Below are 72,089 nucleotides of genomic sequence, written 5' to 3' on the forward strand. Positions count from 1 at the left end.
ATGCTGTAACTGACAGCAGAAAAACAAAAAAGTTTGACAACATGTCATGGAAAAGAACACTTTCATTTGGGCAAAAATCAATTATCAGCTTTGGGTAAAGAGTCTACAGCCATGCTAGCATGTATTGAGGCAGGGTGTTGCTTTGAGATAAATAGTAATGCTACATAATATGTTGGCCATATTTACAATTTTATTTGTTTTTATGTTTGCTTTTTTTACTTGCTGGATATATAACAGTTACTTAACAATATAAACTACATAGTTCACCTCCCTAGGTTCTCTATCGTCCCAGAAACGGGTTTTCTATCGCATGGTGTTAAGAAGAGGGAGCGTACGAAACATAAAAGCATATCAATACACACATGTGCACAACAAATGAAAAAGTGTTTGGATTTTTATAGCCCATGAATGGATACAAGACACTTGACTAATACTGTTTAGGAATTTTCATAACGTTTCATAACCTTTTTTGCTGTTTTTCGTTCCATGTCCATTGAAGTCTGTTTGCTCTGATATGCTTTCATAGTTTAGGTGCTCCACTATCCTTAATATAATTCGATAGAAAACTTTATATGGGACCAAAGAGAGCCCAGGGAGGTGAGTACTACTAACAATTGTGTTTTTTGGGGGGTAAACTATTCCTTTATGAATATTGCATGACTGAAAGTTAGCACATCCGTCATAAACTGCTGAATAAACACTTCTTCCACAAGCTAGTTTGATATTTGAGGAAGTCTGTCTGGTTTCTAGTGCTGTATAAACACCATAATGACACGGTTTGGATGATTTCTGGAAAGCCTGTCCATAAGCTGGTAAGATTTTCTTGGAGTTTATTGCCCTATTTATACTTAATTTGTATACATTTTAGGAGTTTTTTTCCTCACATTTGGCATCGAAAACATAAAAAATTCTCATTTGCAGAAGCACATCTATAATTTGTATATTCTTTGTGAATTAAATGTTTGTTTTTTTAGTTAATATAATGAGCATCTTAAATTTGACTCACGCTACAGACATGATCTGGCTCTTGACTTGACAGCTTTATTACTAAGTGTATTCAAAAATGTTTTTTTGTTTTTATAAAAACAGAAAACATAGATTTCACTCCAAATGTTTGGCTTCCTTATTTTTTGGAGTATCATAAATATCACCATAGATATCATGACTCCAAGCTTTAATTTGGACAGTTTTGTAGTAAGCTAAAGTTAACTCTACTTTCTGTTAAACAAAATAGATACACAGAGTAGACTAGATCAACAATTTAAAGTTTAAAAATGATTATTTGTGCAATTTGTTTAATCAGTTTTGGCATCTTTTTCTAGTGCGTTCATTAAGAATACATTTTTATTTTTATGTACTTCTGTTTTCCCTGCTTTAGATTAACTGAATAATAATGTGTTGAAACCTGTTTTATTATCCATCTGCGGTTGAAACCACAGACCCCAGGAAGTGAGTCAGGTTTTGAAGCAAATTAATGACTCTACTATATTGTTTTTATTCTCCCGTCCACCTAATGATACACAGTGTTTGACGATGACTTCACCGAATACGTGGTATCCCCTCGCTGCCTCCCTCTTTCTGTCCATTGTTCCCACAGTGGCTGAAGTGGTAAAGTCGTTGTCAGACTGTGACCAGTTTCTCCTCGAGGGAACTCAGCCACAGGTCCCGGGCATCTTGGAGGGCGGGAGAATCCTGAACCAGAACCGATACAAACCCATTTGCCAGACTTTTGACAACGAGAGACGGTTCGTGACTCTCTACGACACCGAGAACAGGATCCCAGTGTTTTCTGCTTACAAGTACAGAGGGGGAGTAGGAAAGAGACCCGCAAACGACTGGAAGATAGAGCCCCAGGTGAGTATTTCAAACAGGAGAACATTTTATATTTGTTACTATTTCAGCTGAAGAGTATAGTACACGTTTGGTTATTTAGTGAATAGGCGTAGTTTACAGGGGGGATGGGGCGTTACAACCCCAATAATCAAAACTGACCAGTGCATTCCCCCCAAATAAACCTATTATGATTTCATTTAAATACTTAAAGACATTTGCACCATACATTGATGCAGAACAATTTACCAGAATGCAGAAAATGAAGTGTTTTCTTGCTCACAATTTCAATTCAGCTGAAGATCTCAACCTTCCCCCCAATGTTGAACCCAAAGTAACGCCCTTGAGTTAGTGAGTAATTACGACACGGAATATACTGTATGTGGGATTGGGTCAAAATAAACTAGTGTGTGTTCATAGTAATGAAATTTGGATTGTAACACAGACTAGGGCTGCGCAATTAATCAAATTGTGACCGCGATTTCAATCTCACTCAATGGTGTTTTAAGCCCCCAACGTCTCCTTCCAGGCAGCCCTGCAACCGTTGACTTCAAGGCACCTTAACCCTAACCATAACCATAACCATAACCATTGCCTAATCTGCCTGGAAGGAGACGTTGGGAGCTTAAAACACTGATAAACTTCAATCTCTGCTCCTTACGATCACAAAAACAATGTAATCGAGACAATTATTTAGCAAATTACGTTTCCAAGTAAACTCTTACTTTGTCTTGTGTTCAGGATTAATAACACAAATATATTTTGATGTATTTTATTTATTACCGGTACTTGTTTTCAATAGATTGTGAAAATGCACTGCAAGGGTTGATCCTATTTTGTGTTTTTTTATTTAATAATATTAAAACATTTGAATATATTTTTATGTTATTTATTACATTACAAGGGGTATTCAAAAAGTTCACTTAAGGTAAAGTTCACAGTTCAATAAATGCAACATCTTTCCAAAAACTCAATCAGTAATTGTGGTGATTAATCGCAATTTCAATATTGACCACAATAAATGATGATTTATGATTTTGTCTACAGTCCTAATTTAGACTTTAACTCTTACAGCTTGAGGATGAAGATGACAAGAACATGAAGCTCGGAGACAAAAACAAGACCTACAACCACCAGGCTGGGAACATGGACTACAGGCGCAATAGAGTGTTTGACAGGGGCCACATATTTCCGAGCTCTCATGCTTTCAACGGGTCCGACAAAATGGCCACCTTCACCCTGACCAACGTCGTCCCACAAGCAGCCAGATTCAACCAGGGAAGCTGGAACAGAATGGAGACGTGCGTCAAATGTGTCATGGACAAATACTGCAACGGCAACAATGGCGTTATCGAAGGCTTTGTGGTAACCGGAGCCCAGCCAAGCAGCAACAACATCCTCAGAAACAGGATAAATATTCCCTCCATGCTCTGGTCAGCGTTCTGCTGCTACAGCGCCAACATGAAGATGTGGCTAGCGAGCGCACACTGGGCCGACAATGTTCCCCCTGAAAACAAATATCTGCAGACTAAGACTTTGGAAGAACTCCATAAAGAGCTGAGGGGAGACGACGCTGAATTTAAAGTGTTTCCTGGAACGCAGTGTCCGCTCCACACAACTGTTACTGAGTTTTACCCAAAAATTCAAAACTGCAATTGCCCCCCATCCACTTTACCCACTTCTGGCCCTCAGACTTCAACATCTGCCCCTAGCACTTCAACATCTGCCCCTCTGAGTTCAACATCTGCCAGTCATACTTCAACTGCTGCCAGTCACACTTCAACTTCTGGCTTTCTTAATTCAACATCTGCCAGTCACACTTCAACATCTGCCCCAAGCACTTCAACATCTGCCAGTCACACTTCAACTTCTGACTTTCTTAATTCAACATCTGCCAGTCACACTTCAACATCTGCCCCTAGCACTTCAACTTCTGCCAGTCACACTTCAACTTCTGGCCCTTACACTTCAACTTCTGCCTCTCTTAATTCAACATCTGCCAGTCACACTTCCAAATCTGCCCCTAGCACTTCAACATCTGCCTCTCTTAATTCAACATCTGCCAGTCGCACTTCAACATCTGCCAGTCGCACTTCAACTTCTGCCAGTCACACTTAATTCAACATCTGCCAACATCTGCCAGTCACACTTCAACTTCTCAACAATATCTGCCAGTCTGCCAGTCGCACTTCAACATCTGCCAGTCGCACTTCAACTTCTGCCAGTCACACTTCAACTTCCGGCCCTTACACTTCAACTTCTGCCTCTCTTAATTCAACATCTGCCAGTCACACTTCAACTTCTCACACTTCAATATCTGCCAGTCTCACTTCAAAATCTGCCCCTCACACTTCAACTTCTGGCCCTCACACTTCAACTTCAACCTCTCTTAATTCACCATCTGCCAGTCACACTTCAACATCTGCCCCATGCACTTTAACTACTTCAACATCTGCCCCTCTTACTTCAACATCTGCCAGTCACACTTCAGCTTCTGCCCCTCACACTTAATTCACCATCTGCCAGTCACACTTCAACATCTGCCCCATGCACTTTAACTACTTCAACATCTGCCCCTCTTACTTCAACATCTGCCAGTCACACTTCAGCTTCTGCCCCTCACACATTAACTTCTGGCCCTTCCTAAGGCCGTTTTATGCTTCTGCGTCAAATTCATGGCGTACCCTCGCAGACCCCTCTGCGTCTACGCTGGACCCTACGCCGTAGTCTGACCTGCACCTCTCGAAAAATGTAACTACACGTCGCAGCGATGCACATACCCCGACTCATTTCCTGGTTCTCCTTCTCCATAAACAACGTGAAATCAAGTAGAGGGTTAACTTTTCCTGCTAAAGATGTCTCACCTTGGTCAGAAAGAACAGGGGAGACACTTTGTTTCTCTCACTATGACTCTAGAGTCACACCTCACTACGAAGCTAATCGCCGTCACTCTCTCCCTCCCTCTACAACACACTCCCCCCACTTACGTAGGCTACGGCGAAAGCTCTGCGTGGAGCCTCAGCAGAAGCGTAAAACGGCCTCTAGTCTACATCTGTCCCTCTCATCTCCACATCGGGCACTCTCCCTACAACATCTGACCATTCCATCACAACGTCAGGACTTGCAACATCTACATCCAGCACACCTGACCCTCTCACACCTACAACATAATGTCATTAATATCCATTATTTAATAGCATTTCATACACTGGGATCTGACAGAACCTTGTTATTCACTAAGTAGCATCAATGAGTCTTCTGAATCCAAACTCTGCCTGTGTCATCCTAACCCGTGATTTCTTTTGTGCCCTTGACGTGGCCAACTATATCTGAAATGTCTTCTTCTATTTTAAGTGTTAAAATTAAACAAATCCAGTCCTGTTTTGCAGTGGAAAGTGTTGTTCTATAGTTGGACCACCAGGAGGCGGCAGTGGCAAGGTGGTTGTACAAACGGTATTTGATTCAGTCTCCAGTGTGGTTGAAAAAGTGAAAGCAATGCTGTGCAGATTGAGGATTGATGGCAACTCACAGTATATAGCAAGCAGAACAGATTATCTTTCTATGTTAAAAATACTCCTTTTACAGTACAGAACCGGTCCTTTAGACCTAGTCTATTTGATAGTAAAAGTCTATAGTTCAACATTCAGTATCAAATACTGTAAATATAGATGCTTAAATAGCTGACTAGTAGTAGTTTCCTGCAAGAAATATATTTTAAGCAGATTCAAATACAATATTCAACTGAAATAGTTCTGAAATGTATTTACAATACTTTGGATAACTTTTTTTTTGCATTTATACTTGGAAATGCTAATTAAAATGTATTCATTGTGTACATATACTTTAAGCAAATCCCCTCCTGGGGATTAACAATGTTTTATTGATGAAGAGGTAACAGCTTGCAGGTCAATCTGCATTAGAATCAGCTAAAAAAGTTTGGTGTTTATTCAATATAATATAACAATATAATATAACAAAAACTAACTAAAACAATGCACTTCTATGCCATAAAAGTGCTGCCGCTAAAACTGGGATCTGACAGAACCTTTTTATTCATTAAGTATCATCAATGAGTCTTCTGAATCAAAACTCTGCCTGTCTCATCCTGACCCGTGATTTCTTTTGTGCCCTTGACGTGGACAACTATATCTGTAATGTCTTCTTCTATTTTGAGTGTTAAAATTAGACAAATAGTCCTGTTTTGTGGTGGAAAGTGTTGTTCTAAAGTTGGACCACCAGGAGGCGGCAGTGGGAAGGTGGTTGTATAAACTATAACTGCCACAAATCCAACTATTAAACCCCAAACTAAATTAACTAACCAGACATCAAGAACCTTCATTCCTGCAACTTCTGAACCCAAAACTAACACAACAGCTCAGCACCTTAACATCTCTACTTATAGCGCTGTTTTCTTCAGCTCCTTCTTCAACTTCTTATATTATGTACATTCATATTTTGTATATTGTTTTACTGATACATGATTAACAGCTAGACAGGTACAATCATACTGGACGATGCCAATGTCCAGAGCCAGTACAAGGACTAGCTGCATTTCTTAATGAACATGTAACCTTGACGACAATTTATCTTAACCAAGTAGTGCAATTTCCCTAAACTTGACCCTAATTCTGTGGTTGCAAAATGTTGAAATTGCATTAAAATGTATTTCAAAACATCTTGACTTTTTTCATGTTTGAAGAACTGTAATCCTGACTTGATTTTTTAAAACTTTTCTACAATTGCTTTGCAACTTATACATAATAAAATCAATTGAAATCATGTTTCTTTATACTAAATAGTTTTGTTTTTCAACAGACAGCACAGCACAACATGTTTATTAATTGTATATTCATTTACACAGTCCAAAATCACAAATATGTCTTGAAAGGCTTTAAAATCTGAAAAATAGACACTTATTGTTTGGTTGCTAGCTTTTAATTTGTGCAATTTAATTTGCAAACTTAATAGATTGTCTTTGACTTAAGGCAATAAAAACGGCTTTGTTTCACATTACTTCTCCAGATAACCTGCTGGATGCTCCAGCTGAATAGGAAAACTTAAATACATGTTCACAAGATCTACATGTTCAGATCCATGAGAAGCTCTCTGATGTCAATGTAGCCATATTTGTTGGCCAGGATCTTCTTGCGAAGCTTTGGCTTGATGAGGTGAGGAGGAACACCCATCTGCAGAGCCTCCATCACTACCGGGTTCTTCATCATCAGGGCCTCCTCCAGTTGGTTTGTTTCCATGGGAACTTCCTCATCTTCCCTGGTGAAGAACCATAATATGATTGATTATTGATTGCAGGTATTGTAAGGGTTGTATTGTTTTTTTTTTTTTTCCAACATGGACCCTATTTTCCAATGCATTGGTGTCTAAGTGACTCATTATTCTAAGTGTCTGACAAAATAATGGAAAGGATTCCTACAGAAATAGTATTTTGTGTTAAGGAGGAAGATCCTTTTTGTTTAACATGAAACAGCTCCAAAATCCCCATCACCAAACCCACCAGACTCCATGTAAATAACAGTACTTTTTAGCGTGTATAGAGCCAGCATATTTCACATGGAAATGGGTAAATTAAGGGTTTATTTCAATCAAACCAGAATGATTTATCAAATGTCTGTAGCGGAGCGCTTCCAGGACTCAAAAAGTTAGCTTGAGGTGCTCTTTGGATGGGATAAACATAATGTAGAAACCAATAAGGAAACTCCAAGGCACTCTCTTTTGAGAGAAAAAAAGAGTGCCTTGGAGTTTCCTTATTGGTTTCTACAAACCAGAATGATTATTGATTGTTTAGCTCCAAGTATATCATGATTAATTAACCAAGTGTTTCTTTAACATAAACCCCAACTTTTGTACTGATATTTTTATGTGCAATATTCCTCCATTAAATTAGTTGATTTAGGCGACGGATCTGGAAAAAAGTCCTTACACTTTTGATTTAACCCACAAGAAAAATACCTACGGTGGCCCTGAGAGGCCACAGCATGCAACAATAAGACAACACATGCAAACGGAAGTGTTTCCAGTGGACATTCTTAATTTCCTACGAAGCTGATTGCGGTTACATGTAAGTTTAACTTTTCATCTCCAATCCTATCTGTATTTGTGAGAAGTGGTGCTGTCCTGAGTTGAAAACCTTCTTTACAGCTTATTACCGCTGTCCATTTCCTAACGTTCTGAAATGCAAACAATTTTGACTACTTTTTTTTTTTCTCTAATACCCCTAACTTATTCAAAAGAGTGGAACGCAAACCCGACTATTAGTGTATTAGTTTAGTCAGAATTAAATTTTAAATTCTAAAAAGAAGTAGGCCTATGCACTGGCTTGTCCTAGGTGTCCCTATTAGTGTTATGTGGAATTATCATTTCTATATTACTGTAGTGCACTGTATATGCCTAGAAACAAATGGAAATTAGCAATTCAAATTATAAAAGGTATATAAATTAATAAATAATTATAAAGCTGTCTCCCCTTTAGTCTACATAACATGTCATAGCATTTTATGTACAACTGTTCATTTATCATACAGACTCAAAGTCAACTTCTAATAAATCAGAAAACAAACACACCAAAAGAGTATGAACTAAATACCAAATCTAATGTATAGCCTGTCATAATTTAAACAAGTCACTTTATGGAGCTACTCAATTCCAAAAACTTTGAAGCAAATTGTCAATTTGGCAACGATTTTTGCAAGACTGCCAATATTCGAAATCTAAAGAGTTAATTTCTCGCGTAAAACGTACTCAGAGGTGAATTTATGATGAATAAAATGGTGAAAATTGTTAAAATTGTCCTGTTGTTGGTCTTTCTATGTACTGGAAACGCCAATGGTTGAGGCACGGACTAAGCGGTATGCTCTCTCTTTTATACCTCAGACTATCAGACAGCACAACAAGCACTTCAAACGTACATTTTTATAAATTTTGTGTTATTTATGTATTGTATTACATTGTATTTATTGTATTGTATTAGGCGGGTGTGAGCACTGTAATTTCCATTTTTATGGATGAAATAAACTTGACTTTGACACATGTGCATCACTTAAAAGTGTCCCCTGGAAACACTTCCGTTGTGGTGTGGTTTATTTGCACGTGTTGTCTTATTGTTGTGTTCTGTGTCCTCTCAGGGCCACCGTAAATAACGTTTTAATTTGTAGTCACAAAGTTAAAGGAAACCACTTTCTTACCCCTCTGTGGTACCTGAAGGACCAACGTGTTGTGTTGAGGTCTGTTGGTGGGAACCCTACAGATGATGAAGCACAGAGAGGAAAAAACAAGTTCTCATAACTTCTACCAGCTAAAAGCAAATTTAAGGTTATTTAAGATGCAGTTCCTCTAAATGGCCACCAGATGCCGCCTCTCATTAATCTGTTTTCTAACTGTTTGACACTTTGGTTCCTTTGATTGACAGGTGAATCAACCTCACACTAACACATGGTTGTCAACTTTTCTATTTGATTCAATTTGGACTTTCTGGCATCAAATGTGAATTTCTCCTCCAGTTGTGACTGAATATGATCTGAATACCAGAGTCTTCTCACCAATGGAGTGTTGATCGGGCCTCCTGATTTCATGGTAATGTTTGAAGTCATCAAGCTGAACTGTGGAAAACCAATCAAAAACAAAAGTGTTAACCTTAAAGTTTAGTTCAAATGGTATCCCAGGCTGAGCAGGTAACAGGCCGCCCTAGTTCCCCTCCCTCATCACCCGACCACCTGACCACACACACACACACACACACACACACACACACACACACACACACACACACACACACACACAGGTCAGTACAACCCCTCTCCACAGACAATATGGACATCTGCAGGACTGTGCTATACATACAACATACTGTAGCTATATGCAGCATATGCATTATATCATACATGTGTATAAGTATATAATTATTTTAATTGTGTTTAACTCTAACTTTTTAATTTGTCTTTAAACTTTACTATTTCACTGCTGTATGATCACCAAGTCAAATTCCTGTGTATATTGTAAATTTGGCAAATAAAGCAATTCTCAATCGGAGGCAAGTAAACTGAGACCGTTTTCTTTCCTTACTGAGACCGCTGCATGTCTCTCTCTGACCACCGTGACAGATAAATATAAAGACAGATAAATATAAAGAATGATAAATCTGTATGTCTGTATCTGTATGGTTTAACAGCCAAAACACACAATAAGGTGACTAACAGATAGACAGGAAGTCAGATCCACGGATGTTACCACCGTCACCACAGCCACTGACAGTTGCTATTTTTAATATCTGTGAGTAAGTAAAGTAAACTTTAAAGTGACTTTCTTTTTTTCTTTGCACTATATTTAATCCTAATTTAATTTCTTTTTGAAATGGAAGATTATTTTAAGAACTGTAAACTGTACAGTTTTTTTTCTCTTTTCAAACCATATAGGTTAAAGTCTAGAAAATCCTCAGTAGATGTACAGTACAGTAAAAGTTACAAAGTACCTCAACTTAAGTACTGTACTTAGGAACAATTTGAGGTACTTTACTTGAGTATTTCTATTTCCTGCAACTTTATACTTCTTCACAACATCTCAGAGGGGAATATTGTACTTTTTGCTGCACTACATTACTCTGACAGCTTTAGTTTCTTAACAGAGTCAGATTTTACAAACAAAATATCAACTTTTAAAACATGAGACTGTGCTAAAGATTAAACTCTCCAACAGTAAATCTGCTCCACCTCCATCAGCTGTAGCATGAACATACTGCTTACATGTTCAATCATTAGTAATAATACTCCAATAACAAGATATAAATATAATAATACAACTCTGAAAAGGGACCATTCTGCCCAATAAATACTTCTACTTTAATATTTCAAGCACATTTAGACAAAGTTGCCCTTACCGGTGTTCAGAGATGTGATGAGGGACTGAGTGCACCAAGAGGAACTGTGTATGTGAAGAGGAGTGTGAAAGAGGAAATGAATACAGAAAGATTTTATGCGGTCAAATTCAATCAGTTTGATGATATATCATCATATCGTCTAGCCCTAATCCTAATTATAATAAGATAGGATCATTCTTTATTGATTCTAAGAGGGGACCATCAGTGTAACTACCAAGTTACACTAGTTAACAACTAGGGGTTAAGGGTCTTGCTCAGGGACACATTGGTTGATGTACTGTATGTATAGGGGTGGGGATGGCGCAGTGGATATGACATATACCCTTGGTGTGGGAGATCCGGTTTGATTCCCACTCTGTGTGTTAACAGAAGTTAACTTCACAGTCCTGTTTCTGTGGTTCTGTGAACTGAAGTTAACTTCTGTGGTTAATACACCGAGTTTGTGGTTCACACACACACACACACACACACACACACACACACACACACACACACACACACACACACACACAAGTTAACCAAAGTGTGGGCTGGCAATCAGCGTTTCAAACACTGCTGATTGCAACTTTAGCTGAAAGCCTAAGGAGGTGTCTTGTTTTAGACTAGTTAGTGAACATATACGGTATTTATACAGAGAAAGCTCAGAAAGACTTTTTGTTTTGTAAACAAACACCAAATAAGAATGGAACCATTCTACACTGTACCGTTTGAGAGAAACCGGTAAAAGAGTCCGAGGTTATGTACACAGCTATAAAAAAAGAAGTGAAAAACACTATATCTTTACAATAGTAAAACTGCGTTCTGTTTTTCAGAAAGTAGTGGAGGTGAAAGCAATGGAAACACCACATTCATTAGTATTTAGAGATGATTCAGACCTCCAGTGTGATGAAGAAAACTTGCTGCATGATGCTGGAGAGAGGCAGGATTAGTCACACTAGTCTTCTTTACTGTTATGTACCTTAATTACATAAATTACTACAGACAAAATACTATATTGAAGCAAACTGCTGCTTTTCATTCCTTCTTGTTTACCTTATGTAAAAAATGGTATATTATAAAATCTATATCTTTTCCTTAAATAAACTACTGAGGAGTCTCAAGTCACTCAAACTGTTCAAACTGTAAAGATGAGAAAGCTTGTAATTTGTGTAAGTGTGTTTGATGCTAGTGTTTTTACTCTGTGTGTTCTGAGTGACAGTGACAGTGTGTGTGTGTGTGTGTGTGTGTGTGTGTGTGTGTGTGTTATCTCAGTGAGGATTGTGCCCAGTGTTTGGCTGCACGGAGCCTGTTTTGAGACATGTGTTAAGAGTTGTGTTGCTGTGAATGAGTTTTGCAGGTGATGTGAACTGTTTAGTTCAGGTGACTGTTGGTAATGCAGACTGGAGTTTGAGTTTTGCACATGTGGCTCCAGTTGTGCCCAGTGTCGTAGTGTAGTTTTTGTGTGGCACTGGTTCTGTGTGTGTGTGCGTGAAGTAGTATCGAATGTAGAGTGGCGTTTGTGCGCGTGCAGCCGAGCATAAACTGCTCTACTAATGTGGAAGGGGAGGCGAGACGTCATGGATCAGGAGGGAACACACACACACACACACACACACACACACACACACACACACACACACACACACACACACACACACACACACACACACACACACACACACACACACACACACACACACACACACACACACACACACACACACACACACACCTTTCCTCCCTGTCTTCGTGTGCAGATGTGTGTTACTGAAAGTCTTAAGGTATGTGTCCCCTGTCAAGCGTCTTTCTCCCATACATTGTCTATGTGAGCAGCCGTGCAATGCATTCTGGTAGCGTTGTGGAAACGTTTGAGAAGCCGGGCGTCGAGTCAGAAGTCAGGAGTTATACTGTCAGTCAGCAGACTGAACGGTACCGGCTGTAGTGCTCTGGCAGGAACCGGTGTCAGAGTTGTGACAGAGCTAGATGACAGACAGGAGTTATGTGGGCGTCATAACAATAGTCCTTATAATAATAATTTAGAGTCCTCAGATGTCTGCATGACTCTTTCAGAGGTAAGACAAAGTCCTTTTATTTATATTAAGTTTTCTGGGGAATGTTTGTCTTTATTAAAGACACAACAGGAGAGAGATTAACATGAAGAGAAAGATGTTGAAGAACTTGCAACACATTAAGGTAAATCCGGGATTCTTATTTATTTTATTTTAATTAAGTGAAGGAAGAATTGAGAGAAGTTATTAGTGTTGTGTGAGCTCTGTGTTGTTGACATTAATTTATTTTTGTTTGAGGAAGCATGTCTCTTGTCAAGGCATGTTTTATTTTTTTTGTCAATTACTGTTCTCATTCATATGAGTCAAACCTTACACTCTACTCTGTTATGCTCGATTATTTTATAATTTCCTGTTGCATCATCATCTGTATGTTGACCTTTGTCGAGAAATTACTTGCAACACAATAAGGTGTCAGAAAGTGGTGACCACAATTTAGTGTCGTGTTTGAGGAAGCCATGTATCTCACATCTTACACTTGATTATGTTGTGGTTTTCCTGTAGCTACATCTTCTGTTTCTGTTTCCCAAACTTGTCCACGCTCTGCTAGCAGTGAAGCAGAACCATGCACTGTTTATTTAATGTACATAGCTTGGGAACAACTGCACTATACTTTAAACACTAAGTACAAACTTATTAATCAATTGATTTTTTTTTTACTTTCAAAACCTAATGTGCAAATATAATTGTTTTTCTCAATTACATTGTTTTTGCGATCGTTAGGAGCCAAAATCCAAATCAATCATCATCAATCATTGCACAGCCCTAGTGCAGTCAAGAACACTTTAGGGTTATTTAGTAGCAATTATGACATAGCATGAAGTACAATAATATTACTTAAGAAAAAAGAACACTATAAGTACATTATGAGCATGATTCAGTGTACTTTGTTTTAACAGTACTAAAGACAGTTAGTTGGTAATTGGCTGGTAAGAGGATAAATTAAAGTGAAAAAATATTTTGTCTCTTCCTTTTCTTCTGTCCTCTTTCTCCGCAGTAAGCTGATCTCTTCTAGCTGCAGTAAAGGTCAAAGGTCAGAAGGAATTTGTAACAACAGGAAAGTGTGTATGTAACTGATGAATCTTTAATAACACAAGCAAACTGTTCTGGACAAAGCATTTATCTCTCCCTCTGTGTGTGTGTGTGTGTGTGTGTGTGTGTGTGTGTGTGTGTGTGTGTGTGTGTGTGTGTGTGTGTGGATGATTAAGGAGTTCATTGAAGAAATTGATCCATTATTGATAAGATTATGAAAAGCCAATAATGACAGCCAATTGCATTATTGATTAGGCAGCTGCTGAAGTTCCACAACACTATTATAAGATTACCTAAGACACACACACACACACACACACACACACACAGACACAGACACACACAGACACACACACACACACACTGTAGTAACTGTTCAATACAAGAAAAAAGGAAATAAAAGCTAACAAATCTGTAAACTGATATAAAAACTAAGCAGTTGAGATGGACCTGCAAAATTTAGAAAAGGCAACAAGGCACCCTTTTTTCTAGACTTTTAGAAAAAATCCTGGATTCGGTGCATCATGACTGCACTATTTTGTTGATGTTAAACTGCTAATAAAGATAAACTTCTCATCCTCCAGATGTCGTGGCGTTCGTCTTTCCGCTGCTCGAAGTTTCGTCACGTTTTCGGGAAGCCGTCCACGAAGGAGCACAGCTACGACGGGGTGCCAATCACACGCAGCGTCCACGACAACCACTACTGCTCAGCCAATCCTTGCTTCATCGCCGTGGTGACAGAGTGCGCCGGGGGCGGGGCCTTTTTAGTCCTGCCCATCCATCACGTGCGTAGTCCATTGTCACCATTTCCTCCTGTTGAACACAATGAAAGTTAAACATTTCAGAAAAGGTAAAATCTATTGTTGATACTTGGATACTTAATGGGGGCAGCGGTGACGCATCGTTGCATTTCAAGTGCTGTATACGGTAACTGAGCCTACTTTGGATGTATCGTGAGATAAACCGGGTACTGTCACTGAGTCACGAGCCAAAGCATTAAATTAGGAGTTTGTTGGAGCAACCAACGTTATAATAACTTAGATTAATATGGCGCATTTCACGGATAACACGCCACTTTTACGCATTTTGAGCTATCGACGTGTACAGTACAGGCCAAAAGTTTGGACACACCTTCTCATTCCTTTTTATTTTCATGACTATTTACATTGTAGATTCTCACTGAAGGCATCAAAACTATGAATGAACACATGTGGAATTATGTACTTAACAAAAAAGTGTGAAATAACTGAAAACATGTCTTATATTTTAGATTCTTCAAAGTAGCCACCCTTTGCTTTTTTATTAATAAGGGAAAAAATTCCACTAATTAACCCTGACAAAGCACACCTGTGAAGTGAAACCCATTTCAGGTGACTACCTCATGAAGCTCATTGAGAGAACACCAAGGGTTTGCAGCGCTATCAAAAAAAGCAAAGGGTGGCTACTTTGAAGAATCTAAAATATAAGACATGTTTTCAGTTATTTCACACTTTGTTAAGTACATAATTCCATATGTGTTCATTCATAGTTTTGATGCCTTCAGGGAGAATCTACAATGGAAATAGTCATGAAAATAAAGAAACACATTGAATGAGAAGGTGTGTCCAAACTTTTGGCCTGTACTGTATGTCTACGGCGTATACAGCGGTGATGATGCGTCTTGATAACACGCCAAAATGGCATACGAATTGACGTATCATACATACCCCACTTGTTGAGGTCAGTCTGGCGTGTATATCTCCGTTTCGGGCTCGGAAATGCCGCAGTAGTGCGGACGCCAGGCGTAAACGTAGCAAAAGATATTCCTTTTTAAACCTAAAACGTAGCAGTGTAGACATACTGTAGCCTGAGAGTAAAGAAATGAATCTAAATCTCAGTTGGTGTGAATTCTTATTTCTGTTGTTGCTGCTGTGACCTGCGTGGTGTAATTTCCTTCGTCTTGCTCTCTCAGACGGGCAGGGTGGACCCTCAGCACCCGAGGGTGTGCGGTCACAGTGGGAGCGTCCTGGATGTCAAGTGGAACCCATTTGACGATCACTGCATCGCCTCGTGCTCAGAGGACTGCACGGTAAGCACTGTCCTTTTACGGCAAGGTTTACAAACCTCCTTGTAAATTAAATACATACGTTTTATCTACGAAGAATTACATTAATTATGGAATTCTTCAACATCAACATTTATTTTTGGCCCGTGGCCTTCCATCCAGATACATTTTGTCCCTTCATATGAAAGAATTTGGGCACCTCTGTTTTAGATGAAACTTCCTCAAGTATAGAGAGGCGAAATCCCTCCCCTTCCGGTAGACCACCATGGGACCTTACTGTGGAAAGAATATGTACGGTAGTAAATGGGGAGAGACAAATAATTATTTGATCCTGTTTGAATCGAGCCATGAATTACACATTTGCTGTAAATTTAAAATCTCAGTTTGTCATAAAACTGTTGAAGTATAAGACAGTTCGCAATTAGAAAGACTACACATACAAGTAAGTGACATCTCACAGAAGCTACGATACCTGTGTGCGTGCTTCGTACCGGTGTGTAACAACTAACAGGTCTTGCTTGTTCTTTCGCTTCCTGGCTGGTAAAAACGTTGGATAAAACACATCAGGTAAGATAACGTTACATGTGTTAAGCTAGGTAGCTAACAAGTTGACGTATTGTCGGAGACGAGATATGTAGTTTCACACAAAACTAAGTGGTTCTACGACAAACTCTTCACTTGCAAAATTATGTTTTAAACTGACAAACATCGTGTGTAATTCATGGCTCAATTCAAACGGTAACCAAAAATTATTCGTCATTTCCTGTTTACTACCGTACATACATACAACCCAGTTACTGTTTGTGTACGCAGGTGAAGGTCTGGGACATCCCGGTCTGTGGCGTCCAACAGAACCTCACCAAGGCCAGGAAGACTCTGATTGGTCACTGCAGGAGGGTGGCGCTTATTGAGTGGCATCCCACAGCTGAGAACCTGCTGCTTAGCGCTGCCTACGACTACAAGGTCAGGATCCTCGCCTGTCCAGAACGTATGTAGTGCACAATACCATATGTAGTGCACATTTTAGAGTGGCCTTTTAGTGTGGCCGGCCTAAGGCACACCTGTGCAATAATCATGCTGCCTAATCAGCATCTCGATATGCCACACCTGGGATGTGGATGGACTTTCTCTGCAAAGGAGAAGTGTTCACTAACACAGATTTGTGAACAATATCTGAGAGGAATAGGCCTTTTGTGTACATGGAAAAAGTCTTAGATCTTTGAGTTCAGCTCATGAAAAATGGGGGCAAAAACAAAAGTGTTGAGTTTATAATTTTGTTCAGTTGTATTTGGTCTGGTTTTGGGGATGAGAATCAGGTCTACTTAGTTAGCAGCACTCGTTGGGTCAGTGTCGACAGCCAGAGTTTGTCAATAATTGAGCTTCAATTAGAAATGGTGCACATCAGATTGAGCAATCTGTGTTTCAGTGAGTTTAAACTTACCCAGAAAAACCGCCCGTTTCTCTTTCGTCCCAAGGTCCTCCTCTGGGATGTGTCCCAGGTAGGTGCGGTGATTAGGTACCCGGTGCGGGTGGTTCTGATGCCCATCCACCACCGCTACCCGTCTGACTCGCTGTTGCTGTCCGTCAGCTTCAACAGCGATGGAAGCAGGCTGGCAGTCACGTCCAAAGACAGACGGGTTCGAGTCCTGGACCCTCGGACAGGAAGAATCCTACAAGTGTGTTTTAGAAGTGCTGATTTCATTTGATTGTGCGAAAAACAAAAAAAAAACTAAACATGTAATAATGTACCTGCAGGTGTCGAACAGTAAGTCCCACAGAGCCAATAAGGTTTTATACATCGGAGGGTTGAAGATGCTTGTGTCCACCGGCAGCTCACCCTGGAACCACAGACAGATCGTCCTCTGGGACCCTGTAAGAACCACAGACACTATCAAGTGGACATTAAATATGTAACCCTAGCTCTGCTTCTTCAACAAAATCTGGTAATGAAAAGAAAACGATGAAAGACACAAAACAGTGGAGGATTTTTTAAGATGCAATATGTCCTGGCTTAGGAGACCGTTTGGGGCTTTAGCAGAAAGGGGGGGGAGGGACTGAGAAGTTGTCGATGTTCAGATTTTTCGGCTAAGTCCTGGATCTTCACAATCCTACCTACAGCACCTTTAATTAAAGAGACTAGTACAATGACGATGCATTATTAAGCAGCTATTCAGGAAATCTAGAGTCATAAGTGTACAGATATGTGCAATGTCGTAGCAGTAACATTATATTCTTACTACTATTATGTTACTGCTACTACATTGCACATATCTGTACATGTTGTTCATACATTGTTCATATTACATAGCCATCTTTATTCTGCTCTTATAAGGTAAGTGCTAATACACTACACATATTTACATTTAATGTATATTACTCTTAACCACCTTCTGTAGCTAAACCAACTGTATACTACGGTCTACACTGCACTATATTTCTTGTCCTGTCTATGCACCACCTGTACTTTATATATCACATTGCACTTTTCTGCTTTTTTGGCACTTCTGGTTGGACGCAAAGTGCATTTCGTTGTCTTTGTACTCTGCACAATGACAATAAAGTTGAATCTAATCTAATCTAAATCTAATAAATAGTGCTTGTTTGGTTGCAGGACGACTTATCTGAGCCTCTGTATGAAGAAGAGTTGGACGGATCTGCAGGAGTCCTCTTCCCATTCTACGATCCAGACACACACATGCTCTACTTGGCTGGAAAGGTTATAAAACTAACCAACTCTACCCCTGCATCTTAGCACTAAACTCTTTGTTTTACAGTTTGGTTGTTAATGCACTCCAAATAATTTTTCTTCTCCAGAAAATTGAACCAATCTAGAGTTGCCTAAATATGCTGGTGCCAAATGACAGAATTGGTGTGCCCTCTAATACCTTGATTTAGGGTGATGGGAACATCCGTTACTACGAGCTGAGCACTGAGAAACCTTACATCAGCTTCCTGACGGAGTACAGGTCTCTGCTGCCACAGAAAGGACTCGGTGAGATCAAAAGACACAAGCAGATAGAGTGTTATTTAAAAGTTTAATGTCTTGATGCTTTCAAATTTACACTTTAACACAGAAACTTTAGCCCCCAGTCCCAATACTTTAGCGACTTGTAGCAGTTAGACCACCTTTCACCAGTTGTTGCAGCTAAATTAGCTACACCAACACTAAATGTTAAATATAAACCTTAGCAAGAGTATCTGTATAGGCATACTAGGTCACAAACAGACCTAATCTGGACAATGATCCAGATCTGGACTCAGATGTTCCCCTACTTATCATAAATTATTTAGCAAGGGTAGCAATACTGCTAGGTGCACAAACACTTGGAAAAAGACCAACTAACGTTAAGCCAGCGGTTGCTGTACTACTTATAGCAGCACAAACACTTGTTTTGGAAGCCCCGAAACTTAGATGTCTCTACCAGTACTTAATAGAAAAAGAATTAGTCCTAGACTTAGTTTGCTGTACAATTTAGGAAAAATAATAACTTTAGCAACCTGAACCAACTTCATTTTGTAAAAAGGCCAACTACAACAGTGTAGCTATCATAACTTAAGCCACCGTAGCTGTCACAACTTAAGCCACCGTAGCTTTCATAACTTAAGCCACCGTAGCCGTCATAACTTAAGCCACCGTAGATATCATAACTTAAGCCACCGTAGTTTCATAACTTAAGCCACCGTAGTTTCATAACTTAAGCCACTGTACCTTTCATAACTTAAGCCACCGTAGATATCATAAACTTAAGCCACCGTAGCTTTCATAACTTAAGCTACCGTAGCTATCGAAACTTTAGCTAGTCCTACTTTAAAAGGTGTAACAACTGCTTCCCAATGCTCCATGACCAAGGTTGATGCAAGGATGGATGGTCAACGGACCAATCAGGACAAAGACATGACCCTCCCTACTATGCTACTGATTATTTTACCCTGATAGTCTTAACCTTAAACTCTAACCCTAACCTTAAACAATATCACTCTCCTTGCCTAAACCTAACCAACTCAACCAACAAAGGCAACAATTACTAACCAATTAGGGGCGGGTCATGCTCTTACCCGTCTCTCCGGACCATCCATTCTAGCATCAACCCACGACCAACTCCGATGTCCTTTGACCTCTTTATCACTTTAGCGGTGATGCCAAAGCGCGGCCTGGACGTGAACGCCTGTGAGGTTTTCCGATTTTACCGTCTGATCGCCTTCAAAGACCTGGTGGAACCACTGTCAATGATCGTACCACGAAAAGAGGTTAGGATGATACGTTTAACTCATTTTTCTTATTATGCTGCATTTATTGATGATCAGGACAGAAACTAAAGCCTAAAGTGTTATTCTTCCTCCTCCCAGTCAGGTGTTTTCCAAGAGGATCTGTACCCAATGACAGCTGGAAACCAGGCGGCCATGACGGCTCAGGAGTGGCTGTTGGGGATCAACCGAAGTCAGTAATGCATTAATGCCTTGGAACCAAAATGGCTGACAGATGCATGATAGGTAGATGCCTTTAGTTTCTCTCAGTGATCCACCATATAAACATGTGTCTAACATATCTTCATCAGGCCCAGTGCTGATGTCCCTGAGGCCCGGGACTTTAATAGCCAACCCTTACCCAGAAACCCCTGCTGAGAAGGGGCTAGTGAAGCAGCTGAGCTCCCTGAGGTTCCAGATGGATCCGTCAGTCGGTGCCGTGACCAATGCCCGCCTGGAGTTTATGGAAGAGGTAGAACCACATCAAAATCAAGCACTGAAAACTCAAATAGTCGGCAGCTGAGTTACATTGAACCATTTGTTTATATTACCCTGAGTTTGGCCAATTTGACACCTGAAAGCAGGGCTGGACTGGCCATCTGGCACACAGGGCATTTTCCCGGTGGGCCGGCGCACTTTTGGGCCGAATCGCCGATATAAATAGGCCTTTTTTAATTTTTGGCCAAGCCGGCCCATAAAGAACTCACAGCGGCCCATTGGTTAATTTTCTTTATTGGCACTGGCCTGACCCAATCAAAACCAGCAACCCCCTTCCCCACTCCGGGCCGCAAATTTACGAATCCCACCATGGCCACGCCTCCCGGCCCTGACACACAAGCTGTAATAGTTACGCTGGAAGTTTAGCATCCACGTTAAATAATCTACAGGCGGATTCCGCAAAATGTGCCAAAATTTCGGACATATTTGGGGCTGTAGTAGCTGCTTCAACATCAGCATTACCTGAAGCCGAGGAGGAGGAGAGGTGGCTGGCTATACAGAGAAGCAGAAAGACAGGCATGAAGACAAGGAGGAGGAGAGTGACCATGACAGGGCCATGGGAGCGAGGGAGGAAAAGATGGAAGAGAGAGTAGATGACGATGTGGCAAATTAACAGGGCCTCTCAGGAAGGGATCGAGGCTGTGTGTGTGTGTGTGTGTGTGTGTGTGTGTGTGTGTGTGTGTGTGTGTCTCACGTCATAAGGATAACAGGCGGTTTGGCTGTAACATTAAAGATAGTCATTGAAAATGCTAGCGGTTAGCCTGTTGGGTAGCTGAAAAGTCTGTGATCTATAAAATCAGTGGTGATCCAATCATCAGGGTTCCTTGAATGGCTTAATTAGCTTCTCTTGTGTTGGCCTTTTCCAGGGCATATACTACTCTCAGCTTTATTGTAGCTTTTGGGAAGGGTTATAGTTATTGTTATAGTATTTAGCAGACACTTGTGTCAAAAGTGACAAAATATGAATCTCAATAGTTAAAATTATCAGTAAACTGTTTTTAAAGTTGCCACTATTAAGCAAAATAGTAATAATGTAAATACAATATCAAATATCAATAATAAAAAATAATAAAAATAGCATAAATATACAAATCATAACTCTAAGAATGAATGAATTATTTAAGTGTAAGATCAACAGATAAGTCTTGATACCCCTCTTGAAGGATCTAAAAACAATCACATGAACACAGGACACTAGGCAACTCATATCATAGAATGCACGCATATTTAAAAAGGACTATCTAAGGGAATGTGTCTGACTAATCGGTGAGTGTGGGCCGCCTGGGCCAAAAATGCCCGGGCCGATTTTGGCTGAAAGCACTTCGAAAAGAACATATAATGTCCGTTTAAAGGTCCCATGACATGAAAATTTCACTTTGAGGTTTTTTTTAACATTAATATGACATCCCCCAGCCTGCCTATGGTCCCCCAGTGGCTAGAAATGGCAATAGGTGTAAACCGAGCCTTGGTTATCCTGCTCTGCCTTTGAGAAAATGAAAGCTCAGATGGGCCGATCTGGAATCTTCTCCTTATGAGGTCATAAGGGGAAAGGTTACCTCCCCTTTTTCTGCTTTGCCCGCCCAGAGAATTTGGCCCACCCATGAGAGAGAGACATCATGGCTTTCAAACGAGCAATGTGGCAGTTGGTCAAGGCCAAGATTCGTAGCAACATCCAGGCACAAAACATGAGACGTGTAAGGGGTTATGTGGTCTGTGTAGAAAAGCGTAACGAATTAAATTAGGACAAATCCGTTTTATGAGACACCTGATATGAATGATGGAAAATACAGCTGATGTCCACTGCAGACAACCTTAAACACAGAAAAGGTACTGGGAGTTCCTGGTAGGATTTTAGGTTGTTGCTGTATAGGTATAACCTGACTCCGCCAGATGGATTGCTTCGCATTTGCTCGGCATATCCACCTGGGAACTTTCGGGGAGGGGCGGAAATACTGGTTAGCTGATTGGATGAACCATCTGTGTATCACCTATGTTGGTGATAGACGGGCCAAATCAACCAATCAGATCCACGAAGCGTATGAAAATACAACCACAAGCCTGCCCCTGCTGCTGCAGGCAAAGCATAGCTCGTTAGCTCAGCATGCAAGCAACATGTCGGTAAAGGAGATTTGCCGTTTGTGGAATAAACGGAATTTAGGAATAAAAGGAACCATTTCAGGTTCCCGGACCGCTGTCTGATAATACTGGTTAGCTGATTGGATAAACCATCTGTCTATCACCACCTCAAAACCAACGCTGATTGGCCCGGTCGTTTGGCTAACGGCTCCAAATTTTCTCTACCTCAAGATGCCAGACTGATCTGCGAGTGGAAAACTGGAGCTCGCGAGTATAGGTACTCTTCTTACGGAAAAATGAAATGCATTTAAATGGCACAGAAAAAACAAGTTCAAAGCGGAAAACTGAGCTTTAAGCTCAGTGAAATGTGTTAAATACAAGTGGCATGCGATTCCCAAAGAAGAACTGCTGCAAGGTTCGGCATCTTGGCCCTCTCCTTATAAAATAATCACTCACGCCGGAGAAAAGCTAATTCCCGATTGTACACTTACTCGCAGTAGACCCGACATGGCTCAAAGTTCTGTCTAGCTCTATTTCCTTGCTGTTGTATGAACCTGTTTATCGTTTCTTTTGAGGCCTTCCTTGAGGAGCAGCTAGCCTACCAGGACGCCAAATACCCCAGGGAGGTGAGCGACCTGTCGGGGTGGCAGCCGGACGAGACCCAGATCCCACTGTGGACGTACTGCTGCACTCCACACTGCTGTGAACCTGCAGAGAGGCCTCCGCCTACAACCGAGAGCGAGGTGAGGAGCAAATTTATCAGATATACGGTACAGTATATACACACATACGTGAGAATACTCGGTGGCCCAGTTCAGACGTGGCATTAACATGCGTCCTGGGTGATCCGATCACAACTGGACAGCTCTAAAGTATGATTCATGGTTCTGAGTTGAATCTATGACGCCGGTACGCATACATAGATCATTTCAAATAGCAAAACACAAATGTCCATCTATCCATCCATCCATCCATCTTCGTCCCCTTATCCGGGTTCGGGTCGCAGGGGGGAGCAGCTCCAGCAGTGGACCCCAAACTTCCCTTTCCTCGAGCCACATTAACCAGCTCCGACTGGGGGATCCCGAGGCGTTCCCAGGCCAGGTTGGAGATATAATCCCTCCACCTAGTCCTGGGTCTTCCCCGAGGCTTCCTCCCAGCTGGACGTGTCTGGAACACCTCCCTAGGGAGGTTCCCAGGGGGCATCCTTAACCAGATGCCCCAACCACTTCAACTGGCTCCTCACGGTGGACTGAGCTTCTCACCCTATCTCTAAGGGAGACGCCAGCCACCCTCCCGAGGAGACTAATTTCGGCCGCTTGTACCCTGGATTTCGTTTTTTTGGTCACGACTACACAAATGTGTTGGTTTTAAAAAGGAGAAACAAAACCAATAACAGACTGGGTCTATTCCTTGGCGTGTGCCAGGCAAACTTAATTGTCCAAGATGTTTGAAGCAATCGTAATCCCTGGGCTTTTATCATTTTCAGACGTTGTGGACAAAGACAGTTTATGAGTACACCCTTCTGCTTCGCCAGAGGACATCAGTTGAGTAGCGGGCCCTTCAATGTTGCCCAGACCACCCTTCGAATTAGTTTCAGATATCGGATCTCAATGCGTTCCTCCTCAATGCCTCCTGGGTGCACTCACACCTAGAGCTGTAATCGGGCCTTAAGAGCTAGGCCCGACAAGGCCCGAGCCCGACAAGTACATTTTGATTGACAGCTTTTTAAAAGCCCAAATCGGTTTACAGCCCGACATTATTCGTCGCATCTTTTGCATTTCACATAACCCACTGGCTCATTATTCTCACTATGCACATGGTGAAAAGTTTTCCACACCTTAGACTTTGCTTTCTTTGCCGGTGCAACCAAAACGTAACCGCCAGAGGCCAGCCTCCGTTTCACCTCCTCAGCATCCATTTTCCCACTAATCGAAACGCATCACCTCACCGCTCACTTACAGCGCAACCCCGAGCACAAGCCCCAGCCCGGCCTGAGCCCAGTCCGAGCCCGTGTTAACGCTGGGTTCGGGCAAAGATCTTCAGCTCTACTCACACCTCTACTTGGAGCAGCCCGGTTTTGGTTTGGTTTGGTTTATTTATGGATATAGAAAGACAACAAAGGGGGATCCAAGGGATAACATGTAAAAGTGAAAAACACTTTTTTCCAACATGGTCCCTGATGTAAGAGAACAGGACATACAACACATGCACACACATACAGTCCTAAGATTAAAACAATAAAAAATAAAACTACACATCAAAAACCAGCTAAATCACCATGACCTACCAAACAATACATTTCTCTGTCCCCAATCTAGATTATATTTCCCCTAATTATCTATTTTATTCCATAAGTAGGCCCTAACTTTATGTCTAAAATCCCTTTTCGTTACTGCCATTTTAATATGAAGTGGAAGACTATTCCATAAAATAATTCCTGTATAAAAAAAGGATTTTCTGGCTTCACTATTCACACATGGCACCTTACATGAACGGACACTGGCCCTAGTCTCATGGGCATGTTGAGTATGTACCATTAAAATCTGAAATCCCAAATACTTTGGGGCTACACCATTAATAATACTGTACATATGATTCAGTTTAAGTTGTTCAACTCTAAGCTTAACAGGCAGGAACTCAATCCTCTTAAACTCATTTCTTCCCACATGATACCTAGAAGGTTTAGACGGTATAAAACGGATCATATTATTTTGCATAATCTGCATCTTGTTTTTCATTTTCATCGTTAGGCCACTATACCATGCTGAGCATGCATAGTCAAAATGGCATTGAATGAGTGCTGAGACGAGGAGTTTTTTTATTTTCGAGTCAAACTGTCTTGTATTACGGTATAAAAATTTCAATTTGCAGGCACTTTTATTCAGTAATTTCTGTGCAATGGAATATCCTGACAATGTTTGGTCCAATATAATACCTAGATAAGTAACAGAATTCTTTGCTTCAATTTCATTTTCGTTACATATAACTTTTAATGCAGGTGCCTTTTGTAACTTACGTTTGGTGCCAAATAGGATGCACTCAGATTTCCCTAAGTGCAATGACAGTCTGTTGTCGATCAGCCACTCTCTTACATTTTGCAGCTCACCACTAAGAGTGTCTTCAATTTGGGAGATATCTTTTCCAGACACTAGTAGTGAGGAATCATCAGCATACAATAATAACTGACATTTGACTGCAGCTGGCATGTCATTTACATATATTAGGAATAACAAAGGGCCTAATATCGAGCCTTGGGGTACACCACAAGTTATGTTCATGGGTTCAGACAGGACTTCATCAAAATCACAAGTTTGATTTCTTTCAGATAAATATGATTTAAACCATTTTAAAGAAGCCCTGCCAAAACCCATGCATTGTAATTTGGATAAAAGAATAGAGTGATCCACTGTGTCAAATGCTTTTTTGTAAATCCAGTAACACCATGCCAGTATAGTTACCTTTTTCACTTTCTTGTCTGATGTAATCACAAAGATAAGTGAGGCATGTGTCAGTGGAGTAAGCAGATCTAAGTGGTCATATAACATTATTCTTGATCAAGTGCCGCTCCACTTGATCAAAAAACACTCTCTCCAATATTTTAGATACACTTGGTAGTATTGACACTGGTCTATAGTTTTTCATACCTGTCCTACTGTCCTTCTTGAACAAGGGGAGTACCCTGGCCCTTTTCATCTCAATTGGAACCTTACCTAATTGTATGGACAAATTTATGATATGTGCAATAACCTCACCAATAGCATTAGCACTATCCTTTAGGAATCTGGCTGGAATATAATCCATGCCAGTAGCTTTATTAGTAGATAAAGAAGCTAACATTTCTATAATCCTCTCCTTAGATACTAGACTCAGATTGAATGGATCTGATGACACATCTTGATAAAGGGAGTTCAGGAAGGATACCCCATACTTTCCAGCACCTGTTGGTAAATGTGAAGCCAAGTTGGCAGCAACAGTAGTAAAAAACATATTGAAATGATTTGATATCACTTTTTGTCAAAGCAAATACCATTATCAATGTCAATCCCAGTGTTACAGCTGTTACTAATTATTTTCCCTGCACCTCTCTCTTTAAGAATTTTCCATAATGTCTTTGGTTGGTGAATATTCTCTGTCACTGCTTCAGCATAGTAGTCAGCTTTAGCCTTCTGTATATGATATCTTGCTTGGTTGCGGTTATACACATATTTATCAAAATCAGGTTGCATATTTGACTTCTTATACTTCCTGAAATAGTGATCTCTCTGTCTAATTAAATCAATAATTTCAGTAGTCATCCATTTGGCCCTCTTCTGTTTCACTCTAATTTCTCTCATTGGTGCAACCATATCCAATACTATTAAGAACTTCTCCTTAAACAATTCCCATGCCCGATCGGCATCATTACTGTTAATAACTATACTCCAATCCTGTTCAGCCAGTTTACCCTCCAATAGCTCCTTAGAATATCGTCTTGTACATCTTATTTTTAAGGAATGATGAGACCCTGATCCTATTTTAATTTTTGAAATTTTGCGAGTACAGAAAATAACTTTATGATCACTGAATCCAATATCCAAAACCCCAGAACAGCTGATATTGTTTCTACCAGTAACCAACACCAGATCCAGAATAGATTTAGAATACCCGTCTATTCTGGTTGGCTCCATTGTAAGTTGCTCCAGACCAAGCACTTTACAGTAATGTGAAAACTTTACCAACGGCGCATTTTTTGTGGACATAAACAAATTTGTATTAAAATCACCTAAAACAATACATTCTCTCTCCAACAACACATTACTGTCAATACATACTGATTCTAATAATTCATAAAAATCATTTTGTTTGGGGGGTCTGTAACACACGCCTACAACAATAGGCTTTGTTTTAGGTAGTCGAATTTCAACCCAGGCAGCTTCCAGTGTCTCTATCTGTATTTCCGGGCATGGGATAAAAGATCTATGTTTGCACATTTTATGTGAACAAACTCGTCGCACAAGTCACAAGCAATTGCATTCGCTCTCACAGTCTTTCCACAGTTCGGGCATGGACACTTAGGTGTTTTACAGGTGGGTGGCCCAGGACATGGGTGAACATCTCCGCACAGAAGCAAACTCTCTGTAAAAAACAGGAGCGTAAAGTGTATCCTTCTTTCCCCAATAATACTCCTCCTGTTACATTTGGCATTACGTTGTTTATGGAATGGTCGGATTAATTTGTTAAACAGTTCATGGTGTCCAACAGATATTTGACTGGAATGTTTGTATCCTGCATTCCCAGCCGATTCAACAGACCAACCTACTTCCGCGGCTTTTTTGGCCACAAATAAGTTATATAGTCCCATGATTTGACAACTAGTCAGCAGGAACAACATAACAAATTGTCCATTTGCCATTTCACTGTTTCAACTTTACCGGGCAGTCCAGAACTTTAAAACTTTACCGAGAGCTGCGTGCTGCGTGCCGAGTGCTGCGTGCTGAATGAGGGTCAGGGCAGCGGAGCTGATGAGTCGAGAATCCAAAGTAGTGATCGCATCATCCACGACACAATGTCTGAACAGGGCCTGTTCGTGCAAATGTCCTGGCCAGAGTTTCTCTTCTTCCTGCCACAAAACATGTTTTATAATTTCAGCTCCTGCGAGCGTTTTACCGACAGCAAGACGAGATCAAAGGCCTGAGAGAACAACTTAAAGACAAAGACGTTAGTATTCACACACAAACACACACGTTGCAGTCATAAATGATCCTTTAAAATCAAGGCCAAAACACTTGAAAATATTATAAACTATCACTGCAGTAAATTAAAATTTAACATTTCGTCTCCACTTAAGCTTTTTGGACAAATTAAAATGTAATGTAATTATTGGCAGTTGGTTAAATATCTTCACAAAAGTTCTGCCAACTATAGTGTCACGATGTCAGAAATGGCATTGTGAGGCTATACAATGTCAAAATATTCTTTGTAATCCAACAGTAACGTAAGGTTTGAGTGTAACTAGTTCAACAGACTGTTTTTCGGGGGGATTACAGTGATTTGTTTTAACGTTGTGCAGGTAAGGATCGCTCAGCTGGAGCTGGACATCAAAAACACCAGAAACAACATGAGGGCGGCCTTCTGATTCAACCAATCAGCTCTCCCACTGCTGTTCAAACACTGGACCAATTAAAAAACTACTCAAACATTTTACAACCAATAAAGGAAACAGCGCTGAAATCTTGACACAATTATGTTGTTTTTTTTGCCTATTTTAGCTCGTGTCCAAGTTCTGAGCGTTTTTAATGCATAAAAGTTTGTTCGTAAAAGAATAAAATCAATACTGATTAAATTATAGGTGACCAATAATCGATCAGTTTCAAAATATATCTGGTTCTTCTTTGGACCACGCTACACCCTTCCACCGAGTTTCATGAAAACAGGGCAGCAGGTTTTCTGTAATCGCGCTGACAAACCAAACCGCGATCCTGACGGAGGTAATAATAGAAGTGTGTCTACAAAGAAGGTTTCCCACTGAATCAAGCTAAGCAAGAAAAAAAAAAACTATGAAAACTGCTGTGTATTATGACTCATTAGTGTGACTGCGTTCTGCTCTGCCTCCGCCCCGAGTACTGCGGTCAAGCCAGCCTCCACTTCGAAATGAGCAGTGGCAGAGGTTCACATTTTCACAAGGTGTTTGCAAGTGAGACCAAATAATGGATATCGCTGACATCACCAATTTATGTGTAACACATGTCCGTTTAAGCATTATCCACAAAAATACGACACATACTGTATGAACGGAAAAAAATAAAATGAAACAACGCACTAGAGATCTAGCTGGGATTCAAACCGGTGGAAAAAAAAAAAAAAAAAAAAAAAAAAAGATGACTGACCTGCATCTACCTCACTTATACCACTATACTACACACCACAGACAATTTTGTGCGATTTTTATCTATATATTGGACTATTTGTCTAAATTGACACAGGTTAACATATGAGTGAAATATACGCCCATGTTAACTGGTGATATCACAATTTAACAATGGCAACATGGAATTTCAGCATTTGTAAACCACAAATTACATTGTCATTAGCAACAGAGTGATCACAAAAATACAAACACGACAATAGTTGTGTATTCCACAAAATTCTTTATTTAATGCCTCAGAAACATAAAAGGCAGTGGACCTCCCCATGAGTAGGCCTAGGTGGTTCCCCAGCTCCAGTGGAACAAGCTCCCACAAAGTGTGCACCGGATCTGGCAGAAAAGATGAGAAGTTCTGAACATATGGTGCCATTTTAAAACATTAGTCAACTTCAAGTGATAACACTGACTTACCCATTGCACTTGTGAATTCACCACAGACCCTGCACAATGCAGACAAATCATCTATTGGGAAATAGTTCCTAAAATTAGCAGCACTCCTATTGACCATTTACTGGAAATATACCAACCCGTTTCTTGGAGTAGCTTTTGGCCAATTTCCATACTCAGCTGACTCATTGAAGATTCATCAAATTTCTTGATGACATCCTCCTTTAAAATCATGTCTGCCAACTAGAAAAGCAATGACACCACATGATGTGGCATCTTGTTGCCGTGGCTGTTGCCCAGCAACAGATGAGGCCTCGCTGCCTCATGAAAGCCGTGTTTGGTAGAGAGCTCATTAAACACTTAACAAAACCACTCACCCACTTAATTCTCTGGAACTACAAGTCTGCCTACCTGGACACATCTCCACACCTCTTTATTGCCCCAGTTGAAGCTCCAAATGGGTCAAGATAGATAGAGCGCCTCTGGTGTGGATACATTGCCTACACAATCAAGCAATGGATAGGCCTACATAAGGACCAAGTCTATCAAGTTGTGTATTCTGAATATTGCAGAGGCTCCTTACCATTAAAGTCCAGTGATTGTGGTCACAAACTGCTCCCACCATGACTTCATTATCCAAAGGGTCCACCTGCAATTATTCAATACATTGACATACAGTAGGCCTAACCTTATTGTCCAGTCTTGCTACATGGTTTCATGACTTACCTTTTTCAAACCTTTGTTTTTCCCTTGCCAAACATTGCTCATTTGGTAGGAATCAATCAAAAACACCCGTTTCCCTGCTTTAGTGCAATCACTCAAAGTTATGTGGAGGTATGAGTTTATGACCTGTAATGTGAAATGGAATGTGAATACAGCTGATCAGAGAAATATCCATTTCCAAAGGCTTAACTTCACTTACCTCACTCTCCAGAAGTTTCCCAGGTCCTAAATGTTCTCGCAGGTTGTGGGAGAACAACTTGTAGGGTCCTGCCTTACACCACAAAATCTCTCCCTTCTCCCTAGCCCAAATGTTATGTAGCACTGTGGGGAGAAAATGTTAAATGTCTAGCAAAAAAAAAAAACCTACACTAAAAATCATAACCCCAAGATTAACACTGACCCAACAAAGTCATGAATTACCAGTTTCCAGTGGATCTGTGGCAGGCTGTACAGCTTGGACTGGGGAACGCAGTGATGTCAAAGGCCCCTCATGTGCTGGAGAGTACGATGGAGGAGATTGAAACGAAGGAGTGTGACATGGGGACACTCGCCACTCAGAATGACATGGGGATTCATCAGCAGAAAGGGTTGATGGCATAGAGGCTGATGGGCCACTCCACTTGTGTGGGATTCTTGGTGTCGGGTCAATGTATCGTAATTGATCCATATTGATCTTCTGGTGGATCTTGCCCTTTTGAGACACAACATCCACACTTTTTCCCTCAATGTTTGTAATAATGAATGGCCCTATCACTGCCTTCTCCATCTTTCCACCTTTCCTCTGCTCCTGTCTGATATTTTGTCTATCACCCACTTTGAATTCATCATCATGGCCCAGCTCCTCCCTTTTTCGTTTAACTCTCTCCCTTGCCCTCTCCATATTTTGTTGGGCAATGGCAAAATGTTCAGGAAGGGCCTGAAGGCCTGAGGACAATCTTTCCTCTGCCACAAGTGCCACGTAGTCATGAGTAATCTGTGGCAACAAATACACATGGCACAATTTCTGCACATCGGACCAAGGGGACTTGCAGCAAGCAAGTAGTCAAACTGTTGTGTCAAACGTAATTTATACATGGCATACTTTCCCACTCACCTCATACTCCGTTGGAATGTCTATGGGATATCTGGCCTCCCACCCAAACATGAGAAAATGGGGGGAGTATCTTGTCGTCAGCGGTTTCTTTGTACGCAGGGCAAAAAGTGTGGTTTGGAGATGTTGATTCCAGGTTTTGGGTTTGTCCTCAACGAGTTTTGATAAGATCCTATAAGGTGAAACATACAATTGTCACATATGGTATTGCTTAGCATCCATCCATCCATCCATCAAAATACCCTTGAATGGTGCCATTCATCTTTTCCACCAAGCAATTGGTCTGAGGATGGTAGGGCGCGCACAGACTTCTCTTTATGCCCAGTTTGGCACAGAGTGTAAAGTTGATCTGTCAGAATAAGAGGAAATATTTAGAGCATCCAATTGCCTAAAAGATAAATGTGAGAAATTGTTTCTTAACTTGTTGACAAACTCACGTCCTCTGTCTGTAAGCAGCCTTTTTTGGTGCACCGTATTTATAAAAGAAGTCCAGAATGCAAGCTGCAACTTCTGGGGCACTTTTTGTTTTTAAGGCATAGGCCTCAGTCCATTTTGTAAAGTAGTCTACGACTACACAAATGTACTCATGGCCCTGGTCAGTTTTGGCCAGTTTCCCCATCAGGTCCATGCCTACCAGTTCCAGTGGCTCTGCAATCCGAGGAAAGACAGCATGCAGTGGCAAAGTGTTCATAACCTACTCTGGAGAACAAAAGCACATGATGGAACGCTCACCTCAATTGGGATGTAGGCCTTCTTCACTTTCAGTGTGCACCGTCTGGCCTGGCATTTCGGACACTCCGATATCTTGTAAAAAAAAGTGGGGACCAGTAAATGTTGAGACAGTTTTGTTAAAGTATGTCAAGCACAAATTATTTGCAAATTCAGGAAGAAAAAAAATAAATCTAATCACCCATTTTCGGATGTCCCCTTCCATCCCAGGCCAGTAGTATTTTAGGGCAATGGCATCGACAGTCTTTCCATTCCACAGTGGCCCCCATGCTCACTGTCATGGAAACTTTTGAAAATCTCATCAGATTCCTCTGGTGATCTTACTACTTTTGCCAGGTGTTCTCCCACCTTCCGCCTGCGGTTGATGTAATAAAGTTGGCCATCTGACGGGCCCAATATAAGCATTACTTATTAGTAATAATTACTTTTTTTTTATTTTTTTAAATGGAGTTTAAGTAGTAAGTTAACACAAAAATCAACAAAACAAAGAAATATATCAAGAAAGGCAACATTCAGAATGCACGCACTATTATAAGTAGTAAGTAGATTGCCATGATAAGGCTCATCACTTACCCTTCATTATGTAATTGTCACACCTTCTCTTTATTACAAATCGACTTCTTGATGTTGAGCCAACAGGGAAGGCATGATGCTTCAGGAAAAGTTCAATTTCTTGAATAACTGTGGGGTCCATTTTACTTAGCTCTGTCCTTACTACATATATCACACCCCTTTTAACTACTTAACTAGGCCTTCCTTGCAATATATCTGTACTCATAACCCTATGTCTGTTTGGCTCCGTCTCCTTACGCCACATGGGAGAAATGTAGCATGATCTATCTATCTATCTATCTATCTATCTATCTATCTATCTATCTATCTATCTATCTTTTGCATAATTGCAATCCTTAATTGAATACATGTGTGAGTTTTTCAGAAGAGGTAGGATTCATATGCATAGAGAGATAGCTAAAGGTAATTCAACTGACATCAGGGAGCCTGGTAGGCTACAACAATGATAAATGTACAGCTCGTCGGCACCATCTACTGGACAAACAAGGTAATAGCAACAGTATCTAAATTAACTTCAAGTGCCCATATTATGAAAAAAAGAAAACCCTTTTTCAGGGATTTGGAGTGTTATTTTGTGTCTCTGGTGCTTCCACACGCATACAAACTTTGAATAAAAAACAAACAAAAACAAAAACAACATCCAGCTCGTTCAACGGCAAAACAAAAAATAACTACTTACATGTCCTCGTTTAGAATCAGTCTCCCGGCTAATCCTGCCTTGTACAGGCCTCAGTTGGAGAAACAGCTAGCTAGCTGATGTGATCCTTACCTAGCTACTGGGCATGTGCGAGTCCCAACAAAGATGGAACAGAAGTGGGATGTCTCACTCTGTAGCTAAAACAGAGAGCTCAACACAGGGTGAAAAGAGGAGCTGCAGCAATGGGCAGTACAACAAAAATATGGTGTTTTTGAAAATGTAACTATGTAAACCTATTCTGATATAACTTCTAAATACAATATGAACCTGAAAATGAGTATAATATGAGCACTCTCTCTACTGCAACTTTGGGTGACTTGTAGGTTGACATGTACTCTACTTTGGTGACTTTATGAGTTTGTATCTAGCACCATTATCAGGACAAAATTTTGATTGGTTTCACATCCAAGTTTAGGACCAAAAACAACCTGCAAAACAAATGACGGTATAACATTTAACTCCCGGCACTGCGGAGCCCTAGTCGAGCAGTTAGCTCGTCTGTGCTACAACTAAACCGGGAGGGGGGGGGGATAAGTGTGAAGTTAATTTGAATGTACGGAGAAACCTTTAAGTAATCAAGAGAGACAAAACGGCAGAGAGGAGACGCCAGGAGCAAAATGTTAAGATTTTATTTACAAAGTCCTTTTTGTGTGTTTTTTTTTGTTTGTTTTTCCTTTAACTTACAGAAAGTAAAAAAAAAGAAAAGAAAACACAACGTCAACTAGTCAGTGTAAGTGAAGGATCAACTGGATCTCTCTACTGAGCAGGGAGAAAAAAGAAATGAGGAGAGAGAGAGAGAGAGAGAGAGAGAGAGAGAGAGAGAGAGAGAGAGAGAGAGAGAGGGAGATGGGGGAAAGAGAGAGACCGAGAGACAGACAGAGAGAGAGAGAAGGTGAGAGAGAGAGACCAACAGAGAGACAAAGAGAGAGAGACAGACAGATAGAGAGAGAGTGTCCCCAGACAACCATACAAAATTAAACAAAAAAACAATTTCTCTGAAAAAATATTTCTTTTAAAAAGCTCTGTTGGCAAAAAAGAGAGAGAACACAGTTTGCCCTGAGCGCCTCGGGGGGAAAGAGAGGAGGAGGAGGAGGAAGGGTTATAGGGTGGAGGTTGGGAAGTTCACTACGTTGGGCTGTCCGTTTGATGACATCACTGGGGTGACGACATCATAGCCGAAAATGTAACTCATGTTTGGATGTTAGAGAATTTATGTGAAGGAGCAAGCATCTTAAATGCATCACCTATTTTTAACTATATTTAAGCATGTTTTCAACCTAACATGTGGGCGATAGTGATTTGATAGCCTCACATCGGTTTCTGAAGATGACAGCAGTGAAGACTTAGCACATCATTAGCTTTAGGGGCTGTCACATTTAGACATTGGCAACCAAATGCCAAAAATAGAAGTGAAGGCAGAGACAAAAAAAAAAAAGAAGGATCGGAGACAAAAAAATAAATAAAAAAACCTGTGTCGATCTTCTGCATCCCAAAAAGCTTGCTCCGTCCCCTTTCCCGCAGAGGCAACTCGCGTTCACGAAATTTCGTCTATCACGGTCAAATACGAAAACTTTCAGACGTCGGGATTTCATTGACAAACTTGTTACCAAAAAAACAGAAGTAGATTTTGAATTTGGTTTGTGTGGCGAACTTTCCTCGTGATGAAAAGATAAAAATAATTAAAGTAAAGAGAAGTCGCGCTCGTGTTTTAGAGTCCAGAATCAAACCGATAAACTCAATATCTCGTCGCTTTGATGATTCCTGAGCATTTTACTTCTTGTTAACCCTCATGTTGTCCTTTGACCCGTTTTCAAAGTTTTTTTTTAATATTAGAAAATATAGGGTGTCGAAAAAAAACAAAACACCGAAAATGTAAAAAAAAAAAGCGACAAAGACGATGAAAAAAACGGTCGAAAACACAGGAAAAAAAAGTCATTGAACATTGAAAAAGTGACAAAACGTTGGAAAAATACAACAAATTTTGAAAAAAAGGGACCCAAACATTGAAGAAGAAAAAAAACTTAGAAAAAAAAGCCACTAAAACCTTGAGATAGGGACAACAAAAGCGTTTGTTTTCATGGTTGACAGGAAGACGATACAAGGGTTAACGGAGAAGGAATTTCAAGTTGAAATGGTCACAAAATACCACTTTTTTTTGGTGGGCAGAAAAACCAGACGACTTAAAACAGCCACAAAAAAAGCCTTTTTTTCCCCCCAAACATGTTCTTTAAAGACGGTGAAGCCGAAAAAAAAGAAAAAAAAGAAAGGACCCATGTCGATCTTCTGCATCCCAAAAGCTTGCTCCGTCCCCTTTTCCGCAGACGCAACTCGCGTTCACGAAATTCCACGATTGTATACGAAAACTTTCAGATGTCGAGATTTCATTGACAAACACAAAGTCGATTTTTGATTTGTGTGGCGAACTTTCCTCGTGATGAAAAAAGTAAAAAAGAGAACTCGCGCTCGTGTTTTAGAGTCCAGAATCGATCGATAAACTCAATATCTCGCTGTCGCTTCGAGGCTTCCTTCGGGATCTTCTTCTCACGACTTTACTTCTCGTTAACGGAGAAGGAATTTTAAGTTCAAATGGTCACAAAATACCACGTTTTTTTGGTTGGCAGAAAAAGCAGATGACAGACTTTTTAACAGCCACAAAAAGGCCTTTTTCCCCTACATAATCTTTGTCAGATTTAACACCAGATGAATGAATAAGCCGTTTCTTTCGTGAAAGGACATTGTTTAGTCAGTTGGTCCTTAATAGTCTGAAAAAAAACAACAACCAAAAAAAAACAAGTCGTGTTCGTGTTAAAGAGGCCCTTCATGGATGCTCCAATGTCCCTCTGAACTTTGTTATCATAGAGAGACGATGTGCAGCGTCTCGGAAAACGATCAGCCGTGTTATCGAGAGGTCGATTGGCAGAGTGTTTACGGGTAATAAGTGTGATAATGAAGTAATATTCGCCGGTTTCGGATTCTAAAATGTTAACCGAATATCCGAGTTTTTAGGTCGTTTGGTTGGACTAAACACCAAAGAAAACAGTTGTCACTTTTCTGCTCCGAGAAATCATACATTTTCCACAAAATTCGGACAATTTATAGACCAAACGGTGAATCCAGACGACGATCTGCAGATTAAACACATTTTGGGGAGTCTGGAGATGGATAGGCGTTAGAATGGGCCGCCACGAACACACGGATGCGAGAAAGTAATAATAATAATAATAATAATAATAATAATAATAATAATAATAATAATAATTATTATATCAACAGGAAGGAGGCGATTGTAAGAAACGTATTCAATGTTATTGGACGTTTTTGCTCGTCAATGCTGTTGAGGAATAATTTTTGGATTTTTTAAAAAAGCTTGAACTTCACAGATCGTGACAAACTTTTGAGAAAAAAAAAAAAAAAAGCTGAAGAAGAACAAAAAAAAAAAGGAGATATCGGTGTTTTGGGTCAGCAGGAAATGACGGAGGTGCAGCGGCCAGTTTCAGAAATGAAACGAGGCCGGAGAGTCAACGGAGTGGCAGAGGAGGAGGAGGAGGAAGAGGAGAGGAAGGGGGGAAGGGAGGGGTCACCGGGCGAGAGGTCAGAGGGGTTTGCGGGTTTTTTTTTTCTTTGTGCGTCTTTAATCGTCTTCTTCGTCTTCATCTTCGTCTTCGGGATCCCTCTTCCTCTTCTCTCCTTTGACCGGAGACGAGTCCTCGTCTGCAGAAGAGAGAAACCAGACGTTCAACAACAACAACAACAACAACAACAACGCAGGGCTCCAGACTGCGTCCGAAATTTGAGAGTGCGCGCCTGAATTTTACATCCAGTCGCACGTGTGCCACCAGTAAATTTGCCCCCCTTCCTCCTGAGGAGGAACTACCCTTCAATCACCAAATTCAAAAAGCCATCTCGACCCCTAGTGTTTACATACATTTGTTAAGTATTGTTTTTAACTGTGAAATGACCGAATGGTTACTAAGCACTTTTTGAGCGAGAGAGAGAGAGAGACAGACAGACAGAAGGAGAGAGAGACAGACAGAGGGAGAGAGAGGCGCTAACGTTAGATAAAACAAAGTGGTGGAGCGAACTAGAGAAAGGACAGACAGACAGACAGAACTGAGAGAGGCGCCAACGTTAAGATTTGGGGCCATTTTGCTTCCATAACATGTTTCTCTCACTACTGGGGAAAAAAACCATCCTAAATAAACACACAGGTGTTTATTGTATTATATGTTGTCTATTTGAGTCTGTAAATTTCTCCTAAATTCACCAAACGTTAGCATTAGATAATGAATCATTTGCATATTTATAAATACAAAATTTCAGAAAATTTAAATACAAAAAATGATTGTCTTGACGTCAGTAATCAACAGTGGAAGTTTCGTTGCGACATATCGGTTTGTTAGTTTAAATATTTTGCCTATTCGACCGCAGCGTTTCCCCTTAACAAGGTTACAAACACTGTTAAAGCTAATCCTCTTCTGTTGAAGAACAGGCAAACAGAGCAAAAATAAAATGTGTTTTTGTGGAAGTTGCGAGGCCGCAGCGTTACTGACCATCGTCGTCTTCGTCGTCCTCATCTTCGTCATCGTCCTCGCTGTCCACGTCTCCGTTCACCTCTCCGTCCTGCACGGAGAAAACCAGGTCGGTTAACGTTTCACTCAAACTCAACACACCTTCAGGTTGATAACGTGATAACTAGAGCTCGTCGATAAAGGCCGATATCGATACAAATATTTGGGGATTTAAAAATCTGATATATCGGCCAATATATATTAAAAATAAATAAATAAATCCAGAAACGCGTAACAAAACATAACCAGATTTCCCTAACATTAGTTATTTATCCTCACTAACAATATGATAACGCAGTTTAAAAATAAACTTGTTTGTTTTATTGTCTCAACAGAACATCAAGATATTAAAGTTCTTATAAATAAAATGTATAAAAATACAAACTTAAGGTATGAAAATTAAAGTCCTTTAAACCAAAAAAAAAAAAAAAAAAAAAAAAAAAAATCAAAGTGTTTCCAACAGGGAGGTTGTAGAGCACACTCTGGTGGACAGTCTATGCAACATATGGTGTGTGTGTGTGTGTGTATAGAGTATGTTGCGTTTCGTCAGTTTATATTTTATTTTTTGAATAAATATTCATTTAAATCGGCTGTTATAAATGCCGATACAGGTAGTTTGGAAAATGCCTAATAGCAGCAGATAAATCAGTTGGGCTCTAGTTCAGGTTGATAACATGATAATCCATCTTTTTCTTTATTTAAAAAAAAAAAACGAACAACGAACGTTGATCATCACGAGCACACAGTCCAACGTGGAAACGTGTCAGATTTAAACACGCAGGCTAATTATGATCTTGTAAAATGACCCATCCTCTGTTCCAGATCCTGACCCCTGTAGCGCTGCGTATCGTTCCCAAACGTCCTGATAATGACGATATCAATACCGGGATCTCAATACTACCTCAAAACTTTGTATTGAAATTCCATATTGGACGACGAGGCATTTTTCCGAATAACAGTGCTCGACCGTGTATCGGTGATACACTGGGACTGTACCAACAAAAAAAACACAACTTTGCACCACAAACAGCCTGCAAACCAACTCTCTGTTGTGAAGCAGTTTATTTCGCCAGAGGAGATTAAATGTAACTGGATGGAGTAGGGCTGGGCCATATGGAGGAAATCAAATATCACGATATTCTTGACCAAATACCTCGATAATCGATATTACGGCGATATTCTAGGGTTGACAATTGGTGCTTTAACAAAATATCTTCACACTTAGATTTTAGATAAATAATCATCAGTAATGTGGACATAATGTCTAAGTGGGGAAAAGGCAAATAAAACAGCTAGAACAGGCTGGTAGACACCACTTATGTCATATTACGATATCCAAAATCTAAGACAATATCTAGTCTCATATCACAATATCGATATATTGCCCAGCCCTAGGATGGTGACACGATAAGCTACAACAGCTTCCTGTAATTTCTGATCTCTTCAGTTCAGTTAGCGCTCTATAAAAAAGGAGGCTTCCTATTGGTCAACATGAAGAAGGCGTTTCAAGTTTACATGAACTTTACTTTGCCTTTTTGACAAAGTTAATCTACTAAACGGCAATGTTATTAATCTGTGGGTGCGAAGTGTGTTTTTCTGAGACTCGCCTCGTCGTCAGCGCTGTCGTCGTCGTCGTCGTCTTCCTCCGCCACGACGTCTTCCTCGTCCTCTTCCTCCTCTTCCTCAAAGTCCTCCGACTCGCCCTCTGGAGAAACGCACACACAAACACGGAGAAAAACACGACAAAATGTCAGAAAAGGGGCGAGCTGAAGCGCCTGAAGCAGAGTTAGGCCTCCTGCAACACTGGCTGCGTGGATGATGATTATTTATTATTATGATTATTTATCAAAAATCTCATTGTGTAAATATTGTGAGAGCACCAATAGTAAACACTACTATATCGTTGCGGTATCGATATTGAGGTATTTGGTGAAAAATACCGGGATATTTGATTTTCTCCGTACTGCCCAGCCCTACTGCTGCCAATAGCCTTGTCTGTACACATGTATAAATATCTACCAATTTGATTACAGTAGGGCTGTCCTCGACTACAGATATTCTTAGTCGACTAACACTTATACGATTTTGTCGACTAATCGATTAGTTGATTTAATTGACAGAGCTGTGCGCTTTGAGAGGTGGTTAAGACTAGAAAAGCACAATATAAATGTAGTTAATTAACCATCTGTAAAACTGAGTTTCTCCACAATTAATCCTGCAAAAGCACCACGTTAAATCTTGTGTTTACCATAAATGTGCTCAGAAGTTACTTGGAAATGAGTAATTAAGCATGAATAAGCATAAAAAATTACTAATCTACTAAAGAAATCTTAGTCGACTAAGACCAAAACGACCGATTAGTCGACTAAGAGGTGGCAGCCCTAATTACTGATGATTATCAAAAATCTCATTGTGTAAATATTGTGAAAGCACTGATTGTCAACACTACTATATCGTTGCGGTATCGTTATCGGAGGTATTTGGTCAAAAATATCGTGATATTTGATTTTCTCCGTATTGCCCAGCCCTACTGCTGCCAATAGCCTCGTCTGTACACATGTATACATATCTACCAATTTGATTACAGCAAAGACGTCGGCAGTATTGACGGCGAAATAGGCTACACAATATTTTGTTCTCTATTGACAGGTGGAAACGCTAATTTTTTTTTAATTACATTTATATATCTGCATTATTTCAAAACCTCGAGACTTTCAAACATCAACATGTCATTTATTAATATGTATTTGTGTCTAAACGACATAAAAGACATCTTCTCCTATTCTATTTTGACCGGAAACGCTTCCAACGCGCTTGCGTGTCCCGTGAAAAAATAGGCGCCGGTCCTATTTCTAGCACGCAGGCGTTGATACGTGCGTGTCACGCAGGCAGTGTGTAAGCTCTGACCGGTTACCATGGGAGCCGAAATATAAAACAGACACGCCACGCAGGCAGTGTGTAAGCTCTGACCTGTTACCATGGGAGCCGAAATATAAAACAGACACGCCACGCAGGCAGCGTGCAGGAGCCCTTTAGTAAAGTTTTGAAATCATTATTCGTTTTTATTTGGTCTTTTACTTTAGTTTGTGGTTAAGTTCAGTTTTGGGAATGCATACGCACGTTTGATTTTGAGGAATTTAGTCGTTTTTAAAAGTACTGTGAGTAACTTGAGCAATATTAATAAAATCTCTTCTGCGGAGGGTTTTAACAGCAGCTGCACTGTTAAAAGCCGCCGGCATTCAGCCCTTCATCCAGACGGCAAACACCGGACAGAGAAAGTCGATTTGCGACGGCACATTTAGGGAGAAAACAACGCCGATGATACCAGTTACACTTTTTCCGATGTTTTTATCAACATTTTTCTGCACCTTTTGACATTTTGTGGAATTTTTCTTGCGTTTTTTTAAATAATTTTTCCGACTTTTGTCACTTTTTTCAACGTTCTTTTATCTTTTTTTCTTCAAATGCTATAAAAATTAAATAAAACACCCAGATTGAATGAAAGTAGCAAACTGATGATTTATTTTACTTGTGAAGAGCGCTGTAGAGAACCATTCACGTTGCTTTTTGTTGTTGAAAATTTGGTTGAAAATGGGTCAAATCTGACCCGAGGTCAACGGGAAACGGGAGGGTTAACTTGTACTTTGCGTCTTATGTTTGTTTTGTCTGTAAACTTCCCATCTTAATATTTTCCCGCCCACGTTGACGCTACACCCTCACCTTCTTCGTCTTCGACCCCGTCTCCCTCGCCGTCCGAGTCGGACGCCTCGCAGTCATCGATGTCGTAGCCGTCCAGGTAGATGAGCTGGGGGAGGAGCTTAAAGATGGACTCCCTGTAGTCCGCCAGGTTGGTCACCTCGCAGTTAAACAGGTCCAGACTCTTCAGCTGGGGCAACTTTTTCTGGAGGAGGGGACAAAGACAGACACGATTACTAGAGATGGTCAGATACCCTTTTTTTTTTTGCTTCCCGATACAGATTCCGATACCTGAACTTGCGTATCAGCCGATACAGAGTACCGATCCGATACCAGTGTCATATAGGCCTATTGTATTATGTGTTAACAGCTGTATACTACTATCCCTGTATGGATGTGATATGATGTATAACAGCTGTATACTACTATCTCTGTATGGATGTGATATGATGTATAACAGCTGTATACTACTATCCCTGTATGGATGTGATATGATGTATAACAGCTGTATACTACTATCCCTGTATGGATGTGATATGATGTATAACAGCTGTATACTACTATCTCTGTATGGATGTGATATGATTTCTATCTCTGTTGTCGGTCTGGCTCAGGTTAAACTCTTTGTGAAACATAAAACAATGAACGCCCCAGAACAGTTATCTCTGCTCTCTCCAAAGCATGCATGCATGCATATATATATATATATATATATATATATATATATATATATATATATATATATATATATATATATATATATATATATATATATATATATATATATATAATAAATAAATAACGCACACTGTTGTTAAAAAGGAATGACGCATTGTATAGACCTTGTTCACGGCAGACATGTTGACATGTCATAGTAGGAAAAGCACAGGTGTATTCAAACCCATTAATAAAGGCTGCATTCCACTTAGGAGAGACCCTGGTATTAAACCATTAATGATGGCTGCATTCCACTTAGGAGAGACCCTGGTATTAAACCATTAATGATGGCTGCATTCCACTTAGGAGAGACCCTGGTATTAAACCATTACTGATGGCTGCATTCCACTTAGGAGAGACCCTGGTATTAAACCATTAATGATGGCTGCATTCCACTTAGGAGAGGTCCTGGTATTAAACCATTAATGATGGCTGTATTCCACTTAGGAGAGACCCTGGTATTAAACCATTACTGATGGCTGCATTCCACTTAGGAGAGACCCTGGTATTAAACCATTAATGATGGCTGCATTCCACTTAGGAGAGGTCCTGGTATTAAACCATTAATGATGGCTGCATTCCACTTAGGAGAGGTCCTGGTATTGTTCATGCTGACTCACTGAAATATCTTACTGGGACACTTGATGGAACTGAGCCATCGTTAAGGTTATCAATCTCAGCTGTGCTTTTCCTACTATGACAAGTCAACATGTCTGCTGTGAAGAAGGTCCATTAGAGCTGGCAATCTTCCTCTATAGCAGGGGCGTCAAACTCATTTTCCCAGAGGGCAACACTGGAAAAAACATTTTGGTAGTTTATTTCCAATTTTTTTCTGACGTTTTTGTGGCTTTCTCAGACATTTGTCTCCTTTTGTAAATTTGTTGCTATTTCCAACGCTTTTGTATGCTTTTTGTCACATTTTTTGTTGCCATGAAGCCCTACAAAAGTCATTAAAAATAAAAAATAAAAAGTTCCTTAGCCTGAATATGTCACTTTCTGCTTCTGGGGGAATTTCTGAGTCTCAGAGTCGGCAAATCTGCCATATTCTAGGGGTGGGCGAAAAAAAAATGTATACAGTATATTATCGCGATATTTTTCGTGGCAATACTGTATCGATACACAAACGCCAAGTAACGATCTTTTATTATATATGTGTTGGTCAGTCTGTCTGCTTGACAATCACATTTTGCAGCAATAAAATTGAAGTGAGATGAACAAACAAATAAAATAAAACAGATGTTGACAAAATTGGCCTTTCGGGACATCATTTGAAATTTGGAAAAATCTGAAGTTGGGAAAAAAGGTAATACATTGCAATATATCACAAAATATTGCAATATGTTTAAAATCGCAATAATATCTTATCGTGACATAAGTATCGGGATGATATCGTATCGCGAGGCCTCTGGTGATTCCCACCCCTACCATATTCGGCTTTAAATGTCAGGTAATTACAGTTTAAAAAAACACTTTCCTGTATTTTTGGTTTGGCGCACAACTAGGCAGGCCAAAATTTGTCGTGACCCCAAATTGATATATGGGCCGGATCTAAATCAGCAAGGGGCCCGATTTGAGTTTGACACATGTGCTCTATAGCCTCTTTCCGACCAAGTAGTTATAGGAACAGTCCACTTTTAAAACCGTTCTACTAACTACTCTCCCCCAAAACCGGTTTTATCATTTGCATTTCGCACTGGCCAAGTGGCCATAGGAACTACAGGAGGGGTAAGGGAGTTCAGACAAAAGTTGTCTGAATGCCAGAGTAGACCTTTTGTGATGAGAACACAAAAAAAATTCACAAGAATCTCAACGGGTGTGATTAGATGGCTGTGTAAACACAAAAGACCTTTTGTTATTATAAACACAGCCACATAACCACCACTTCATTTAATTATGATATCACAGCCATTTAAGCTGCTGCTTTTTTTTTTTTTTTTTTTTTTTTATTAAATCAAGCAGGTAGGCCTATACCTTCATGTGTGCACGCACAAATAACTGTAGTAACCCAATTTTCAAGTAAAACACAACACAGCAAACTTTAGAGATAAAAGCCACTTTCCGACCGGAGGGATTTCTGCAGTTCCTAGAACCCTTTTTTCCTCTTGTTCTGACTCGACCAATTTGGGGATTTTTAAGTTCCTCTGGCTGCAGTTCCTGTAACTCTTTCAGCTCCTACTTTAGGGCAGGGGCTTTTTTCGCTGTTTCTCTTTTCAGCATCTGGGAACCTAGGTCAACAAAGGGTCAGGTTTCCGGCACAGACAGACCATCAACGGGACAATTTAACAGTTTTCACCATCTTATTCGTCACCAATTTCACTTCTGACAACGTTTTAGGCGAGAAACAAACCGTTTAGTAGGGCTGTCCTCGACTAAAGATATTCTTAGTCGACTAACACTTATACGATTTTGTCGACTAATCGATTAGTTGATTTAATTGACAGAGCTGTGCGCTTTGAGAGGTGCTTAAGACTAGAAAAGCACAATATAAATGTAGTTAATTAACCATCTGTAAAACTGAGTTTCTCCACAATTAATCCTGCAAAATCACCACTTTAAATCTTGTGTTTACCATAAATGTGCTCAGAAGTTTCCTGAAATAAATAATTAAGCACGAATAAGCATAAAAAATGACTAATCGACTAAAGAAATCTTAGTCGACTAAGACCAAACCGACCGATTAGTCGACTAATCGACTAAGAGGTGGCAGCCCTACTGTTTAGATCTCGAAAATTGATGCCGAATTGACAATTTGCTTCAAAGTTTTTGGAGGCGGGAAGCTCCAGAAAGTGAGGAGACAGCCGGCAGGCGCCTGCCCCCAGCCACTAGCTCGTCGCTGGGCCAGTCCTGCTCAGAAACCCCCCTCTCTGGGGTTTCTCCGACCGCTCTCGTAAATAAGAGGCTTTTATTTCTCCGTTGACGGATCGCTTCTTTAAATATCACAACACATGTCCATCATAAGATTAACAGGAACCTGTGGTGAACTGTCTTTTCAGAGTTAAACTCCACAAGCAGTGCTGCCTTTTAATTTCAATTCAATGTGTTCAAAGAAAGACAGTTGGACATGATTTCCTTTCATTCGTTTTAAATTCAACAAGCAGTTTGTTGCGTTTTAGCAGAAAAGCTGAACATCATTCAACAACGCTGTCGCATATTCGTCTCTTATCGTGCAGCCCGTATGTTAGAGCTGGCCGATTTGTTTCCCTAAAAAAATCTGCGATTTTTTTTATAAAAAACTCGATTTACGATTCAAGTCGATTTCCCCCCCCTTCCATTTAAAACAAAATAACTGCGAACTGTAAAGTGCATCAACATAAACAAAATTGCAAAGGCAAACCCTTTCTCTAACGGAAAAGTCACTGTGCAACAAAGATTGTTAAACATCCAAATTATTTATAATGTATTTGGATTGAAAAAAAATCGATTTTTTGAAAATATGAATCGATTTGACCTACCAACTCGATTTTTAAATCAAATCGATTTTTTCCCAGCCCTACCGTATGTTTGACTATTCAAAAAAAAAAAAAAAAAAAAAAAAAAAAAAAGACCTCTTGCCCTCTTAAACCAGAGCATTATGTGCATGTTGTGATGTTTTCAGCAGTAGTTGGGGTACATACCAGGGGCTCCAGGGTGCTGATGTCTTTGAACTTATTCCCACTGAGGTTGAGGTGCGTTAGGCTGACCAGCCGCTCCGCCAGGACCTCCAGACCGCCCGATATCCTGTTGTCACTCAACTCCAACTGCACAGAGGGATAGAAATTCAGTCAAATATTGGAACTGAGCCACACACACACACACACACACACACACACACACACACACACACACACACACACACACACACACACACACACACACACACACACACACACACACACACACACACACACACACACACACACACACACACACACACACACACACACACACACACACAAGCAGCTGATTAAATGAGAATATTTGAGTTTCTTCACGCCTCTGTGAGCGTGAACTGAATATCGCTGAGTTGTGTCCCCTGATTTGCATCAAGAAGCCTGGAGTCAACTGTATGCAAATAAACGCCACACACAGACACACAGAGACACACACACACACACACACACACACACACACACACACACACACTGTACCAATCGGAGCGGTTCACCGTCACACGGGACAAAAAAAATTCAAAATTCAAGCCCGTTTGAGGTGAGCTGAATAGAAAAGACTCTCGAGGGGCTTTATCGTCTCATCTTTTTCAGGTTTTCAAATTGTTCCATTACAGGGTTTCACAGAGTCACATGCAAGACTTTTTTTAAGACTATAATGAATATAATTTAAGACCTATGAACAACGACGCCAAAGTACTAGGGCTGTCCTCGACTAAAGAAATTCTTAGTCGACTAACACTTATACAATTTTGTCGACTAATCGATTAGTTGATTTAATTGACAGAGCTGTGCGCTTTGAGAGGTGGTTAATACTAGAAAAGCACAATATAAATGTAGTTAATTAACCATCTTCACAATTAATCCTGCAAAAGCACCACTTTAAATCTTGTGTTTACCATAAATGTGCTCAGAAGTTTCCTGAAATAAATAATTAATCACGAATAAGCATAAAAAATGACTAATCGACTAAAGAAATCTTAGTCGACTAAGACCAAAATCGACTAATCGACTAAGAGGTGGCAGCCCTACAAAGTACAGAGAAATGCAGAGTCACCAAATGACTTGCAAAGCAAATTAACGTATTGAAATTGAATAAAAGCGACAGAGTAATAACAGTCGGTAAATATAACAGCAAAAGAAAGAACTACACAAGACCACGGAATAAAACAAACAAACAATTTAACAGCATTGGGAGAGCCTAAGAGGGAGTGTTTGGTGAGGGAAAATAAATACACGTTTTAAAACTACGTAAGACCTAGAACACAATCCTTTGGAGAATTTAAGAGTCTAAGAAGAAGAAATTTAGGCTGGCTGTTTGAAACGATGCGACTGTAGGTTTTGCGCCGTCGTTACCTTTTTGAGTTTGTCCAGTTTGGGGACGTCCGCTACGCTGGTCAGGCCGACGTTGATGAGGCTGAGCAGCTCCAGGTTCGAGAACTCTTCCGTGATTCCTTCGATCTTTCCCTCGCCGGAGCGACAGTTGTCCAGAACCAGCTCTGTGACCTGGAGGAGGAGGAAGAGGAGGAAGAAGAGGAGTTAGTCTGGTGTGTAGCAGATAGGGCTGCCACCTCTTAGTCGATTAGTCGACTAAGAGGTCGGTTTGGTCTTAGTCGACTGAGATTTCTTTAGTTGATTAGTCATTTTTTATGCTAATTCATGCTTAATTATTTATTTCAGGAAACTTCTGCGCACATTTATGGTAAACACAAGATTTTTTTTGTTTTGTTACACAGCCGATGTTCCCGGGTCTGGTGGACCCACCACATTATTATTTATTTATTTATATTATTATTATGCTTTGAAATCAATACAGCCATAACAATTAATGTAAAAATTAGGGCTGTGCTTGATTAAAGAAATTCTCAGTCGACTAACACTCGTTCAATTGCATCGACTAATCCATTAGTTGATTTAATCGACAGATCTGTAAATCTGAGTTTCTCCGCAAAAGAGTCATGCAAAAAGCACCACTTTAATTCTTGTGTTTACCAGAGATGTGCTCGTACGTTTCTTGTAAATAAGTCATTCAGCGTGAAAAAAAGCATCAAACATGACTAATGGACTAAAGAAATCTAAGTTGACCAAGACCAAAGTCGACTAATCGAGTAAGAGGGAGCAGTCCTAGTAAAAATACTTAACAGATGTTTACTTTAGCTCAATTACCAATGATATATACATCATTTATGGTTCATATTTGCCGTTTACCCCTGTGAGAGCACATTTATGATCATATGGTCATTTTCGTTTTTGTGCGAAAACAGGGAAATTCAATTATAAAAAAGGTTTAAAAAAAAAAAAATGTAAACAAGATTTTGGATCATTATTGGTGCTTATTTCTAAGAACTTAATAAGAACAGGTGCTTGAAATGTAACAATTTTGTAACTTTGTGTGGGAATAGCAGGTGTAGAAAGACAACATAGTTTCATAGCACCTACATTTCAGATCCAGTAGACCCGAACACCTCCTATGTAATAGTTATGTGTAGGGGGGAGTGTACCGTGTGCAGTCTAGGGCTGCTCCCTCTTAGTCGATTAGTCAACTAATCGGTCGTTTTGGTCTTAGTCAACTTAGATTTCTTTTGTCCATTAGTCATGTTTGATGCTTTTTTTCATGAATGATTTATTTCCAAGAAACGTACGAGCACATCCCTGGTAAACACAAGAATTAAAGTGGTGCTTTTGCGTGACTCTTCGGCGGAGAAACTCAGATTTACAGATCTGTCGATTAAATCAACTAATCGATTAGTCGATACAGTTGAATGAGTGTTAGTCGACTAAGAATTTCTTCAATTGAGCACAGCCCTAGTGCGCTCATTGAAAATAAAGTTATTTTTTATGTTCTTTGCAGAAAATGAGCCAAGGCCAGTGAGTTTGAGTTAGAAGAAATATTAAATAGCATAATTTTTCTTTTAGTGAACATTGAAAACGGGTCCCACAGACCCAAACACCACACATGGGTTAAATAGGGTCGAGGGCGATGAAGATGAAACTGACTACATGTTTGGTGCAGGACGCACAGTTGTAAATAAACCTCCTTGACCACACACACACACACACACACACACACACACACACACACACACACACACAGAAAGAGACAGACAGACACACACACAGACAGACAGACACACAGACAGACACAAACAGAAAGAGACAGCCACACACACAAACAGAGACACACACACAAACAGAGACACACACACAAACAGAGACACACACACACACACTTTATGCGCATTTTATCTTCAAACACACACACCCTCTCACACACACTCTCTCACACTACCGCTCTCTCTCTCACACACACACACACACACACAAACACTTGTTTGGTCTTAAGAGAACTAAAACCTTAAGATATTCGATTAGTTCGTAAAAAAAACAGCAAATATTTACACGTTGGAAGCTGAAACAATGAATTTTAGGCATCTTATATTCAACTTTAAAGTCACTGCAGACTCCAATATAAACTAGGTTATCAACATACCATTTAAAACGGTACTAACCACCACAGAGGAGTTACTAGGGACCGTGAAATGTGTGTGAAGGACTCTTGTGTTTAGTTTAATGTTGGAACTGGTCCAGGCCGAGGCTTGTTTATAAACTCCCAACACATGTGGCTACAAGCGGCTAAATTAGCATCTCCTGCTAACGTTATCTCCCCAAAAACTCTTCGCTGTTATCTGTTATCCGCCTGTTGGCTCCCATGAGTGAGTAAAAATAACGTTTACAGCAGGTTTTAGGGAGTAATGGAGACGATTAAAGCCCCAACAAGCCAAGCGCACACGTAGTAGTAGTGACTGTATTTTACGCGCCCCTTACGCTGCATTCACGTGTACGGAATAATCGGGAAAATGAGTGCCACAATGGGAAATATCACGTTAACACCACCCCTTTTAAATCGGGAATTCGGCAATTTTTTTGGTGCGCTACACGCACAGAGTTGGCTTCACATTAAGCAGACACATGGTGGACAAAAGTTGATGTTAAGAAACGTTTTAATTATTCACGTGTTGCCGGTGTTTCTACTGGTTTGTGGATGACTCGCGAGCGCATGCTTTGCGGGGGGTGGGGCGGGGGTTCTCCCTCGAGACAATGTTACGTTATATCTGTGTCTAACACGTTGGGAAAGCAGGCGCAGATAGTACACTACATACACAAAACTCAATACGCACAAAGACAAAACTTGCTAAAAATCCAACTACAGTCATATCTGGCTTTTGTTGCTCGTGTGTAACGTAATTTTTTAATGTATCAGGTTGTAACCTTAATTGCAGAAATGTGTTAAAAAATGTATTATTTATTAGCATTTATTGTGATAAGATGTCCTGTAAAGCGACATTTCAGTTACTGGCGCAGAAACACGTCTGGGACAAACACTGATATAAAGCTATAAACTGGAAATATATACAGAAAATAGTCGTTATTTAAATGCTCTGAGCAATAAGGACAATACCACTAACTTATAGCATCGATATTCTTCCCACATCACGAGTTTAAAGCTCGTTAAAAACACCAAAATCGTAAAAAGAAAAAATCCACTTCCTAACTCGTGGAGACGGACCGTCCGAGGAGCACGTGAACGCAGCATTAGTAGCGCCGTTAGGGCTCCGACTAATCCCTGGAGAAGCGACAATATCAACAACGTCAATTTGGAGTTTGTAAAAAATGTGCAGCCCGCGCGCCGTGACGCTAAATTAAGATACGTTTTAGTTTTTCAATCAATAAGTGGAGATTTGACCCGCGTTTAATTGTATAAACCGATGACGCATTTCCTGCTTTTACGCGAGTATAAAAGACATATCGTGACGAGACATTTTACCTTCAGCCGTTGGCGTCGTTAGCGACTTATTTAACGAATAATTAACAACAAAGGGTGTTGCGTTATAAAGAGTGGAGTCTTACGTGTGTTTTAATTGTGTTTCTGCTCATGAAAGGCAGATTTAAAGCACATTATAACTTCGAAATAACGCAGACAGTCTGCCATGTGCTCGCCATCACATCTTCTCCGGTTGGTTAAGTTTACGCCGTGAAACCGATAAAACAGCAACGCAAACCGGGTTACTTACTTCTGTCGGCGACCGGTGCCTCAGCTCTAACGAAACCCGCTTCTTCATGTCCATTTTCCTCTGGTTTTAGCCTGAGTTTGTGTCTCTGCGATGCGACAAACTTGTTTCTGCTCGATCCTCTCTCTTCAGTATCAACACGCGGAACCTGCGTGAAGCTAGCTAGAGTAAAAAACGTACAACTTCCGGTTGGGATTTCAAAATAAAACTCGTGAGTTCAGCGGAAGTGTTTTTTTCCGCCTGTGTGATGGAAAAAAAAACATGGTGTACTTTACGTCAGTGGTTCTCAAACTTTTTTCAATAATGTACCTCCCTTTGAAATATTTTTTAGCCAAGTACCCCCTGATGAGTGCAAAGCATTTTTGGTAGAAAATAAGGTATATATATAAAGAGGTACATTACAGCTCTGCACCACTTCAAATGTTTAGAATCCATAACTAAATGAATTTGTTGAATTATGCATGACTGATATATTTGAGATTAACATTTCAAAAAGGAATCTCACGTACCCATTATACAGTACTCTAAAGTACCCCTAGGGGTACACGGACCCCCATTTGAGAAACATTGGTTTACTTGATACGCAGGTATACGCAGTATATCCCCACTAAGAAAGCTCCAGGATTTCCATATACCCATTTAAAAATGCCCAATAAAGATAGATAGATAGATCAATAAAGTATCTATCTATCTATCTATCTATCTATCTATCTATCTATCTATCTATCTATCTATCTATCTATCTATCTATCTATCCGTCTGTCTGTCTGTCTGTCTGTCTGTCTGTCTGTCTGTCTGTCTGTCTGTCTATCTATCTATCTATCTGTCTATCTATCTATCTATCCATCCATCGTCGAACTATTTATGTTGTACGGAGGTTTCACTTTATTCATTTATTTTGAAGGGAAACCATTTTACTTCCTGTCCGTCTCTATTTGTTCCCGTGTAACTTGACACACACGGGGGGTCGTTTTGTCAAACGTTCCCGTGGCGTGTGTGAAAAGTGGGTCAAGCCGTTTGCTGCTTTTAATTGCACCTCGAACATATCAGAATTAAACTTTAACGACCCAACACATTAATTAAACAGGTTAGGGTTACAGAGCGCGAGCATATTATCACAAACATGTTTTAAAGCTTATATTTTAACTCGTTTCTAAGATAACTCAAATTCCTCTTCTTCAGTTTTCCACCTCACTTGATTTTATTTAAAAAATACGACAAACCAGTGAAGACAAATATCATGCGTCATTCAGCCAATTTGGATATTATTCTATATCTGACAAGAAAAGGCCTAAAAAGTTCTATTTTACTGCTTAGGAACTATAACGTTGGAGTTTCAGAAAGGGTTGTAAAAGCATCAGATGTTGATTTGTAAAAGGAGGGAAACGGCAGCAGGAGGAAGACGTCTCTACAGCGCCACCAGCGGCCCACACACACACACACACACACACACACACACACACACACACACACACACACACACACTCTCTTTCTTTCTCTCGCTCTCTCTAACACACACACACACACACACACACACACACACACACACACACACACACACACTCTCTTTCTTTTCTCTCTCTCTCTAACACACACACACACACACACACACACACACACACACACACACACTCTCTCTCTCACACACACACACACACACACACACACTCTCTCTCTCTCTCACACACACACACACACTCCTCTCTCTCTCTCTCTCTCACACACACACACACACACACACACACACACACACACTCTCTCTCTCTCTCTCACTCTCACACACACACACACACTCTCTCTCTGACACGCACACACACACACACACACACAGTTACTGGCTGCATTCACACATTCTCAACAATATTTTGACTGAGTATCTCAAAATCCTGAGACATTTCAAGTTAGTATCTCAAGATAATAAGAAGCTTTCTCCAAGTACACTGTTTGTTTTCTTTATTTGTTTCACATATATACTGTAATTACAAATCAGATTGAATAAATATATAAAATAGGCTACAATTTAATGAATGATAAAAATCCCATCCAAAGGAAGTAAAAGAGGTAAAATGTAGTAAACAAAAAAAAAAAGGATAGATTCCATACAACGCTCTTTGCAAATACAATTGATCACTTTCATTGAATTTCGGGTGAAAAGTGAAATGGTTTCAAATCAGTGATCTTAACTATTAGTCAAAATAATTCATAATTTCTGTTGTTTTTTTTTAACTCAAATAATTCTATATAAATGAGGTGTATTAACCATGCATTCCAAAAAGTAGTGTGTTAGTAAAACAAAACATAAAAAAAAAAAAAAAAACGTCGGAAAATGCGATGAAAATAACAAATGACAAAATGGTAAAAGAAATAAAAATAAAATAAAAAAAGTGTTCATCTTTTTGGACCCGGGACAGTGGCGGTTCTACACGGAGGACTATGGAGGCCCGTCCCCGGCCACCCCTGCCACTGACCCAGGAGGACAACACATTAAGGGTTAAGAAGTAAAGGACAGAGAAACGGAAGTAATTGCTGTAATAACATCATAAAAAGTCACATCAGTGAGGACCTCAAATGGACAATAAAGTCCTCTGCTGGCAGGAAGAAGAACAGTCTGTCTGCAGAACTGCTGGGAGCCTTTTATCACTGCTCCATTCAAAGTGTTGTAACACACCGTCTGACTGCCTGCTATGCAAATTCTACAGAGACACACACACACACACACACACACACACACACACACACCCCTGTCATCACATGTCCTGTGTATTACCCTCCAGGAGGCCTACAGAGCACTCAGAGCTCTGGGTCTGGGTGTCCTCCCCCAGGGAAATTTTGAGCCTCACTGACTTTATTTCCTGCATTCTGATACACTTTTATTCACCAATTTACGGTGGAAATACCTTTATTTAGTGTATGCTAAGAAGAAAAAACACAGATGACAAGTCAAAATATATCAAAAATATAATGTAAAGTATGTTGTTATGTGTCATCGGGCATTTTTAAGTTGGTATCTGGAAATCCTGGAGCGTATCACATAGACTACACCACTAGTCTGGACCACTCCCCCCCCCCCCCCCACCATATATAGTTGTAAACATGACTACGTCATATTAAGTCATATAATGAAAGCTCTTGGGCTGATTATAGACGCAAAACAATGAGTTTTTACATTTTAAACATCTTACACATGTTCTCACACAACTTCCACAGCTTGAACATTTGCAATATTTTAACCTTCAGAGTAAATATTCATCAAGATGTTTCCCTGAAAGATATTATTTTGGTTTCCTTGTGATAAAGATAACCTGTGAACCTCTTCCCAACCAATCCATGTATTTATCTATTTTCTCATGTAAGTGTTCTTGTTTATTTGTGCTGGTTGAATGATTCGGTATGTGTTGCTGTTCTCTAATGTCGTCACTTGATGGCGATGTTGTATCGTTTGTATAAGTTGACACTGTGTTTTTGTCTTTCAAGTTCATCTTGGAATATGTTAAAGTTGCAATACAGTATAGGCTAAAAGACGGGCATTTATTTATTTTTTGTATCCACTCACATTCTATTCTAACTTGGCAAAAGAAGGATTGTATATACGCTGTATATACTGTATACATATATATACATGTATATACATATATACACACACAGTCACACACACAGTCACACACACAGTCACAGTCACACACACAGTCACACTCACACACACACACACACACACACACACACACAGTCTGAATTTTTAATCTCAATTACTCACTCTTTAATCCTGATTTAACCAAATTATATTATAATAACACCACTTTAAGGTGGCATTTATTTTGACAAAGATTTGTCACAAACTTGTATAGCTACAGGACACATTTTAAACATATTGGCTTCATAAATCAAAATGATTTCTCAAAGTCAAACAGCATATACAGTACAGGACAAAAGTTTGGACACACCTTCTCATTCAATGTGTTTCCTTTTTATTTTCATGACTATTTACATTGTAGATTCTCACTGAAGGCATCAAAACTATGAATTAACACATATGGAATTATGTACTTAACAAAAAAGTGTGAAATAACTGAAAACATGTCTTATATTTTAGATTCTTCAAAGTAGCCACCCTTTGCTTTTTTATTAATAAGGGAAAACTTCCACTAATTAACCCTGACAAGGCACACCTGTGAAGGTAAAACCATTTCAGGTGACTACCTCATGAAGCTCATTGAGAGAACACCAAGGGTTTGCAGAGTTATCAAAAAAAGCAAAGGGTGGCTACTTTGAAGAATCTAAAATATAAGACATGTTTTCAGTTATTTCACACTTTTTTGTTAAGTACATAATTCCATATGTGTTCATTCATAGTTTTGATGCCTTCAGTGAGAATCTACAATGTAAATAGTCATGAAAATAAAGAAATACATTGAATTAGAAGGTGTGTCCAAACTTTTGGCCTGTACTGTATCTGATATTTATAAACTCACACATGAATCAAATATGTAGGTTTCATATTCTCTGTCTTCATCTGTTAAGATCCGTCCTGGTGCTTTTAATTATCATCTTTTTGGCAAATGATGACTTCTTTCAGGGTGCAGGACATGAAGTCAAAACAAATGATGCATTTGATTTAACACCAATGTCATTTTATCATGAATGACATCTTTAATAGATCATCTTCTGCTTGCTTCATCTAAATAGCTGACACACTTTTTGGTTTACATTCTTCTCCATAAATGTATTTGTATCTTTAATGTTACAGTAAATATTCTTATCAAAAGAAACCTCTCTGGTCAAGTTATAATAGAGCACCATATGAATTCTACTTACAATATTTTATATTTCATTTCCCGTATAGAGCGTCACACTGAACCATACTTCTTTACATTCTGTTGAGGATGTTGTGGAGTGAAGAATTCTCCATCCCAAATAAATTTCTTCTGTTTCAGCAGCTTTCCAAGCTCTGTCTTGAAACACTCTTCAGCCTTCTTCCTGTTCTCCTCTGTGTTATTCGCCAATGTTAGTCTTGCTTGCTCTCTAACTTCTTCGATATTTTTAAACAAGTTGCTCAGACTTTCAACTTCAGCACAGTTACCGTAGGGCCACTCTTTTGTTCCATCTGTTTTTAAACCAAACAAATTCTTACATGCTCTGCAAGCAGGCAGTTCTTCTCCTTGAAGGATGTTAAACGCCTTGCAGCTGACATTCTCTGGCAGTTTGATGGTCCCATCAAAACATCGTTTCTTGGTCTTATTTGGGTAGAAGGTCATCACTGCACCAGCCACATAACTGTCCCAGGAGCTAAGACAGGACGCAGCAACCATGATTCTACCAGGCTCAGGCCCAGCAGTGGACACGGAGACACCATAGTACCTGACTGAATTTTGAAACTGAGAGACACAGATGGTGGTAGGTTTCAGAGGCTTTGTGTTACCCTTACTACTCAGTTGTTTGGTGATCTCTCGCACCTTCTTCTTTATTTCCTCTTCATTCTCTTGTCCAGTCAGGAGGACAATCTGAAAGCAATCACACATATTATCAAGCTGCTGCTGTCCCCACAAATGCATCAAATTATTTTGAAACATACTGTAATATTTGAGAATGTTAAGGAGAAGTAGCAGTCCTGTATAACTTTACAAAGAACAAATGTATTATCTTTTGATAAGATTTCATCTTACCATGTCTAGCACACATGAGAATGGACTCCGCTTGGGCAGTTGAGAGGAATAGTGGTCAAAAGGCCGAGGGTAGATGTCCTTTAAGCCTTCAAGCCTTTTGGTATCAGTCACAATACTTTCTGGGGCAAAGTCTGGATCATTTATCTTTCCCAAAAAGAAGATGCTGTGAAGAATCTGTAAAGTCAAAACACATTCAAAGCGATATCATGTTCTGTGTTGTGTAAAAAATACAGGGCCAAGCAGTATGTCAAAAGCTTCTAGTTTTCAAGGCCAAACAGTATGTCAAAAGAATAACCTCATCCATGAGTTTTCAAGTTCATAACAGTCTCAGACGAACCTCATCCATGAGTTTTGTAGCCTCATCCTTGAGATCCAACATTTTGTTAATAATCCGGAAAGCATTCATCCTGAAAGTGTCTTCCGTGTATTCTGCAACTCTAAAATAATAAAATGAAAAGTTTATAGGATCATCTGAAAAGATCAGCACGCCAACACTGGACATCTTCCCAACCAGAAGAGTCTGCTCCCACTTTTCCCGAAGAACTGTTTCAAATGTTGCCTTTGTTTTGACCTGCCAATTTCCTTTTTTTATTTTTTTGTGTGTGTACCCAGACTGAGGATGTAAAGTAAAGTACCTAAGCAGTGTCTACTTTGTGACATATGCATCAACACTAACTTTTACTTCAGTAAATCAGATGACTCACCTGTCTGTCTGGTCTTCTCTCGCATCCTGATGCAACCAGAAATAATACAAGACAAATTACAACAATTACACATTTAACTGACAACAGAAATAAAATAAGAAATGTTGAATTACATTAAAATTATATAAAACATTTGCAAAGCAGAGAAGTTAAAGACACCTACTCACCATGGTGAGTCCTGAGTGATTTGACCAGAAACTAAATAAAGGCCAGTCCCGCCCCCTTGATGATTCAAACTACCACTCCTTAGATGTTTTCAGGATGAAATGAACTTACGATGACAGTAACACTGAGATATGAATACTACGTGACATAAACACATTACATCTATTACACTATTTACAATACTAATGAGAGTGGGACATCTTTATATGTAAGTATATGTATAAGAAGGGCCGGCAGAAATACAAAAACCTACTCATGCAGTAACAACTAATTCAACCACGAGGACTAAGAAAGAGACTTTGATTTACATATTTAATAATTGTAACTCAGTGTCAGAGATATGTGATTGGACTCAAATGCAGACTCTAGAGGAGCAGGAGGTAAATATGTGGAAATACTGTCACGCTGGCAGGTGTGTTTTTGTGGAAGACAGCAAAACCAGTTTGAGGACATAACATTACTCTGTCTTAACTTAAAGGCAAGGCAGCTTAATAATGTAAAGCACATTTTGGCAATGATTCAGTTTCATTACTCTGACAACAGTTTAAGCTCTATTGTAAGATAATGAACCTGTCAGGTTTCTGTAGATGGTTCACCTTCAATATCCTTTTTATTATCTTATAGTATTATAATAGTATTAGTGGAGATGAGTTTCACTGTAAATTTGTTGAGCTTTGAGAGAAGCTAGAAAGCATTATTATGCTCAGATTTATTTTTCAACAAACAGCAAAACCTTTAAAGCATAGTCATCCACAGATATCCCTGTATATGATATATATAATACCAGACTGATCTCATGAAATGGCTTATGTATGACACGCCAATTCGTATGCGATTATTGCCGTGTTGTCGAGACGCCGTGTTGTCGCTTTTTAGCGTGTCTATCAACGCCGTTTGGCCTCCATTGACTTACATTACCTTGCGATAGTGTGAATTTATGCCGTAGCGACACACACACACACACACACACACACACACACACACACACACACACACACACACACACAAACACACAGAGTATAATATATTATTACTGTAAATTTGTTTTTAATATATATGTTAAAGTCTGTTTAACATATGTTGTTTATATATGTTGTTTGTATATCTGGAGTTGTAACATAACATAAATAATTTCCCCCTGGGATTATTAAATCCCCCATCATCACATGTTCTGTGTATTATCCTCCAGGAGGCGCTACAGAGCTCCAGACTGAAGGACAGTTTTCATCCATTACTGAAATGAACAAAATCAAACATTTCCCCACCTTGGGGTCATGAACTATGTGCAATAAAACAACCCTTGTTATACTGTTCCATGCTTTTAAAATGCTAAGTCATATATTTATTAGCCTCCCTTTGCCAGACCTTCCTCCACAGTGCTGCGGAGGAGGGTCTGGCTTGTCCACACAGCGTTCTGGGATGGGAGGAAAACGTGCTCTGGTTTATTGGCATTTCTTTAATAAAATGCCCAAAATTCTATGAAATTAGTGATCTGACCCTTCATTTTACTCGAGAAGAGTTTGTATGGAACAACGCATGTCATTTTTGGTCAAATTCGACCCAAGGACAACAGGAGGGTTAACCATAGTCCTCAGAAATCCACCGGAGGTTAAAACGCCGACACTAAGGAAGAGGAAGGAAACGGACATCCAGCAGAAATTTCCGGCGGCACCGGAACAATCCTGGAAGTGGAACGTCGTGGATATAGACTATATATTAATTGACTGTGAATTAGTGTTGTTTGTGTATTTATCACTTACTGTTATACAGTAATTTTATATTCAGGTATACGGCACAGCTGATTTCGTTGTACACAAGCATGTACATCGACGATAAAGTCTTTTCTATTCTAAAGTTTTTTTTTTTTTTTATATTTTATATTAATATTTTGTGTGTGCAGCGTGGTCTGGACCAGTGGTGTAGTCTAATGTATTTTACCGTGTATACTGTACTATATAAATATATGGACCAAAATGGACATATCATAGTGGGAGGGATCTGGGTGTTCTCCCCCAGGGAAATTTTGAGCCACACTGACTTTATTTCCTGTATTCTGATACACTTTTTTGCACCAGTTTACAGTGGAAATATCTTTATTTAGTGTATGCTAAAAAGAAAAAACACAGATGACAATTCAAAATATACAGTATCAAAAATATAATGGAAAGTATGTTGTTGCATGTCATTGGGCATTTTTAAGTGGGTATATGGAAATCCTGGAGCTTTCTTAGTGGGTATACTGCGTATACCTGCGTATCACGTAGACTACACCCTTGGTGTAGATTCGGTATGTGTTGCTGTTCTCTAATGTCGTCACTTGATGGCGCTGTTGCATCGTTTCTATAAGTTGCTCGATTTCAGACACTGTGTGTTTTTGTCTTTCAAGTTGATCTTTGAATATTTTAACATTGCAATATAGTATAGGCTAAAAGATGGGGCATTTATTTATTTATTCATTTTTGATATCCACTCACATTCAACTTGGAAAAAGAAGGATTTCCATTTACCTGTTTGTCGTACATCAAGATATTCATTCTTTATCAGATATATAGGGCCACTGCTGTGAACATGATAGATAAATATGTCACTAAAACATGTCACTAAAACATGTCACACACACACACACACACACACACACACACACACACACACACACACACACACACACTCACTCACTCAGGAGTTGAACTGTAAAACTGTTTTGGTAGGGACCAAACTGTCTGAATTTTTTTATCTAAATTACTTATTCTTTAATCCTGTATTAACTGAATTATATTATAGTAATACCACTTTAAGGTAGCATTCTTTTGACAAAGACTTGTCACAAACTTGTACAGCTACTGGACACATTTTAAACATAGTGGCTTCATACAGCCAAATGATTTCTCACATTGCAACAGCATACATCTGATATTTATAAACTCACATGTATCAACAACATGTCAAACTATATCAATTTTCTTTTCTAATTAATTATCATCTCTTTGGCAAATGATGACTTCTTTCAGGTTGCAGGACACAAAATCAAAACAAATCATACATTTGAGTTAACGCCATGGCACCAATGGTATTAAAAGGTATTGAATTTATCTCCAGGATTTCTGTATATACTCTGTAGAAAAGAATGTGATTTTGATTTGATGAGTGACATTAAGAAGATATGGGAACCCTGAATATGCTTTATGCTTTACTATAAGAAAGCCACAATAAAGTTCACAATAAAAGTTCTAACTGCTTGCTTTTAAAAAAAACCTTTACTTTTACTTCAAAAACTTAAGTACATTAAATATCAGAAAATTACTTCTGATACTTAAGTACAGTATATATCAGATACTTTAAGACTTTTACTTAATATTCTAAAAGGTAACTTTCACTTCTGCCAAAGTCTTTTTCTAATTTGATACTTGTACTTTTACTCAAGTATTGCTTTCTAGTACTTTATACAACACTGCGTCCTGGTACTTTTAATTATCATCTCTTTGGCAAATGATGACTTCTTTTAGGTTGCAGGACATGAAATCAAAACAAATTATGCATTTTAGTTCACACCAGTGTCATTTTATCATGAATGACATCTTTAATATATCATCTTCTGCTTGCTTCATCTAAACAGCTGACACACTTTTTGGTTTAGAATCTTCTCCATAAATGTATTTGTATCTTTAATACAGTTACAGTAAATACTCTTATCAAAAGACACCTTTCTGGTCAAGTTATAATAGAGCACCGTAAGAATTCTACTTACAATATTTAATATCACATCATTTCATTTCTGGTTACAAGCATCACACTGAACGTTACTTCTTTACATTCTGTTGAGAATGTTAGTTCATTTTTAAAAACATTTTATTTAAATGTTTTTAAACTAGGCTGAGAGTCTGAGCAACTGGTTTAAAAAATAAAATCTGGTCATGTCTTACACAGTGGAACTTTAAAATGAAAAGGTACGATTTGAAAAGATGAGAGAGCCGTGGGCAAAAGCATTTCACTGTGCTTAAACATGTGACAAAAACCTGAAACTCATTGTGGGGTGAAGAAATTTCCATCCCACGTAAAGTTGTGCTGTCTCAGCAGACGTCTAAGCTCTTCCTGGACACTCCTTTCAGCCCTCTGCCTCTTCTCCTTCGTGCTATTCGCCGATGTTGGTCTTGCTTGCTCTCTAACTTCTTCGACATTCTTAAACAAGTTGCTCAGACTTTCAACTTCAGCACAGTTACCGTAGGCCCACTTTTGTGTTTTTAAGCCGAACAAATTCATACATGATCCGCAAGGAGGCTTGGGCGTTTTTTTTTGTCCTTCACAGATGTCAAACGCCTCACACCTGACCTTCTCTGGCAGTTTGATGGTCCCATCAAAATATGTTTTCTTGGTCTTATTTGGGTAGAAGGTCATCACTGCACCAGCCACATACTCGTCCCAGTAGCTAAGACAGGACGCAGCAACCATGATTCTACCAGGAATACGCCCAACAGTGGACATGGAGACGCCATAGTACCTGACTGAATTTTGAAACTGAGAGACACAGATGGTGGAGGAGGTAAGAGGACTTGTGTTACCCTTACTACTCAGTTGTTTGGTGATCTCTCGCACCTTCTTCTTTATTTCCTTTTCATTCTCTTCTCCAGTCAGGAGGACAATCTGAAAGCAATCACACATATTATCAAGCTGCTGCTGTCCCCACAAATGCATCAAATCATTTTGAAACATACTGTAATATTTGAGAATGTTAAGGAGAAGTAGCAGTCCTGTATAAGTTTACAAAGAACAATTGTATTATCTTTTGACAAACTTTCATCTTACCATGTCTAGCACACATGAGAATGGACTCCGCTTGGGCAGTTGAGAGGAATAGTGGTCAAAAGGCCGAGGGAAGATGATCTTTAATTCATCCAGCATATCGGCATCAGTCACAATACTTTCTGGGGAAAACTCTGGATCATCTATCTTTCCCAAAAAAAAAATGCTGTGAAGAATCTGTAAAGTCAAAACACATTCAAAGCGATATCATGTTCTGTGTTGTGTAAAAAATACACTATGTCAGCCAGGGCCAAGCAGTATGTCCAAAAGAATAGCACTTCAAGTTTTCAAGTTCATAACAGTCTCAGACAAACCTCATTGACGAGCACTTTAGTATCTCTTTCAGTACATTCTGCATTCAGTTCCCTCATTTTTTCAATAATCAGGAAAGCATTTGAGCTGAAATGGAGTTTCCAGCATTTGTCAGATCTAAAATAATACAAATAAATGTTTTTAGGAAATCTGAAAAGATCAACAGTGAACGTCTTAACATCTTTCCTAAAGAAGTGACTGTTTCAAAGGTTGTTTTTAAATGTATTATACATATTGAAAATTAAAACATATAAAGACACATTTTAAACAACAGTTGTCTGTGTGTTTACCCAGACTGAGGATGTAAAGTACCTAAGCAGTGTCTACTTTGTGACATATGCATCGATACTAACTTAGTAGTAGGTCAGTAAATCAGATTACTCACCTGTCTTTCTGGTCTTCTCTCGCATGCTGATGCAACCAGAAATAATTCAAGACAAATTACAACAATTACACATTTCATTGACAACAGAAATAAAATATGAAATGTTGAATTAAATGAAAATGATGTAAAATCTTTGCAAAGCAGAGAAGTTAAAGACAGCTACTCACCATGTAACTGTATTTAGACCATTCTAAATATCTAAAATAATAAAATGAAAAGTTTTTAGGAAATCTGAAAGGATCAGCACACCATCACTGAAAGTCTTCTCAACTTTCCTACAGAATTGACTTGTTTCAAAGGTTGTTTTTAAATGTATTGTGATATTTAAACATGTTGAAAATTAAAACATATAAAGATACATTTTAAACAACAACAGTGGGCTGTGTGTGTACCCAGACTGAGGATGTAAAGTAAAGTACCTAAGCAGTGTCTACTTTGTGACATATGCATCAACACTGACTTGTAGTTCAGTAAATCAGATGACTCACCTTTCTAGCTGTTCTTCTGTCGCATCCTGATACAACCAGAAATAATACAAGACAAATTACAACAATTACACATTTAACTGACAACAGAAATAAAATAAGAAATGTTGAATTTAATAAAATTATATAAAATATTTGCTTAAAGTTAAAGACACCTACTCACCATGGTGAGTCCTGAGTGATTTGACCAGAAACTAAATAAAGGCCAGTCCCGCCCCTTGATGATTCAAACTACCACTCCTTAGATGTTTTCAGGATGAAATGAACTTACGATGACAGTAACGCTGAGATATGAATACTACATGACATAAACACATTACATCTATTACACTATTTACAATACTAATAAGAGTGGGACATTGTTATATGTAAGTATATGTGTAAGAATGGCCGGCAGAAATACAAAAACCTACTCATGCAGTAACAACTAATTCAACCACGAGGACTAAGAAAGAGACTTTGATTTACATATTTAATAATTGTAACTCAGTGTCAGAGATATGTGATTGGACTCAAATGCAGACTCTAGAGGAGCAGGTTGGTAAATATGTGGAAATACTGTCACGCTGGCGGGTGTGTTTCTCTGGAAGACAGCAAAACCAGTTTGATGAAATAACGTCACTCTATCTTCACTTAAAGAACATCAAGAACACATTCACACGCAAGCAGACATAACTCACACATTGGACCGTAACATCAGACACGATCCCTGATGTTAAAGATCTCCATGAAGACTTTGGTTAGGTTTTCAAGGATTCTGATGCAGAAATGAGAACAACACACGCAAACACACAATACAGGGTTTTATATCGAAAAGTGTTTGTTCAGACATCTTCTTCCGTTCATTTTACGGATGCCCACAACAGTGTTGTAGTACCAGAGACGGGTCTGGGTCTCAAGACCACTTGTTGAAGGTCTCGTCTCTGAATCAACCACATTTTTACTTGGTCTTGTCTACACAGACAGACAGACAGACAGACAAGCAGACAGACAAATAGACAGACAGACAGACAAAGACAGGCAGGCAGACAAACAGACAGACAGACAGGCAAACAGACACACAGACAGACAGACAGACAAAGACAGACAGATACACAGACAGACAGATACACAGACAGACAGACAGGCATACAGTGTAACCCAAAAATGTGTTACTGTTAACCCCATTTCCCCGCCCGCTTAACAGGCACTCCCAAGAAAGAGAAAGCAGTAGGCAAGCTTTGGGTGTCTGGGAGATTTCAGCCATCATCTGTAATCAAATTTGGCTACCTAAACCTTAAAGTGTACCTATTACATAGCATCTTCAGGTTCATACTTGTATTTTGTGATCAGTAGCGTTGCGAGGAAAACAATCTGTGGGTGTGCAACAGAAAAAAACTGGTTGTGCCACATCTAATTATCTCTAATGATAGACCGGTATGTACTGTATTCTGGCAAGTGAGGAACGGCAGCTTCTGTAGTAATTAAACAGAGTGACAGACAGAAAGACAGGTAGACAGACAGACAGATACACTGACAGACAGACAGATACACAGACAGACAGACAGACAGACAGACAGACAGACAGATACACAGACAGACAGACAGACAGATACACAGACAGACAGGCAGACAGACAGACAGGCAGGCAGACTAATACCTAATTCAACCATGAGGACTAAGAAAGAGACTTTGATTTACGTGTTTAATAATTGTAACTCAGTGTCAGAGATATGTGATTGGACTCAAATGCAGATTCTACAGAGGCAGGTTGGTAAATATGAGGAAATACTGTCACGCTGGGTTTTTGTGGAATACAGCAAAACCAGTTTGAGGACATAACATTACTCTGTCCTCACTTAAAGACAAGGCAGCTTTATTTTATTTGTAAAGCACATTTTGGCAACGATTCAGTTTCATTACTCTAACAACAGTTTAAGCTCTATTGTAAGATAATTAACCTGTCAGGTTTCTGTAGATTGTTCACCTTCAATATCGTTTTTAATATCTTATAGTATTTTTTATAAAGTGTTCCCAGAGGAAAAGAAAACTAGAAAAGAGCTCTCAAAATGTCTCATGCATTTCTCGTAGACAACAATGAGGTACTGTATGTGTGAAACCAAAACGAGATTATGGCTTATTTCTCCTGTTTCTCATGTTTTTCTCGTGAGAAAAAGCCTCACAAAATCTCAAATTAGTCTCCTTTTGAGTTTCAAAATAGATCTCATCAAGCTCTGAAATAAGTCTCAGATTTTCTTAAGTTTTGTGGCTCTTTTTGATCTCAGGCAGAGATATCAGAGAGCTCTCTTTATAAACTCAATCTATTCACATCCTAGTCTAATTTGTGCATCTCATGCTGCACTCAGACAGAGCAAACAAAGAGCTCTCCACAAGCACTCTCTGAATTCTCATCCAGATGTATTGTTTTCTTTAAAAATAAAAAAAATGAACTCAACTTGCCCATTGTAATGACGTTTATTTGCTTGTCCATGACAAAAAACAAATTCCCATTACATTAAACAGATGTTTTGATATACATGGTGAAATAAGAAAACTTTTTTGCACACCTCTTTTGTCGGGCAGGTGCGTAGGATATGATCAAAAGTAGCAGATCAAAATTGTTTAAAGAAAATCCCACACACTGACCATTACGCAAGCAATAATTTATTTTGAAATATACAACGTTTCGCTCTCAGACCTTCATCAGGTAAATTCACACATTTACCTCAACCATAGCCTTAAATAGTTTGGTTGACTAATCAGGACCAATCAGGTCCAGCTCTTGAATGACGTCATTCATTCACAAAAGTGGCACTCCCAACACAAACTGTGAACAGGAAAAGGCAGAAAAATACCACTCAATACATTTAAAAACAATGGATGATCAGTGCATTGTCATTACATCTTGGCTAGGGGGACTACAGATGAAAAATAGCCTTTTGGCTAATTCTGGCTTTTTTAACCATGTTTGTTCATGTGTTTTATGAAATTGCACTGTCCCTTTCTAAATAAACCAATAAATCAAATCAAATTAGCCCAATATTTTTCTACACTTAATCAAAGATGACACAGTCCATTCAAAAGTGGATCATCACATTGGTTAAATTACATTGTAGCAGTCCATATTCACATGTACAATAAACAGTTACTGAGGATAAACTAGTAAGGAAAAAAGAAGGAAAAAACATAAAATTAGCACAGCATAGCATAATATTGAGATTAAATTCATCATTAAGGCCTTTTGGCGATAGCGTCTGCAAAGTAAATATCCAATATGCCTCGCGTCTTTTTAGTAGCAAGTCGTGGTTGCCCCCCCTTTTTGACTTGTTCAATGCCACAAAAGCGCAATGATGAGATGTGATGCTTATGATCATTAAAGTGTACCGCGACCGGGTAATGCCGGTCGTTTCTGCGAATAGAGCGCTTATGTTTGCTAATGCGTTGTTTTAACTGCCTTATGGTCTTGCCTACATACACCAGACCACATGAACACATTAAAATGTATACTATATGAGTGGAGGCACAAGTGATGACACTCTTAATTGCAAAGATCTTGTTATTGTGAGGATGGCGGAAGTTCTGTGTCTTGGTGTTGTGGCATTGTGCGCATCCTCCACAACGGTAGTTGACAGTCGGTAATGGGTTTAATCATTTTTGCGAAGTTCTCCTTGGCTTGTATCTCGCAAAATCAGCGTGAAATAGAAGATCTCTGAGATTCTTCTCACGTTTGTATACAAAGAGCGGCAAGTCATTCACAACATGTGAAAGTTCAGGATCCGATTTTAGAATGTGCCAATATTTAAAAAAGACATGACGTATACATATATAGATATACATGGTGAAAATTGGGGCAACATAATGCAGACAAAAGCAAATTTAACAATAGTTTTCACAGCATATTTCAAAATCAATAATATATCAATATTACTTGCTCTTGAATAGGACAAATAGACATGGAAAACAGCGAATTGGTAACGAGGACAATAACCAGTTAGTCTGACATTAATATCACTCAGCTCCAAGTGTCTTTCAAGTTCATAAAATTATCACTTTCATGTAATGCAGTCATTTTAGACAAGGAGAAGACAGCATTTTAGTTGTATCAAAGCAAAATTGACCAAAATCTTAGAACTGGCTCATAACTGGTGTACATGTAGTCAGATGTTTTTATCTTATGATACAGGGCCCAAAAGTGACCTTTTATTTGTGACAACAGCAGTGATGCCAGTAACGCGTTACTTACTCTAATCTGAGCACTTTTTTCAGTAACGAGTAATCTAACGCATTACTATTTCCAAACCAGTAATCAGATTGAAGTTACTTATCCAAGTCACTGTGCGTTACTATTTTTGTCATTTTCCTTAGTAAAAATATATATTTTTGCTTTCTTCTTGCGTCTCGGGGAGTGAAGTCACGTATGGGACAAGTCACGTTTTCAGCATGAGGACAGTTCACGTGTACCATGCAGCGACACAAACGTAAACAACAATGGAGGGACGAGAGAGCGCGTTTTCTAGCTGGAAATACAGTCACTATTTTGAGTTTGTGTCAGCTAAAGACGTTGAGGCTGTAGGGGTGTTGTCAGCAGCTGCTGCATGTAACTAATAAAGTAACTTGTAATCTAACTTCGTTACTTTTAAAATCAGGTAATCTGTAAAGTAACTAAATTACTTTTAAAATCAAGTAATCTGTAAAGTAACTAAGTTACTGGGGCAACACTGGACAACAGATATGCCTACAATAATACCACTGCAAGATCACTAGTATTTGTTTCGATATGGCATCTCAATACAAATATGTCATGTTTGTCTATCAACTCAGACTTCTAATTTTCAATAGGAAATTTGAACTAGTTGCAAAAATCATGGGCTCTTCTGTTCAGAATATGAGGACAAATCAACAAACATCAACTTTCCCAAAATGCAACTACTGTCCTCTTTACAGGAACTTCTAGTAAGCTCGTAATTACATGTGATTACTCTCAAGAAATCATCTATTTTTGGTCAAAGCAATATCAAGCTTTATCCACCTTTATTCCGCTTTTGTGGTTGAACAAATTTAGCGCAAAAAGATGTGAACTTTGAACCAGCATCAGGACATTTTATTGGACAAGAGCACTGTCAATTACACATGCTGCATCGTGATTGGTTAATATGAAAAGTGGGCTGATTAACATAAGGGGTACGCAGAGCGGCCAGGAGAAACACCACATGGAGGAGAAAAGCACTCGCAAAAGGTAAAATAAGTCTTTGCTAAGTATACTTTTGTAACAATTAGAAGGTATTTATTTGGAAATGAGTAAGTTTCAGAAATCGTTTAGGAAACCTTTTGAAGAAAATGGTCCACATACTGTATATGGCACATACCAGTACTAAGTGTTGTGTTCCTATCTTAATACTGAATTAGATAGTGTGTTCTGATTTTAATCACCACATGGAGCTTCTTCGTTTACTTGTTTTATTGTCCGAACACTCCTATTACAGCCACATGCCGTCCGGCTATACCCGTACGTTACTCTAACGTTACTTCCTGTTTATTAGACATGTGACCTCTCTAATCCAATACATGACATCCCTCCTTTTCTTAACAGAACAAAAACATCCACTTCAACAAGCTCTGTACTGTCGAACATAAGTGGTTGGTAACTTATTGCTTCCTTTTCTATAATTGCTCTTGTCTAAGCAGCTACCTTATAACTTGTGTCTTTTAAACGATAGGTAACTATTTCACCATATATCCCCACAATGTATATCTCACTCTAACACAAAATCACAAAGTCTGTCAGGTGCCCTTTTGACCCTCTGAGGTCTGGCCATTGGCATGTCTGGAGTTTCAATCTCCTGAGGTAGTGTCTGAGTGACATTAGTCTCTGCCTGGGTGTCTGCATCAAGTCTACTGTCCTCAGCTCCCGGTTTTCCGTTCTGTGCAGTGTGCATTTTCTGAGGCTTGTTTATCTCATATCTTTTCACATGTGTGGTGTTCCTCCGATAACATGCTCCTGTTGGAGATTCAACCACAACTTGATTTCCTGTTTTACTCAAAACTTTATGTGGTGTAGCTTTGAATGGCATGGTAAACTTGTCTATTTTGTCCTGCTGTATAGTACTGTGTCTCCAATGTCCACCTTTGAGTACTGAGCTCTTCTTCGTCCATCAGCATGTAGTTTTGCCTTTCCTTTCTGCTCTGCATCTCTGTCGCGTACCTCCAGTTCTGTTGTGCTTGATTCACAGATGGTAGCTTTCCCCTCATTTTCCTATTAAAGAGCAACTCAGCAGGGCTTTTTCCTGTGGTGGCATGTTCTATGCTCCGGTACACAGTCACATACTTTCTTAGTTCATGTTTCCAGTCTAGTCCCGCCGCTCGAGCAATCTTTATTCTCTTCATCAGCGATGCATTTTGGCGCTCCACTTCTCCATTTGCTTGAGCCCATTTTGGTGTCGTCCTCACGTGTTTGATTCCATTATTTTCACAATATTCCCTGAATAAATCAGATTTGAACTGTGGTCCATTGTCTCATTTGCAGGTAACAGGTAGTCCATGTCTGCTGAAAATTGACTCAAGACTGCCAATAATTTTCTCTGTAGTTGTAGAGGTCAGAACATCATACTCATAATAGCGACTGTAATAATCTACTACTACAAGTATGTAGTGATTAGTTGGCAGTGGTCCTAGCAAATCTATTGCAAGATCCTGCCAGGTGTTGGGGACCAAGAGTTTGGTTAAATCTGATTTTAACCAAAAGACCTCCGATTAAACTGACCTCTGGATACAGGACACACATGTGCTCAGAGACAAAGGAACATGTGACCAAGACAAAGGAATCTTGGCCTCCATGTAAACCCCAAAGCCGGGATAATTCACACCTCTATGCGAAATGCCAGCCAGAAGGGAAACTCCTCACAACTGGCAGGAAGTCAAATGACTACAAAAGTGTAGTTTTCACCCTTTCAAGAGTTTTGAGTCTTCCTATTGGTTCAGCGGGACCATAAACACAGCAGGTGGGTTTTAACTTATAAATAACCTGACCCTAGGAAACTCCCCCGTCTTCACTTGCAACTCAGTTGCTGAAAGGAGGCGCGCAAGCGCTTGTGCTAAACTTCCATTTTCTGGAGAATGTGGATTTTATTTCGGTGGATCCTTGAAAACACACCAGTGTTTTCATATCTGCAGTGAGAAGGAAACAACGTTTTTCTTCTCAAAGTCGACTAAACTTGCCCCTTGCTGCTTTTGGAGGGAAGTTTCTCCGTGGCCGCTGACGAGCGCCAGGGACCCGTTCCGTTTCATTTCTGGACAGAAACAAACGGACTGAACACACCGTAAGAAGGCTTACGTCTGGGCAGAGATAAGTAGTGTGTTTATTAATGAGCAAAAGGGGTTAGCTACCATTGTTGCCATTAATGTGATCTGATTTAATCATGTACTGGTCCATATGTGATTATTAATCTGTGCTGTGAATGTATAAATTGATCACTATACTCGTTGATTTATGTTGTGTTAAGTAGCTGGGTATAACTGTAATCGCTACCTGCTTAAATCACTCCTTTCAGGAGTTTAGTTACTGTCTGCGATAGAATCGCGAAAATCAGCTGTTAGTCACTGAATTAGTTATAATGACAAAAGTTTCCCTCAGTAAGTCAAAAGTCTCAGTCTGTCCTAAACCACACGTTAGCCCAGACCTGAGTGGCTGAGGGGAACTGGGTCATTATCGATAACTCAAGATCAGAGTGCCCCTTTTTTTTTCCTTTATTCTTCTTTCTTCTCTCTCTAACACACACACACACACACCCACAGGCTAGCCGCGTAGCTCCCGAGCTAACGCTGCAGGCTAGCTTCACACGTGGAATCTGCTTACGTTCGGACAGAGCTAACACAGGAACTAGCTACCATACCGACTAAGCGTGCGCGTTGCCTAGCAACCCCCGGCTTCTTCAGCCCCTCCTCGTGCACGCAGCACCACTACCGCCCTCTTGAGGCCAAATAGTTTGGTGCAGCTCACAGGAGTAGCCATTTTGGGTAGCTTTGTGTTAGAAATACAGGTCGACATGCCCCTCCTCTCTCTCTCACACACACACCCACACCCACAGACGTGTCCATGACACATGCTGCTTTGTTTTGCTTTGTTTTTGGTTGTGATATTGTGAAAAG

The 72,089-nt window shown here is 39.6% G+C and overlaps 5 protein-coding genes and 1 long non-coding RNA gene across 6 annotated transcripts; 2 read left to right on the forward strand and 4 right to left on the reverse strand.

Annotated features, from left to right (window-relative positions):
- The first annotated feature begins 787 nt into the window (after positions 1–787).
- Positions 788–3,951, forward strand: LOC114545963 (uncharacterized). The gene is made up of 3 exons (XM_028564586.1): positions 788–812; positions 1,525–1,854; positions 2,905–3,951. The coding sequence occupies exons 2-3, from the start codon at positions 1,534–1,536 to the stop codon at positions 3,946–3,948; spliced, it is 1,365 nt and encodes a 454-aa protein (XP_028420387.1). The 5' UTR covers positions 788–812; positions 1,525–1,533; the 3' UTR covers positions 3,949–3,951.
- A 10,418-nt stretch (positions 3,952–14,369) lies between these two features.
- Positions 14,370–24,209, forward strand: LOC114546221 (coronin-2B-like). The gene is made up of 12 exons (XM_028564909.1): positions 14,370–14,579; positions 15,746–15,862; positions 16,652–16,801; positions 17,314–17,514; positions 17,594–17,710; positions 18,450–18,554; positions 18,734–18,830; positions 19,971–20,086; positions 20,186–20,276; positions 20,395–20,555; positions 23,233–23,400; positions 24,144–24,209. Exons 1-12 carry the CDS (start codon positions 14,379–14,381, stop codon positions 24,207–24,209), a joined length of 1,590 nt encoding a protein of 529 aa, XP_028420710.1. The 5' UTR covers positions 14,370–14,378.
- Positions 24,210–29,797: 5,588 nt separating this feature from the next.
- LOC114545330 (uncharacterized) lies at positions 29,798–32,071 on the reverse strand. Its single transcript, XM_028563603.1, has 7 exons — positions 31,765–32,071; positions 31,092–31,644; positions 30,871–30,992; positions 30,675–30,797; positions 30,532–30,597; positions 30,360–30,448; positions 29,798–29,891 (listed from the first exon to the last, which is right to left on the reverse strand). Exons 1-7 carry the CDS (start codon positions 31,813–31,815, stop codon positions 29,798–29,800), a joined length of 1,098 nt encoding a protein of 365 aa, XP_028419404.1. The 5' UTR covers positions 31,816–32,071.
- A 179-nt stretch (positions 32,072–32,250) lies between these two features.
- Positions 32,251–32,848, reverse strand: LOC114573936 (uncharacterized). The gene is made up of 3 exons (XR_003694996.1): positions 32,672–32,848; positions 32,494–32,565; positions 32,251–32,409 (listed from the first exon to the last, which is right to left on the reverse strand). It is a non-coding gene; the product is annotated as an uncharacterized LOC114573936 (long non-coding RNA).
- Positions 32,849–35,730: 2,882 nt separating this feature from the next.
- Positions 35,731–51,638, reverse strand: LOC114545579 (acidic leucine-rich nuclear phosphoprotein 32 family member B). Its single transcript, XM_028563958.1, has 7 exons — positions 51,461–51,638; positions 47,745–47,894; positions 46,356–46,478; positions 42,049–42,229; positions 39,936–40,033; positions 38,311–38,380; positions 35,731–37,471 (listed from the first exon to the last, which is right to left on the reverse strand). Exons 1-7 carry the CDS (start codon positions 51,512–51,514, stop codon positions 37,392–37,394), a joined length of 756 nt encoding a protein of 251 aa, XP_028419759.1. The 5' UTR covers positions 51,515–51,638; the 3' UTR covers positions 35,731–37,391.
- A 4,336-nt stretch (positions 51,639–55,974) lies between these two features.
- Positions 55,975–60,321, reverse strand: LOC114545331 (uncharacterized). The gene is made up of 4 exons (XM_028563605.1): positions 60,236–60,321; positions 57,455–57,554; positions 57,118–57,291; positions 55,975–56,955 (listed from the first exon to the last, which is right to left on the reverse strand). Exons 1-4 carry the CDS (start codon positions 60,319–60,321, stop codon positions 56,302–56,304), a joined length of 1,014 nt encoding a protein of 337 aa, XP_028419406.1. The 3' UTR covers positions 55,975–56,301.
- Positions 60,322–72,089: the final 11,768 nt, after the last annotated feature.

This window comes from Perca flavescens, chromosome 19 (assembly GCF_004354835.1).
Source record: "Perca flavescens isolate YP-PL-M2 chromosome 19, PFLA_1.0, whole genome shotgun sequence".
NCBI classification, from domain to species: domain Eukaryota; kingdom Metazoa; phylum Chordata; class Actinopteri; order Perciformes; family Percidae; genus Perca; species Perca flavescens.

Coding starts and splice junctions, on each gene's coding strand:
- LOC114545963 (XM_028564586.1), top strand. CDS start 1,534: ATGACTTCACCGAATACGTGGTATCCCCTCGCTGCCTCCCTCTTTCTG. Junction 1,855..2,904: donor ACTGGAAGATAGAGCCCCAG/GTGAGTATTTCA, acceptor TAACTCTTACAG/CTTGAGGATGAAGATGACAA.
- LOC114546221 (XM_028564909.1), top strand. CDS start 14,379: ATGTCGTGGCGTTCGTCTTTCCGCTGCTCGAAGTTTCGTCACGTTTTC. Junction 16,802..17,313: donor GCGCTGCCTACGACTACAAG/GTCAGGATCCTC, acceptor TTTCGTCCCAAG/GTCCTCCTCTGGGATGTGTC. Junction 20,087..20,185: donor TGATCGTACCACGAAAAGAG/GTTAGGATGATA, acceptor TCCTCCTCCCAG/TCAGGTGTTTTCCAAGAGGA.
- LOC114545330 (XM_028563603.1), bottom strand. CDS start 31,815: ATGTTTGGGTGGGAGGCCAGATATCCCATAGACATTCCAACGGAGTAT. Junction 31,645..31,764: donor ACATTCCAACGGAGTATGAG/GTGAGTGGGAAA, acceptor TTGTTGCCACAG/ATTACTCATGACTACGTGGC. Junction 30,798..30,870: donor GGAAACTTCTGGAGAGTGAG/GTAAGTGAAGTT, acceptor TTCACATTACAG/GTCATAAACTCATACCTCCA.
- LOC114545579 (XM_028563958.1), bottom strand. CDS start 51,514: ATGGACATGAAGAAGCGGGTTTCGTTAGAGCTGAGGCACCGGTCGCCG. Junction 46,479..47,744: donor AACTGGACAAACTCAAAAAG/GTAACGACGGCG, acceptor CCCTCTGTGCAG/TTGGAGTTGAGTGACAACAG. Junction 40,034..42,048: donor CGGGGTCGAAGACGAAGAAG/GTGAGGGTGTAG, acceptor GCGTTTCTCCAG/AGGGCGAGTCGGAGGACTTT.
- LOC114545331 (XM_028563605.1), bottom strand. CDS start 60,321: ATGCAACAGCGCCATCAAGTGACGACATTAGAGAACAGCAACACATAC. Junction 57,555..60,235: donor GTAGTCTACGTGATACGCAG/GTATACGCAGTA, acceptor TTATTATTTTAG/AGTTGCAGAATACACGGAAG. Junction 56,956..57,117: donor TCTCATGTGTGCTAGACATG/GTAAGATGAAAT, acceptor GATTGCTTTCAG/ATTGTCCTCCTGACTGGACA.